The sequence below is a fragment of the Ammospiza caudacuta genome, chromosome 2, assembly GCF_027887145.1.
Source record: "Ammospiza caudacuta isolate bAmmCau1 chromosome 2, bAmmCau1.pri, whole genome shotgun sequence".
In the NCBI taxonomy this organism is placed as follows: Eukaryota; Metazoa; Chordata; class Aves; order Passeriformes; family Passerellidae; genus Ammospiza; species Ammospiza caudacuta.
This window is the reverse complement of record NC_080594.1, coordinates 90,591,516-90,662,157: the sequence shown is the minus strand read 5'-3', so window position 1 is coordinate 90,662,157 and position 70,642 is coordinate 90,591,516. Positions and strand designations below refer to the sequence as shown.

Sequence of the window (70,642 nt, the reverse complement as noted above, 5' to 3'; positions counted from 1 at the left end):
TTCACAGCCAGATCCAAGCTCCAGGCCTGTTTACCACACCAGCTCCATCCAATCCCTCCTTTCCCAGTCCCTAGTGCTGGCACAGGTCTCAGCCCAGGGCACAAAGGTCACTGCTCTGTGACACTGACATCCCCAGTGACACCCTGCTCACCTTGCAACCAGGAGTGCAAAAGAGGTGATGGATACAAAGCAGCAGCTTTAGAGGCAACTCTCCCAGTGAAAGTGAATTCTACCTCCTTCTAACCACATAAGGGCAGAAGACATGTTTGCACATCTATTGCCAGTGAAGGAATACTGCTCATACTTTACAGCTGCTCCCATCATATACTGAGCTCATCACAATCAGAAGAGGCAGGGAATAAATTTAATAAAGGGCAAAAAATTGTGGAAAAAAATCATTTACACATCTGAATTATAGGTATTTTCCAGAGACATACCTTGTAAATAGAATTCACCCCTTTGCCTCTACATCACACACTAAATATTAGTTCCCTAAGACAGTAAAGAGAGACTTCACCACCAGCAGTAGGCCCAAATTGGACTGGATTGCTTCCCAGAAGTGGTAGAAAATCAATACAACACATTCAGTTGAAACCATTCTCCTACTGCTGCTGATAATCCTATCATCAAATCTAATTTCTTTCAGATATTACAGAATAATGAACCCAACCTCACACTTTCTTAAATCTTTAGTGGAAGGCAGATGTGCTTAGGGGAGAAGGAAGACATAAAAGAAAAGTGCAGAAATGTCAGTACACAGTATTTAATTGTGACTTAATTCAGTAATCACAGTACACACTTTCTGTGATTACTGAATTAAGCTGACTCAGTCAGGGACAGCAGACAAACATATGCCATCATCTTGAAAATGTAACAAGGAGCCCTACAGCCCAATAGGCAAGTGCACAGATTATCATATCTCTGCTGGCAAGGGCAGTTGTTCATGTCCAAGACACTCTAAGAACATGCATGGGTACTGTTTACCCATTAATATATCCAGCAAAATTTGTTTCACCCAACACAGGGCACAAATACTTGCACACACAAGACAAATATCTACATGTTGGCCTATCACTGCTTTTACAAGACAGCATGTGGTTGAGCCATAGGGGGGAAAAAAAATGTAATATCATTTTCAGTACCTCCCTTCTCTTCCTATACCTCATTTCTCTCATTCCCAGCAATGCAGTTTTGCTTTTCCTTAGGAAGAGCAGAGATGCAGACACTCACCATCCCTTGTCAGGTTCATGCCACCAAACACCAAGGGCCCAATGAACTGAGCTTTGATGTCTCCCTCCAGGTACACAAATATTGTGGGCAGGTTCTTATCGGGGTAGTTGGGAATGCAGGTGGTAGAGATAGCTTTGATGAATTTCACATCTCTGAACTTCTTTGCAAGCCCACTCATATGTTGATTTATTAAGGCACAGAGTGGAATTCTGAGAAGAACAGCAACAGACACACAAAAGGAGAAAAGAGACAACTTAAAAAGTAAACAGCTCCAGAAGAAAGGTCAGAAATATCACATTGATGACTTTCTGCAAAGACAAAAGTAGCAAAAGCAACTTCTGTGTTTCAGCACTCAAAGGAGATCAGCACCACTGGAGATTTTGGTGTGTGGTGGGTTTTTTGTCTTAATATATTAATAATGCAACCTTCCCCTCTACCCTCTTTGTATTCAGGGAAACTGGTTAATGAATTTAAGATACTTAGAAGGTGCATGAGCAGGGGCAAAATAAAAGCAAAGCTGCTTCTGGAAGAAGGTATGCAAATGATCAACACCTATGAGGCAATTAGAGACCAAAAAACAACAGCAAGTATTCATAACATTAAAAAAAAAAATCTAGCAACGTTAACAGACCTTTTTGACAAGGTTTTCTATCATGCTGACAGGACTGCAAACCTTGCTCACTTCATTTGTATGCCACTAGAAACCAAGCTAAATACACATTGATCCTTCCTATTCACAGCCCCTTGCATTTGATCCAGAATAATTTCCAAAGCTTGGATATTTCAGTGGCAGCAGCTACCTCAATGGAAGCTGTATGGTACACATCTTGCTGTGTTGTAGAGATGTATAAAAAAGCCACCTCATGGTAACATCATTCTAGAATGAAGTTCAGCAGTCTTGTCTCAACAGTATTAAAATTACTAATTTGTTTTTATTAAAATTACTAATTTGTTTTTATTTCTTAGAACTCCAAAATCAGTCCTTAGTTCCACAATAACTATACATTTACCTTGCACTTTCAGCTATTGACAGTGCAAAGTTTAATGGTTTAAAAAAAGAAATCTTACCCTTGTTTGTAGAGGTGTAAGACTACCCATATACCTTTTCCAGCTTTTGTAACTTCTTGAACATAATCTTTTCCCGAAATCTCCAAGACTTCCCCGAATTTATTCTTCATTTGAGCTGCCTTCATTTCTGCTAACCTTTGCTGCCTGGATAGCCAGGAATGAAAAAGACATCTTGTGAATAGATGCATTTCTTTTGACAGAATGTAACTAAAAGGAGCTGGTTGAGGCCCAGACATCAGAGACAAATTACAAACTTCTTCTAACCCCAGAGCAATAAAAGCAAAATGACACAGTACATGCCCTTGTATTTGCATCATGGGCTAAAGCCATGTGCAAGAAGTAAATCTGTGTTTCATTAAATGCTTTTTTTTTTTCTCATTTCTGGCCTCACTAGACTTTTCTTCTCCAGATAATACACTACCAAACTAAATGGCAAAAGCCATGAGAGACATTACAAGATAGAGGGAAACCAACAATAATTATGCAAATCTGCAGCACCTTAATCTCATTGACACAAGAATTAGGAAATACTGGAGGTGATTTTCAAAGCTCTCAGGATCTCTGGCCATACACTCAGCAGGTGCACATTATCTCTGCAAAGCTAGGCTGTAGATAAAGGATACTGAATTCAAAAGCTGTTATCCTTTTAAAGACACTTAGAAGCTCCACAAGAGACCAGAAACACAACCCCCTTCTTCCATCATCCTAAAAACATCCTTTCTCTTCAACAATATCTAAAAGCATATAAAAGAAAGACCCTCCAATTATCATTAAAGCCAAATTCTGCAAGCTGTTCTGACCTGTACATTTCAATAGCTCTCTCATCTTCCTCATTAAATTCATCTTCATTCTCTTCTAACTCTTCCAGAGTCATGTCCTCATAAGTTTTTACTAGAATAGAAGAAACATTTAATCAGCAAAAACCTCATTCCAGGATTAACACTCATTATCTTTCATCAGTCCAACAGAATTTATTTACTCTAAAGACAGATTAATAGGAAGTATGCAGTGAATTTTTAAAAAATATTATCTTAGAACAATAGAATGGCTTGGTTGAAAGGGACCTTAAAAATCACCCAGCTCCAACCCTCCCTGCCAAGAGGGACACCTCCTACTAAACCAGGTTGCTCAAAGGCCCATGAAACCTGGCCTTGAACACTTCCAGCAATGGGACATCCACAACTTCTCTGGGCAACCTGTTCCAGTTTTTCACAACCCTCACAGCAAAGAATTTCTTCTTAATATCTAATCTAAGCCTACTGTCCTTCACCTTAAAACCATCCCCCCTTGTCCTATCTACCACTACATGGTCTCAAAGTTGGAACTGCCTTTAGGAGTTGGGACTTCAATGATCCTTGTGGGTCCCTTCCAACACAGCATATTCTATGGTTCTATTCTATGATTCTAAAAAGAATATGCTAAAGTTCTCCCCCAAGCCTTCTCCTCTCCAGGCTAAGCAGCCCCAGCTTTCTCAGCTTGTCATTATTATTCCTACTGGATTGTTAGGAAGTGTTATGTGCTTTAGACATACACATGGCAAGAATATGATGGAAAAGGCCTCTGAGCTGAAGGCTGCCTAGACTAGCACCCAACTACCTGCATGAGCTTTCAAGCTTAGCAGCTGCAGCACAGACATGCACCTGGCAGATTCCCTTTGCACTGCTCCTGTTTCAGTTTTCAAATATTTACTTCCATAAAAAGTAAATGTTCCTGTGCTGGAAGAATCCATGTGCTCAGGAATGTATTTGTTTGATGCCATTAACAGCTGATCACACTGCACAGATGAAGCTTTGGTATCCCTAGAGACCTGGAAAATGATACATTGCAGTCCTGTGGGGCACTAAGCTTTGAAAAAGAAGAATTAAATTTAAGGTAATCTGAAGTAATGAAGTCCTTGGAAATGGTTTTGTTTAGAGGCCTGTGTTTAAAAAGGAGAATGAGGACCCTTATCCCAAACTCTCAACATCTAACTTTCAAGATCAATATTCAAATCTATATATCAATATTTAACTCCTACTAAGAGTTCTCCAACAGCATCACATAATAAACAGACAATAAGTGTTACAAACATTTATTAAGCACAAACACCTGTGCCTGTTTAAAGACTAAAATAAATAATTTGAAGACTAAAGTCAAATAATGCAGAGTATTCCTGAATGGTGCCCCATGTCCTCATAATGTTTCCACATGGAAATTTTCTGTAAGGTCAGACCTGTTTACAGCTGTGGTGGTCAAAATGGTCCCACAGTATTTACCTATCATTCCATCCTACTAATTACACCTTGGCTGAAGTATGCTTATTCCTAACAACAGTAGAAATATAAATAAAGTCACTTAATTATAAGAAGCTGAAATCACTTTGGCTGTGTGGCATACAAACATTGCTGCTGGTCATTTCTTTGAGAAAGCTTCCCCCAGGAGCCATTCCAAGGCCTGTTCTGCTGCTGCCTGAGTTGGCTAGTCACTCACCCAGAGATTTCTGAAGGATGGCAAACTGCTCCTCTTCCTTTGCCCGTTCATGTTCCTCCACATTTTCCTTTGGAGGAAGGATCCCTTTCTTGCGCAGAATGTCATTCCACTCCGTGTCTTTATTTGGATCCTAGAGCAGAACAACAAATGGATGATTATTTCTTCAAGGTGAATTTTATCACTTCCAGAACTTAACACAGTTGCTAAACTGGTAACTGGATGGATCCTCCTGACACCGGGCTTCTTTCCAGCCCCAGACCTGCAGTACCCTGAGGACTGACTTTGTTTTATTCCATCCCACTCACAGCACATACAGGAGGTCTTGGCTGGGTACCAAAGTTTGAAGCATTGCAACCACTGCTGCATCTCTCACAAAGCGAGACCAAAGGAGAGGGTATTAACTGGGTGACAGAGCAGTGTGCTAACCTGAGGGCTTCCTTATAGACCCTCAGCAGGACAGGCCACCAAATCAAGGGCCACTGCATCAGGAAGCACTAGTGACATGCATGACACAGACACCAACCTTGCGGACTCAGTACATCTCCTTGTCAGATTCAAGTCAGAGTGACTATGTAAGTGGTTAGAGATAAGCAAGCCATTTCTGTCAGCCAAGCCCATTGCTAAGGATTCACATCTAAATCTACAGCTAGACTATTCCTGAGATTTTACTGTAAAATAGTTGCAACAATCCTGCAAAACAAGGCCAATACCCCCCTGCGTATTGGTGAAAAGCAGAGTAGCTGAGTATGAAATTTTCCTATTTAGCAATTTTAGTTTTTAAAATAGAAGAAATCTCAGTGATAAGCACCTATAGGTTACTTGTGCTTCCTTGTTGTCTTGGCCTAGGTCCAGTTTAGAAACTGAACACACCTAGTGCTTTGCTACAGCTTGTATCAGCACACCTTACACCAGGTCTGTTCACAGCCATACAACTATTTCTCTTCTCTGACTCAGCCCCAGTACTTATGGACTATCCGGGACAGGAAGGGAGGGGTAGGGGGCAGAAGGGGAGAAAAAAAAGAAAATAAAGAACAACGTAGCTCAACAAACATAACGCCAGACTTTTTTTCCCCCGTCCTGACCGTGGTCACCTTTCCCTCAACCCCGCATTTACTATCATTTACTATCGCACTGATGCAGTGCCTGAAACGCCGACCCCCTCACTACGGTAGTGAAATAAGTACCGTAGCTGCAAAGAAAGCAACAAACTGCCACAAACGCAGCCATGGAGCTGCCGAACAGCACCGCCCTGTGACAGCCACCTCAGCCCCGAGAGAGCGGCACGAACCCGGGCCGCCCCAGGCCCTCGGCCGGGGAGGGCGGCCCGTGGCTGCCGGCGGGCCCAGCCCAGGGTGCGGCCCCGGCCCTGGCCCTGGCGGGCTGGCCCCGCAGCACCGCCCGCACAGGCCGGAGCGGGGACCGGGGGCAGCTGCTCACCTGCATGGTGCCGGCGGGGCCGGGCCGGGCCCGGGCAGCGGCGCTGGGCAAGGCCGGTCCCGGCGTGCGCGGCGCGGCCGGAGGAGGCGGCGCTCCCGGCGGGCGGGCCCAGCACCGCCGCAGCCGCCGCTTCCCGCAGCGCCTAATAAGGATGGTCCCGGCCGAGGGAGGGCTCGGGCCGGTATGGGCCGTGAGGAGGGGTCACAGAGCGGGTGGAAGGCACTCTGAAGAGCGAAAATCCATCCCCCTGACATAGGCAGGCACACCTTCCAGTAAACCGGGTTGCTCATAATTTGACATAATTTAACATATTTCCACACAAGCCCCTTCCAACCTGACGTGGAATAGCCATTGAGCAGGGGGGCTGGATAGGTGACTCACTGTGGTCCCTTCCAGTCTTTTTCTGTGATTCCCCATAACTTCTGTTTCCATTTCACTGGGCCTTTTTTATCTGTTTGCATTTCATACCCTCCTTTGTTTCCCTACTGGTTTATCTTCTTATTTCCTTTCCCTGATCTGTTAAAAAATAAAATAAGCAATTAAGTCTATATTATCTGTTCTTACTAGGCATAATCAGGTGTACTTGCAGTATTCCTATGATTGGATGATAGCCAACTGAAATTACCAGAAATTTGTCTCTTCATAGTTACTTTTATTTCAGTTTTGAGTCTGTGTTAAAGTATAACTCAGAAAACACTGAGAAGTGTGTCAGATGTGGTGACCCAAATCCGTTTGGGATCACATCCCATTCCAAACAAACAGACACCTAGGCCTGCCTTTTCAAAGAACTGAGCAGATCTTTTCAGCTTGCTTTTCAAAGACACATAGCAGAGGGAAGAGACCTGCTCCTGCCTCCCTTCCCCTCCTTTTATGCTCCAGCCCAATGGATAGCATGCTTACCCAGATCTCAGTCCCCATAAAAGAGCCCTAAAGAATCTCAGCTCTAGCAAGGGGCTGAAATGAAAATTTAGAAGCCCCACTTCCACGTATTGTAATGTTTTGGGCATCCCATTAGCAGCCAGTTATTGTGGAGTGGGCTTGCCACGTTCCCTGTCCTAAATCCAGGTCACTGAAGGAAGGCACAGCCACCTTTTCTGTCTCTGAATTAGGAGAAATGACACCTGTGCTTCGAGAGGATGCCAGTCCTCATGGTGAGCTTTTGGACATGCAGAGGGTGCCCCACACTGGTTGTTCAATGCACTGAGGTGGCAGGAAACTCAGCCTCACTCAGCTTAGACTGAGTGCTCATCCTTGTAGGAAAAATGGGTGAGTGCCACAAATGCACATGCTGTGAGGCTCTGACCCACAACTGATGTCTGGCAGGCAGAACCAGAGGCTGAACTGTTCATGACAGTTTTGTTGTCTGAGTATTTTGCCAGAGCCTGTGCTTCTGGGAGTACCTCTGGTTTATACAATCATCTTCTGTGGCTGCAATACTGTTCACACCCACGGCTCTTGTGTGTTGCTGGTTGGAAGCTACTTTGAGTGCCAGAAAACGAACACAGAAAGAGCATGAGCAAGAAGCGAGCACTCATTTCTTTAAAGGCTGCTCAAAAATATTCCTTTGCCTGAGGTGAGATTTTTGCCCAGGTGAACAAAGAGGAACTAGTCAAGCACTCTCAGCACCAAAGCCACAGTAAACCATGAGCCCCATCTGGGACAGAGTTACCAGAAGAGGGGGCAGAAGCCTAAATCTTAGGAGCAGCCCCATCACATCACTTAGTGGGACTCAGACACATTGTGAACCAAGCATGACTCTACACAGAACACATCAAAAGCAAAACACAGTTTCTCCCTCCCACCCAACTAAAAATATATTTACAAAGCCCATTTTTCCTATGCATTTCTATCAAGCTTCAGCAGGAAGAAGAGGATTGCTTTTACACATAGCGTGCAGACAGAAATACTCCAGCCAGAGTGGGTGAGAGCTGGCAGTGCCGTAGTGAGGCTGAAATGGAGCTATGGCTCAGCCCCTGCAGACAGCCTGCCTTCTTCCCCCTGTCCCCAGCCAACTTGCTTCTGAGCAGCTGTAATGTATTTCTTCATTTTGCCCCAAATCAGAAATTAGGTGAGGGAAGATGAAGCACATGTGTAAATGACTCATTAATTACCCAGATGACCTGCTGGTGAGGAGAAAAAGTTGCTAATAAAAAGGTTCTGGGCCCAGGGTCAACTGTATGTCAACTGACGTGTTTGTGCTTGGGTGCAGGTTCCAGCAAGGCACAGACTAGGGGAAAAATAAGAATTTTTGAAGGTAATGTGATGTACTTTTGATATATAATGTATTGTAGAAGATTTGAGGTTATGTGCTTTGTGTTATTTTGTAAGTTAGCTGCCTCTATTATACAGTATGACTGTACTGTGAATAATTTGGAAAAAGTATTGTCTGGTAATAGGGATAAGGAGTTATAAGGGCTTAGTTTGCTCAGATTTTATTAGCAGCTGGGGTTTAAGTTTTAGTATCTTTTCCACCTTCTTTTCAAAGCTTATCCTGATTTTTTTTTAATAGTTACATCTTTCACTAAAAACCCTAAATATTAATGTAGTGATGGGTGTTTTTGTATGCTGTCAACAGCTGTGCTGGAAGTTAACTGTCCTGTTTACTGAGAGACTAGAAATGTTATTTAAATAAGTAGTTTTGCTACCCCAGTTGTAAGAGTGTTCTAGCTGGGCTGAATTTCCTTCATCATGAGATAGTAATTTCTATTTTTCAGTCTGCATTGTGCTGTCCAAATCAATTTATCCTTTTCCTGGTACAGAAGACCTCCAGTAGTATTCTCATAGAAGCCAGAGAATACAGCTTAGGGAATTATTTAAAGCTGTGTATGAAAATCTCCTGGAGTATTTTGGGTATAACAAGCTGTAGGCTGCAAGAATTTTTCCATTTTTGGATTTGAAATGGAGGGATGTTGTAACTTGATAGTAGAAGTTATAATGCAGATTGCTCTTGAAAGAAGAGACAGGCCTCAAGTTAGCTTTGAGGTAACAGTTTTAAAAAAATCTTGCTGAAGAAGACCCACCTTGCCTCAATCCTAAATACACTCCAAGTAGCAGGGGAAAGCCTCTCTCCTTTTGACCCCTTCATATCTAACTTCAATAACCCTTGATAGGTTTTGCAATGAGATCCTTCTCCTAAAAGGCAGGCTGGAAAAGCGCAGTAACTGTTAAAGTTTTAGCTCTGCTCTTGATGAACTGTGGTGTGTGGTGAGCTCTGTCCTCAAGCAGAGAATGAGCTTTCTCCTAGATGTGGAAGAGCAGAGCTGACCTTGCTGTTGCCTCCTCTTGCTGTCCATTAGCTGTAGCACCCAAGTGCTTTGAAGACTTCCAGCCCTCTGTGTCTCCTCGCTGCCGGAATGTCTGGACGTGGAAAGAAGCGAGCAGTAGCTGGCAGCCCTAGAAGTGCATTTAAGAAGAGCAGATCAGCCAGGGCAGGTCTGCAGTTCCCTGTGGGCCGTGTCTACAGGTTCCTGCGGAGCGGGAACTACGCCAACAGGATTGGCTCTGGCGCTGCCATCTACCTGGCTGCAGTGATGGAGTACCTGGCTGCAGAGGTCCTGGAGCTGGCAGGGAACGCTGCACGTGAAAACAAGAAGACAAGAATCCTGCCCAGGCACATTCTGCTGGCTGTGAGAAATGATGATGAGCTGAACAAGCTCTTTGCCTGTGTGACCATTCCTCAAGGCGGGGTTATGCCAAATATCCTTGCTCAGCTCCTTCCGAAGAAAACTAATGCAAATGTTGCTTCTCAAAAATATGGTGGCAGCCAGTGAAACTTGCTTTTCCTGGTCTGGTCTGTGCACTTATGGATGCTGGGACTCAATAGCACTAATTTGTATGTGTTTACTTCTTTGTCAAGTATTTTGCCTGCTAATTTTAAGGCATTTTTAAAGTATGCAATAAAGTTTCTAGAATGCATCACTGGTCTCCTGTTCTTCCATCCATGATAAAAAAGAAGATGAAATTTTAAAAAATAGCCTAGCATAGCACCTGGGTAACTTTCTAGAAAGTCCAGTACATGCTTACTTTTGAAAACATGTTGCAGGTAAGTGTTGTGAAGCAGGGAGAGGAGTCAAGACACATGCTGCTGTTCCTGTGAACTTTTCTTCCATCTAGCACAGATTCATTGTGCAATTAGTTCAGTGTCTCAGAGGATAAGTCTGCTTTAGAGGTCAGTAACCCTGTGTCTTTAAAGTCTTATTGCTGATAAAACTGTAGTGAGCATCTGCTCCATCATTACAGTAAGTCTCTATCAGGGCAAAGCATGCAGAAAGTGGTGGAGCCGTGTCTTCTTCTCTCTTAGCACAGATGACAAATTCAGTGTTTTTTTCCATTGTACAAAGTTCTCAAGAACTTGAGAAGGGGTCTACTCCCTCTTCTTCCCTCCAAGTCTGTCAGTTTTCCTCTATGGATTGATAATTTTTTTTAAATAGTCATTTTTGCATCTTTAAAAAATAAAATTATCCTTCTATATTCAGGGACATTTAATTTACTTTGGCTGTAATTAACAAGCAACAGTTCCTCTTAAAGCAAACTTACTGTGGTATCTGCTTTATAACATATTCTTCCTCACAGCATACTCACTGCCTTTTTCCTCTGTATCAGGATGCTCTCTGCTGGGGCAGCAGACAGAGAAAAGGGTCAAGCAGAAGTTGTTGAGAGAAATAGTTCTGAAGTGGTGAAAAACTGAGATGTGAGAATGGAGATGAAAATGCTGTAAAAATAGACTAAGAGTTGCATGAAGGAAAGAGCAGCATAAGTGTCAGCAGGAAGTGAATGTAAATTTTGTGTGAGGTAGCATTTCACAATAGAATAAAGCAAAGAGTAATTCCCTTTTTGGCAGGAGGAACTGGATGATACTCTTTTGTTTACACTATAAAGCTTGTCAAGCAAGAAGAATGTCAGGATACTTTCTGGCTGTTCTGGCTCTGTGTTTACACCTGCTGTCCTGTTACTTACACAACGGCACTACTGATAATTTTTAGACATATTCTTTCTTCCACAACACTTGTTAAAAGTTAATGCATCTCATTAAGCTTTGAACCAGCCCTGGCAGGGGCCACCAACAGATCAAATGTTCTGCTGCTGAAGAGGAAACAAACACAGTTATGGCTCTTCACAGCTGCCTTACAACCTATCAACGGTGCAATTATAGATCCTCAGAAACCTGGGGCTAGAACAATGAGAAGTTGGTTTGTTGTGGGGGTTTTTCTTACAGGTGTTGCCACTCTGAGAAGGAAAAATTGCAGAACTCAGTTTTGGCACCTGATTTTGCAAAACATATGCTGAGGAGTACTTTGACATTTTCTGGAGTAGTACTAATTACACTGATAGATAATAATGCATTAATGTAATCAGAAAACTTGTTTTCTTCAATTATAAAGTATCTTATTTGATTATAAGGTAAACTCTCAACAAATATTACTTGTTTGTTATGGTCATCTATGTCTTTATTTGTTCTAAACATAGGCATTGGGAACAAGTTCAGACACATACACAATAAACACTTGGCTTCCTTGGAAAGTTGGGATTGTATCCAGATTGATTGATAGGCACTCTGGATGATTTTGAACAGAAATGCACAGAGTATCATAGCAAAATCTTGAGGCTAAGTAGCCATGCCCTTTTTTTCACAAAGGGGGAAGACAGAAAGGTGTTATCTTAGTAGTGAAGATGCTTAGCTTCATATCCACAAGTAGGCCCCTGTTCAATAAAGTGCTTGGTAAATATGGAAATCATACCCCTAGGTCATTCTAATGAAATTGTGATAAAAACTTTCTTTCATGTAATACAGTATAGGAGAGCCTCTTCAAACCTCAAATACAATAGCAATAATTTTGCTTGTTCTCTTGATCACCAAAGTGCTCATTTACTTTGATGAAACAAGACATTAATTGTATTGTACTTTTGCACATGACTAGTTCTCATGTCTCATTCTATAGGTTAAACTTAGCTCAGTCACCTGTAGCTGAGGCTGGTCTGTGACATGCTTACAAATCAAAGCAAAAAAACCCATTCAAAACACAGCTCCTCTGGCATTTCTCTTGTTGCTGATGCTGCAAAACACATTTATCTTGATGTGGTGTTACTTCCTAACTCAGTTATGCCATGGCTCCAGGGTGTCAAGGAAAATAGATGTCTTCAATAACACCCATTAGACAATGTGTGTACATGGTGCTCCACAATTCAATGAAGTGGTGAGCAGGTGGAAGCATGGGGGTGAAATGATGCCTGGAAAAGCTCTTCTGCTTTTACCTGTCTAGAAGACTGAATGCTGTTGACGGATGTTTTGGTTGTGCAGGGTGCTTGTCGTTCACTCTGCACTGAGATTTGTGTGTTTATAAGCTTGATATCTTCTGTCACCTTCACTTTCTCTGTAAGGAGAGGAAACATCCCGAGATATGGCCTCAGAGAGTCTTGTCTTGGTGAGCACAAGGGATGCACAAGGTCTGAACCCATTCACTACCCAAGCTGGTCAAGCCCAGTGCACTGTGGAGAGGGGTAGGGCCCAGAGTGCCTCTGCTTCGAACATCCCAGATTTGATGCTGGCCTTGTCCTCTGCTGACTGGTCCCAATATTGCAATTCCTAAACCCCGTTGTCCTCTTGGAAGTCAAATGCTGCTCTTTTGAAGGAGTAGTGAATTTGTGTTATAATCTGCGATTGTCCATAGTCTGTGGAACTATGCAGACTATACAGAGCTGTGAAAATGAAGGAAATGATGTCATATAAGACTACTGATAATCAAAGGCTATTTTTTGTGGTTTTCATGTAGCAGAGTCTCTGGTGTTCCTCCTGGAGAGGCCCTGCTGCCCAGCAGGGTAGGTGGCTGTGGCACATCAGTTCACACCAGGGTCATGAGAGGAAATATGACCTTGCTGCTGTGCTGAATGAGGCTCGTGACATTTGCTTCTTTTTGGATGGATCACACATGATTGCCTCTGAGTGCTCTGAGGTCAGTTCATGCATGTTCTACATTTTAGCATTATCTGCTCGAAGTTCTAGTCCCTGTTTAGGTATTTTTCTGGTGGATGTTTAGACAGCTGTACTCCAGAAGTCTGTATTTATGTGTAGGCATCTTTCAGTGCCATGATCCAGCAGGTACTATCTGAATGGCTGTGTAGTAATCCCTGGGTGCAGAAGCTTTGTAGTAAATATATCCAGAATTCTTTCAAGTGTGCCTTTTGTTCTCATTCAGACTTTCTCTACTGATCTTTCAGCAGATTGAAGGCTAATAGGGAGATGGTGTTTGGTGTACAAGGTTCTTTGCACCAGAGAAATGTCAAAACTTTAGGTGGTGAATCATAACCTGCTATAAGATCAGTCACATTTTTTGTTTTGTACACTGGAAAAAGTCAATCCAAAAATGACTGAAGGAGACTTAGTAGCTTCTTCTAGTTGTTCAGTGAAGAAATCTATCAGAGCAATAAAGACAGTTTATGCAGTCCAGCTCAGTCAGAGATATGTTTCTACCCTGTTTAATAAGGTAGAGGAATGGCAATTGCGATATGGGAGTTATTTGGAGCAGGTAAGTAAGTTTTAAGAGTGTTAGCCCCATAAGCAACCAGTAGACATCCTGGAATCACTGAACGACTCTAAAATCCCAGCAAATAAGTAAACACAGGCATTGATGAATGCTGAAAGGAATGGTGAGTTTAAAATTAGGCATTTTATCATTCCTCACCTCACACTTTCCTTCTTGCAAATCAACCCCACTTCATTCAGAGTTTGAACTTTCCTTGACCTCTGCCTTTCCTCTTTGCTGGTTGTTCCCCTCTTTCTTCTCATGTATTACTCTGTACATGAACCCTTACCTACATTCAGCAATGCAACCCCTGCCATGTAACAATCTCTACAGTTTCTTATTAATTTCACATTGTATTTTGTGTTGTCTTCAACATTATATTTGACTGTCTACAGTTACCCATCCCCTTTGCTGCAAAGCTGCAACTGATTATTCTTCACTATGTGCAATCCCTTCCTTTCATCCTCAGTGAGCTGTACGCATCTTTTTCCATATGTATCTTTGCTAGGGTCATTCTGAATGCTGACTCTGTCCTACAGCACTGCCATCCCTCACAGCTTGCAGTCACCTCTAGATTTACTAAGTGAGCTCTTCCCTGTGGGAGCTGAGCAGGGAGTGAAGTTATCCAAGGCACAGGATCACGAAGGGAGCAGAGAGAGGGAACTAAACCACTGAGAAGGTTTTCCTCTTGTGCTTTGTGCTCTGTCTTTGGTGAGCAGCACGTCGTGAGGCCGGGCAGCACTTGCTCCCCCACAGCCGAGTGTATTTCCAGGTGCATTGCCTTGCTGTGTGCTCTGCTGAGCACCGCCTGGCTGAGCCCAGCTCCTGCAGGCCAGGCTTTTAAGGTCCTTGGCCAGCCTGAAGTGATTTTTGAGTCAAGTTAGGTGGCACAAAGATGTGCACTCCTGAATATTCCTGCCTTTCCAAGAGTCCACCGAGCTGGTCTTAACCACATGCTCTAAGCTGTGGCAACTGGTTTCAGGAGCTAAGTGCTACAAAAAAATTCCCCTTTGCAGCTGAAACATGTTGCTTCTGAGTGTAATTGAGTGTCCCTCCTTGCTGCCTTTTATGACAAGAGGATGGATGGATTCCCCAATTTACTCTTCTAAACACACTCAGTACTTTGAATATCTAGATTTGTCTCTTCTCTGCCTGACAGTGAGAACTGAGCTTTCACCTCTTTTTCTTGCAGAAATATGTCTGTGCTTCTAATTGTTGTCACCTGTGTCTGCACTCCTGAATTTCTGCTGTGAGTTTTGCAGTGGGATATTCAGAAAGAGTTTCAGGCCGGAGATGACCTTTGCATTTCTATATTATTAATTTCTCCTGTTTTGCAGGTGACATTTGAATTGCTCCAGGGAGCAAAGATTTCCACTGAGCAGTGAACAAGAGCTCTTCTGTGCTTCTTACAGAGGAGTCACAGTTACTACAGGTATATGACTGAGGAACCTAGGTTCTCACCTGCGAATTACCACCTATTTATGAACCTAATTTAAGTTTCAAGGCTCAAACAGATGTTATTTTTGAAACCTATTGTGGGTGAAGGAAGCCTTTGCTGACTGCAGGAGCACAGCATGGGTTGCCTATGGTACAGTACTGCTTCAGTTTCACCTCAGCCACCTTGTTGCCTTTCCCCAGCTGGATGGGGAGAGATTGAATGGGTAAAAGTGAGCAAAGCTGTGGGCTGAGATAAAGACGGTTTAATAGGTAAAGCAAAACAGAACAAGGAATTCATTCAGAGCTTTACATCAGCAGGCAGGTGTCCAGCTATCTCCAGAAAATCCAGGCTTCATCCATAACTGTGACTTGGGAAGACCAACACCATCACTCTGAAGGTGTCTGTCCCTTTCTCCTCCCCAGCTTTTATGACAGAGCATGACAGCATAGAGTGGGAGAAATCCTTTTGGCAGTTGTGTCAGCTATCCCAGCTCTGTCACCCCCCAACCCCTTGTGCACCCCCAGCTGCCTCACTGGTGGGGTGGGAAACAGGAATGAGATTGTGCAAACCCTGCTCAGCAATAGCTAAAATATACCTGTGTTATCAACATTGTTTTGGTCACAGATCTAAAACAGAGTGCCATAAAATCTTCTGTGAAGACAATTAACTCTATCCCAGTCAGTACAAATACTTATATAGAACTGAGCAAAATCTGATGCTTTTCAGCTTTGGCCTCAGATGAAACAAGCCAGAAGTGCCATTGCAGTGCTTTTGTAATCATTATCTCTTATTTATTTGCATTGCTGGAGTGCATCCCTACCACTTGTATTTGGCTTAGTTGCTCCTTCCAGAAGAGCATCCTAACTAGTTCCAGATATCTGAGAAGCCAGAGGAGCCAGCATCCCTTTGGTAGTTTTTCCAAGTGCTAATAATTTCCTACAGGATTTGACAATACACTGAACAACAGCTATCTCCTTGATACCCTCCTATGCACTGGAGGGTCTATTGGGTTCCCCTGAAGGCATCCCTCCTCCAGGCTGAACCAGCCCAGTTGCCCTTGCATCTCCTCAGGGGCAAGTGATACAGTTCTCAACACCTTGGATGCCCTCCCTCCACTTTTTCCATGGCCTTCCTATATTCTGAGCCTCCAAACTGAATATTCTGCCTTAGATGCAGTCAACAATTCCCAAAAAACCCATCTCTTCCCTTTAACTGCCAGCCAAACTTCTGTTAACACAGCCCAAACTAGGAACTTATCCAGATGAAACCCCACAAAATGACAAAACACAGGTATCTTGGGGTTTGTTTTCAAAGATAAAGGTGTCTCCAAATCTGGTTCACATGCAGCTGTGCCAGCATTACTGGAACAGTACTATACCATAATAGCCAAAGAGAAGGAGGGATAACAAAGGGCTTGAGGAAATCAATGCTGTGTTCAGGAGTTGCAGCCTCATTTGTATCCCCAGCCCCTCAATTTTAGTCTTTTCTTCCTAAGGAAGTAACTGCTTAATACTTAAAGTTTTGTGCCCATAAATGTCTCCATGTACCAAAACATTCCTTACAGTGCAAGCACAATCAGCTGCACTACATTTTCAAATGCATGATTTCAGAAAAAAAGGGCAGATGTTCAGAATACTTCTCAAAAGTGCCTCATTTGGGCTTTATGATAGCCAGTAAGGCAAGGCTGAAAAAAATACATCATCTGATCAAATAACATCTGTATGTAGCTGCAGTACTTGTTCCTCTTCTTTCAAAGTGCATTGGATTCATCAATTATCACACTTGAGCACTTAGTTACTCAAAATAAATCATTAAAATGTCCATGAGGATTTTAATACAGTGTTGTTCAGGATGCCTATTCTGAAATAATGGAGAAATGTATTATCTCATCAAAAGGACAAGCTTATCATTTATGACCCTATTAAAGAAGATGTTATAAAACTAACTGTTGCATTTGAAAATTGTCAATATTGAGATGATGGATTTTCTTTGATTACAGCTGGCAGCAGGCAGTGCTAGACTGTAGCCCAAGGAAGCTTAGTATGGGCTTTAATAAAAAAAGGACAACAAAAAGAATTACTGATTGCAAATTTATTACATGGAACAGCAAATTCCAGACAACTGAGTCACAAAATAGACAACCAGTGCAATGGGAAGTCTCTTTCCTTTATGTAAACCAAGTCATTGAGCTGGTAAATGAATCCATGAACTTCACATTCCACGATATTCTGAAAGAAATTAACACAGTATCAGATTTTTTGTTGATATGTTGATCTGAATATGACTTACTACTCAGTTCTGTACATCTGGTTCTTTTCAAAGTTAGGAATTAAATAGCTTCGGATTCTAAAACAAGAAGATTTTGATATTTGAAGGTCTAGAAAAGCACCCAGATCTGTTATTTGTACTCAAACATGAATCCTTTCTTCTCGCACAGTTCTCTTTGTACCATGTTTTAATCATGCTGACCTTATTATAGAGTATGGAAACATGACAAAGAAACCACCCCTCTCTCAAGGGTGTGCCCTCTAAGTCTCTGAGCATGAAAAAGCCCTACATTTCTGTCAAGATAGCTCTTACTAGCCATATGAAATATGTGTATTTAGATTTGTACTAGGTTTGTAATGCTTCTCAGTACCTTCTTTTCTCATAAGGGTCATCATTGATGAAATGGCAGAAGAAATTCTTCACAATTTGGTTGCCTACTTACCGCTGCCTTCAATAGTTCTTCCATTTCGAGGCTGTAAAACATAATAATTAGATGATTGTAAAGAAGCAATGGATTACAGACTTAGAAGCACACCAAAATACCTCCCCATCATGTAGACAGGGTACTATATAAAACTACAGTGAGATTTTTCTTTAAAACAACATGTCAAATACCAGGGGGATCCATGCAGGATGAGTTATGCTTTTGAATAAGAGAAATTTTCATTCAGCCTCTGCCCAAAAAGCTAAACATTCTGGCTTTAATTATTCTCATTCAGGATTTGGGGGTTAAATTCATAGGTGTAGTAAAGGCACATGCCTAAGAAAGAGCATGTAAATACCAGCACTGAAAGAACCTAGATGAACATACTAGAAACAACAAATAACTTGAAATTAAGCATAAATGACAGCTGAATTGGTACTTTGGTTACCTGATGTGACCTAGTTTACAATATTTTTAATTTTTTTAAAATGTGTTGAAGATATTCCTAAAAATTAGTTTGGTATTAATCAGAGTGTATCCAAACCAGCACACTGGGCATCAGACCATGTCATCGCTCAGGAAGCCAATGGGTGAAAAATGAGAGAGAAATTATGATAATTATGCTTTGGCTTTTCCCCATTATGCAGTGTGACTTTCCTTCCTGGGCAGATCTTTCAGACCAGGTGGGCACTCAGCTCAGTTTGATCTAATTTATTTAGCATCAGTGCACCTTGACAGTCTCACAGATACAAGCCACATGGATGATTTGGCTCAAGATAAAACATTTGCAGAGGCATATCTTCAAACAAAAAGAAGTGTTTAATCTACCAGTACCCCAGATCTCATTATCTTGTCATCTTTTAGTCAAACCAGAGCTTTTTGAGTAAATGGCTCCCTAAGCTTTTAAGCATAGGGATATTTGGCCTCTATTCAAAACAACTGCAGCTAGAACTTGTGAAACAGCTGCTCATCTATGAACATATAACAATGTCTGAGATTTACAATCTTTAAAACAAAGAGATTCAGATACCCTGAAAAGGAAGAAAGGCCGTCCCAGAGTTCCATGACTATCCTATAAAATCAAAGACAAACAATAACAAAACACTTTAAACTCAATTCCATAGATCTTTTGCCAAATTTTACTATTCTATCAGAATATTGGTAATTTGGAGCTTTTTCCAGCAGCATGCAAACAAGGTGTTGATAGTCCCCAATGCCCATTCATCTGGAATGCTGATTAAAAATTATTGCCTGAAGGACATGGTGTCTAATGTAAATAAACTAGATTAACATAATTAAACATTCACAGGGTTTAGAAGAAATATAAAAGAAAGCTTTAAACATAGGGTATGAGCAGGGTCAGCACAGATCACTTCCCAACCACTGGAAAAACCCAGGCTGACTTTACAAGAAAAAAGGAAAGGGACATACTTGTCCACTGCTTGTCTTCATATTTACATACCTTCTTTGCAAGGTTTGCAGAAGCAATCTGTGATTCCTGCAAGTGGACACTGTAGGTTAATCAAGGTGCTGGCACGTTTTGGTTTGTTACAGTGGCCCTCTGTTACTGATGAGCTTGGAACACTCCGTGTGAGAATAGAGAGCCTTACACTTATCACAGAGAGATGTAAGAACAGCAGCAAATGGATCTTTTAAAAGACTGATGTGAAGCCTTGCCTGGAAGTTACTCAGTTTATTTCCATCATTCAACAGGCTTCCCCTGCTGTACAGCAAAGTGCAGCCGTGCTCTGGGGGGGTGAGGCAGAGCTCAGCCTGGAGCTCCACTCCTCAGGCTTGAGTTGTACTGATAGCTCTTATCTTGTTAAAATGGGGCTGCTCTTCACCTTTCAGACTGCCCTTGGTTTTAACCCAGGAAAGATTGCTGGGTTTAAGCCCTCCCCTGCACTCTTTATTCTTCAGAAAATTGCTCATTTTTCTACTCAGTCTTACTTCAAGGAATAGAAGCTTTCCCCTCGACTTTATGTGAGCAGACTAAGTTCACCATATGATGCAGCCCTGAACCTGCAGCCTGGTTTGGCACCCTCCTGCCCATGAGACAGCAGCCAGGCTGCATGCTGCCAGCCAGCCAGGAATGGGATGGCTGTGTGCCATCAGTCACCCATCAGTGAGGGGGTTTTTGTTACCTGGGGTGGGCTTAAGAAACAAACACATGTCATGGGCAAGAATGTGAAGATGGGTGAGAATGCAGGAAAGCACGTGGGTGGGAAACTGCAGAGAGAGTTTTAAAAGACAAAATACACAAGCAAGAAACAGGGAATCATGGTTCAGGGTATGAGAAGAGGATTTCTTTGGTTCAAGCTGCAAGACAACAATTTATAGAGCAACTGACATCAACTTACAGAGCTATGAAATACTAGGGAAATAAAAAATGCTTGCTCAATCAAGGTGCTTTAAAGGATGCAAAGGAGGCTACTACAGAGTGACAATATGAGTGCTACCTTTGTTCTGATTTGATTATTACACACCAAGCAAAGATAGAGACTGGCTCATGACTCAGCCTGCAGTTTCAGCTATCCCAATTTATAACAGGTGAGAGATTACTATGTGGAAGAAATATGGTAAAAACTGAGCTTTTAAATATCTTTGGGCTGGAAATCTCAAATACACAGGAAAGTGATGAGACATTGATGTTAAATATTCTTAGTTCTCACAAAACATTTTAAGTTCCCCAGGCAGGGTTCAAGGCCCATTCATACCCAAATTGCCATGGACTTTGCCTTTCACAGTGCTGAGGCCTCATTCCTTCTCTTAAGACACCATCAACCTTCTCTATAGGATCTGTAACTCTGACTGAATAACTTTTTTTTTTATTCACAGAAATATAGAATAATGTAGAAAGTTAAATTCATCTGACATTAGTAGGATTTCATGGCTGTTTCATTGGGTTCACTACATACATACATGTTTGTAGTGTCTTCTGAAGATTCCTTGTGGGCTAAGAAAGTAGGACTTCATGTAATATGAGATTTGATCAGCTGGATAATACTTCATATAATTCTTTATCCATATTTCACATGTTTATTTTATCTGCTGTTTTACTCAGACCACACCTAGAAATCATATTGCAGGTGTGTAACTCATATTTTTTGAAAGGATATTGCATGAGATTCAGCTTCCAATCTTGAGAACACACAGTTTTTTGCAAAGTTAGTAATTAAAATAGTAACTAGGAATAAGACTCTGTTCAAAGTTACCAGATGATTCTGGACATTCCCTCATTGGCTAAGCTGGGGAAGCAAAAGAGTCAATAGTGAACTCAGAAACATTTATTAGACTTATGACTGAAATACTACCATTTTTTTATACAATCAACTTCAGTATTGTAGAGTTTTGTGACTGCTTCACGAAAGCATGCTTGGAATTATAATAAGCTAAAGACACTGGCAAGAACAGATATTAAAATGCATTTCAAAATACTTTCTATTGTTGTTTTGAAGGATCTACTCCTGTTTTGCAACAGCAGAGGAGTCAGCCTCCACAAGTAAATTGCCCTTTTTAGCATATACCCGAGGGCTGAGTGAATTTTATGGAAAAGATTCTTAATGAAATGGTGCTAATAAAAAACTGATATAAATCAGAACTGATACTGAGGTGGGTCCTTATATGACTGCACCAACAAAAAAGAGCTATACTCAATAACTCCTCAACTTCATCTCCTTACTCTGAATCAGAAACACAAAAACCCCCAAATACAAATAGATCATTAAAATCAGTAAAGCATCTCGTACCCCTCCGTGTTCAGCATAATCTAAGGTTTGCTATTGATCCAATGTTATGTGTATTTTTAGTGTATTTAACCCTGTGTTATTCAAAACTGAGGGTCAGGTTAAAATACTGACTGTAAGTGAATGTTTTGGTTCTTCAGCTCTGAATTGGTGAAAAAACAGCAGTTTCATATAAATAATTTAAAGTAACTAAGAATTACATGTAAACTACTAACAAAAAGAAAATCTTTTCTATACCCTCCTACATCTCTTAAACCATTGCAGTATTAGATTATACATTATTGTTTGGGGAGAAATGTCAGAAAGTTGGCTATGGAGTGGTTGCTTTCTAAGTTTAAGAAGGGGGTGCTTTGAAACAAAGCAAGCAATTACATCTTACCTCATTTTTATGCATGCTGTTGAATATGGAATAACAGAGATCCAAAACAGTGCTCGAGATCTGAAAAAAAACCCAGCAATACTTTAATACATTTACTGGGAGAACATGGTGTACATGGTTTGATTAAAAACAGGCTTGATTCTGATCCCAGATCAATTTAGATTGAGCACAGTTCACCAAAACCACTCAGAGCAGGGGAAAACTTACTGATGCTATTATGAGATGAAAAATTGCTCTTTTATTTGAGAATACACACAATACAACTGTTGTCAATACAGTCTGGTGCTATAAAGCGATCAAAATCAGCCTCTTATATTTAAAATGCATTTTCTATGCTAATAGTTCTAGGGGTAGCTTTGGTTTTTGGCATGTTTAATCTATGCTGATTTTTAACTACAACCTTTTGATCAATCAGTACTATAGTCTTTAATCATATACTGAAATACACTGTCCTATACTCATTGTCACTGGACAGGGATTTGCTTATGCATGCAATCACATTAGATGAGAACTACAGGTTCAAAGGAAGTGAGGTGTAAGACACCTGAGAAACAGGCTCTGGAAACTATTTTCTACAAGTTTTGGCTCACGAAACTGTAACATTTCAGAAAGAAAAAAAATCAGAACAAAATATTCAACATTTCCAAGTACTTCCTGATCCTGCAAATATTTTTCTCCCTGCTTTGAAAATGACCCTTGGGCTCATTAAATGCAATGCAGCTGATCTTCCACTTTGAAGTGTTTGTAAGCCTTGGGCAGCAGAAATTATCTGTGAAAACTTCCCCTAGCTCTGCTCTCCTCTGACAGAAAAAACCCATCCACCCACAAAGCACCAAGCCAGGACCAAACAGGACCTTTAAATCCTGCAGGAACTGTCTGGCACTTCTTGCTTCAGTGTTAGCTACTATTGGCATAATATTGGCATGGCAAGAATGGGGGGGGGGGGGGGGGGGGGAAGTGCTTTTCTTTAGGTCTGCATCAGCTTCACAAGGAGGAGAGCACACACACCAACAAACTCGCCCTGCTCTCCAGAGCTACTGGCTCTCTGGTGGAGGTTCTGCCACCTGCAGACATCGATGCTCCAGGTTATACAGGACAATTAGTATGTCTGGAAGAGAGTCTCAGCAGATCAAACACATCACAGGAGTCAAGTTACCTGGGGTTGATCGGACATTTCCATCCACTGACTGAAACACAGCGCCAGTTGCTTTAAAAAGTAAAGAACAGGCATTAACAGTGTGTCCATCATACCTTTTGACGTTTTTGATCAGAAAGTCGGGGCTGGTTTGTTATTAGCCTGGCCGTCTTTGGCTGACCCAGGTGTCCTATTCTGCACCGTGCTGCACTCCACACCCCTGCCCACACCTGTTCCACCAGGGTGCCAGCCTCCCTCCTCTCTTTACCAACCCCCAGGGTGTTCAACAAGGTATTCAACAAGGTACTGCCAGTCCGTTGCCGATTCCCTACCTCATTTCCCTGCCACAGAGCCTCGTTTCCCACCTTCCCCGTCTCTTCCCTACCTCAGCCGGTCGCATCGCTGTCGGACGCCAGTGCCGGACGTACCTGGTTCGGGGGCAGCTCCACAGCGTCCCGGTGGCGAGAGAAAGGCTGCGGGAAGCCTGCGGGAGGGACACGGCCGCGTTGGGATGCGCGGAGCGCAGCCAGGACGTGGCTCCTCGAGAGGAGCCGATCCTGTCCCGGTTCTCCCGCGTTCCCGGGACGTACCTGAGCCCCGCGGCAGGGCGCAGAGGCAGCAGGCGGCCAGGAGCCAGGGCAGGGCGGGCGGCGGGGGCATGGCCGGGCGGGGATGGAGAGATGGGCGAGCGGACCGGCGCCTTTATGGGGCCTCGCCGAGCCCCTTATGGAGCCGCCGAGCCAATGGGCGCCGGGGCGGTCCCAGGCACCGCTCCCACTGTCGCTGCCGGTGTCGCTCCCGGTGCCGGACCGGCACTGCCGCCCCCGCCGCCCCGCAGCTCGGCCCGCCGTGAGGAGAAACCACCCCAGCATTAGGGACCCCGCTCTCCCTAAAACCCTGCGTCAAAACTGCTTCTCTGGAAGAGGTGACCGAGAAGAAAGAGTGAAGGATAAGAAGAAGATGCTGTGCCTGGTCAAGTGACAGAGCAGCAGAAAATACAGTTTTGTAGTAGGGCTTGCTGAGTGTTTGGAAATTATTACTCTTCATGGCAGCTTGGGAAATAAAGTTTGCCTTCTAATTAGAAGGGTTGTGAACTTTCATATTGAACAAGTTCCATTTTACTACATTTACCTTCACATGAAATAAAGAAAGCCATCCACCTTTTAATTCATTTCATAGTGGGTATGGCTGTAAAAAAGATACAGATCTGTTATCAACAGAAAGTTATTCTCCTTTCTTCCTGATTTAATCATTGGGTTTGATTATGGAAAACTCTTCCTGGTTTTCCCTGTGCAAGTTCTAAGAGCAATATTTTCTATTCAGATCACAGACTTAGAAAGGCAGAGTCCTCCCAAACTCTTTTATTCAATAGACTTTGGGCCAGCTGAAGCAAATATATATTCAGTCGTCTGACTTCTTACACAGCAGGGTTGGAACTACATGATCCCTTCCAACCCTAACTATTCTATGATTCTATGGATTAGACCTGCTTGGGAGGCAATGGCTCCAGTGTGGGATATGAGACACAAAAAGCTGCAGAAGGCATTATTGTCACAGCACCCCACCTCATCTCATAATGTCCCTCAATGGCTGTGCTGCACACTAAAAGGATGATGGCAGGACTGGTCCTGGTGGGAGCATCTCAGAACAGTCAGGGAGGAGACACAGCTGCTTTCTCACAAAGGAAAGGGGAGCCAGACTGACAGATTTTGTCAGCTACACAGCTGTGTGTCCTGAACACCTAAAGAGGCACAGGAGCAGCTGAGTGACCCCATTAGTTCACCCTTTTTTCCTTCCCCTGGGAAGGATGGCTGTCTTTGCCTCATCACAGCCTTTTGGGGGCAATAATCTGAGTGGGGAGATGTCAGGAGAGGTCAGACTTTGCTGGAGCACACACACTTGTCAGATTCTCACTGTCTTAAGTGGAATGGGAGATTCGAGACAGGATAGAATTGAAAGAGATTAGTCCCTCTGACTGTATAATTTTTATCCTCTGTGGGAGCTAAAGCAGATTGCAGCAAGTTTTGTGATGATGGTTTCTCACAGCAAATCTGCCCAAGATTTCATTAACAAGAAGATGCAGTGTTCCAGGAAGCCTATAGCTCCTTTTTGCAGAGACCCTGTGTTCTACCCAAGCCCATGAAATCCTGGAGTGAAAGCATTCTCTGAATTTGTTAAATTTGCTCATAAAAGGAGGATGGTGTTTTATTTTTGGTGGAAGTGGGAAGCAGGTTTGTGTTTGGTGTAATTTATTTAAGCCAATGTAATCACAGAAATGTGAGAGCAGAGCCCCACTAAGTGTGAGCTGGGCTCATCAAAGGTAGACAGTAAAATGAGAGAAGGTAAAGATACTCTGAAAGATTGCACATTTTCATCTTAACTATGTTCTCCCTGTCTTTCAACACTTTAACCAAACTGAAAATTATTGTGAACCAGCAGTTTCTCTTGCCCTGCTTATCACAGATCTTGCATCCAAATCACTCCCATGCTGCAGAAACACAGGATCTTAGAGCACCATTATAGATTCACTATTTGCTATTATTTTTTTAATATTTACATATGAGATACCAATCCTTTTAAATCCTAATAATTTGCTATCTTTTTACAAGAGAATAATATTAAATTATGACCATATTGCTAGTGATAGTTCATTGTAATGGGATGTACTTCTGTGGCTTTCCCTATTTGGTGATAAAAGCACAGTCTTCTGCTTCCTGCCAGTTATATGGTAGCCTCTTTCCACTTTTTTAAACACATTTGTGTTTAGGAGTGGGATTTTTTTGGTAATAGCATGTGATCATGGTGGGTGGGTAAAATCTACTTCTAGATCTTCTTACATAAAATACTGGATGCTACCTGGACCTTTCCTTCCTCCTTCTCGTGCACAATAAACCATCTGCTGCTTTACTTCACCATTTACCAGGGAGTAGCCTAAGTGTACTCTGTGCCTTCTTTCAGCAAATTTTGCCTACAGTGAAGCCCATGGAGCTATTCATTTGCATCAAGTGAGGCTTAATACTTGAAGATGAGAAAAAATTAACTCATTCAAACTCCACTAAAAAAAAAAAAAATCACAACTTATCTCCTAACTGAAAATTGTATTTTATCACAGCTATGCAGTATGAGAGAAGAATGGGGAAAGTGTTGAAAACTAAAATTTCAAATATATGAGGGTGTTATATTGTGAACACATTCAGCTTCCTTAAATCAGAACTCTCTTTGCTGCTGGATGTTTTCATTTCAAAAGTGTAAGCCAATTGATATATCAACACCAAGCCATATTAATGAGCCATACTTTCACTGCATAAATAAAATTCCTCTTTTAATGTCTTGGGCTCTCTGCACAAAGAGAGAAAAATAGGGTGGCTTTCGGTGTCCTCAGTGATTCACAAGGGAGTTGAAATGAAGCTTTAGGAGGGGGTTGATGAGAAACAAGAACATTTTTTATTGTGAGTAAGGAGTCTTGGCCTATATTTAGCAACAGCAATATGATTACATAATTCTAGAATAAAACATGCTATGATTGATAAATGAATAAGAAGAAAATTTGGCATCAATGAGCAAAAAAGGGTGAAGGGCTGGTTTCCTTTTCGTAAATGATTTCTGCAATGAAATCAGTAGCTATTGCAGACAGCAAGGACAGAGTGCACAATGTCACGACTGAGCAGCTCTTGAGTGCATCCCAGCTCATCCAAGCTGCTTCTGCTGGCTCATGCCTCTCCCCCTCCACAGCTCAGCAGTACTTTGTACAAAGCCTTATCCTGCTCTCAGGGCTTTCAATACCTCACCCACGACCTGTTTGGAAAGATGAGGAAAGCTGCAGAAAAGGGAGGGTGTTTATTAGGCAAAGCTGCCACAGAGCCAGCAGACAGCTGCCATTACTCATCTTCTATTACACATGACAGTGCCTACTTATGTTGAATACAAGGCTGTGTTTGATGTGGTTTTGGTTAATACTCGTTTACCTTTTCAGCACAGAGAAGTGGTCCAAACTGTGGGAGCTTGTCTCATTCTTGTTTTTACATGGGCAAGGCTCTACTTGGCACTCAGACCTGTGTGCCCAAACTTTGCTTTACCAGCACATATCACACTTTTGTAAAACTGACATCTGCTAAGGGTGCTGATTTGGTTGTCAGAATGTCAACTAAGTACAATATGATCAAGTAGGTACAATCTTATGCTTTTGTTGTTGGTTGGTTGCTATACTTTACAGCTATAAAGCCACATTCAAAAAGTTGAGTAGGCCAGCAAGTAAATATTTCAAGGGGATCAGTTAAAAGCATGTCCCACTGTGCAGGAGTTCAAAGAGTTCAGAACATCAAAATGGAAGACAGATGCTAATGGTGAAGTTAGGAAACTAGACCAGGAATGTGAATATTTGCATTCTTTTGTATAGTTTATTGGCTAATTTTTGGAGAAATGTGATTTTATGTCTTCTACACTCTGACAGAGAATTGTAAATTCCTCTGAAATGGAGCAATTTGCACTTACCATGTTGTGCTGTATGGAAACAGTGGTGTAGCAATGGGCTGTATTTGGCAATAGTGGGATAAAGGATCGGTGTAATTTCTAGATTTTGAGACATTTGAAAAGATCTTTAACCTGGAGCTCTGACTTGACTTAATTTTATTTGGTGTTGACCCAGCTGGACAGGGAAGCAGTATGTTCTTCTGCTTAGGCAACTGGAGAGATAACTCAATCAATATCTGCAGTTTAGCTTTCACCAAGGATTTGTCCAGAATGAATCATTCCTGGCATCTTAGGCCTGCCATAAATTTCCAGGTGGTCTCTGAGTCAAATGCTGGAATGGCTGACACATACTTCATACCACCAGCTGAACAAATTTGATTTTAATAGCTGAATTATAATGCAGACACTCATTCATCCATGCCTCCTAACTCTGAATTATTTAATCTGTAGGTTTAATTTTCTTTGGGTATAGATGTGTGTAAATCATAATTTTGTGTTTATAGAGGGATCACCACAGTCTACAGATACCTTACACTGATTAATAAAGGATTTAGATTAACATGCATACCACACATCTCAGATTTCTGGCAAATACCCAAATCCTACACCTTCATTGCTGTATAAGAAGAAAGTAATGGAAATAAATGTTTTTCTCACCAAGAACTGACTACAGGGAGAGTCAATCCCAGATAATTTTTACTACCTCACCATGTCTCCTCGAAGATCATTACTCTAAACCCACCAGCCAGAGAGAAGAAATCACCACACTATGTTAATCCATTTCAGTATCATATGAGCCACCAACCCTGTGCTGGTGATATGATCTATCATCTGCCTGACTTTAACACGATAAACAAAAACCAGCTCACCTGGGAAGCTGAGTGCTTCAATAACTGGAGCTCAGGCCTTGGACACTCCAACTTATGTGTCACTTATCATTGAGTGAGGAGCAAAGAGTTTAACCCAAAACTCTGCTTCCCTTAGCCATACTTACCAGCACTTAATCCTGTCAGACATCTGAGTTGAGTGCTATTCAAAATGAGTAAGTACTCAAACACTGTCACATACAGTTATTGCTGAAGGTATCTGTATTTTTCTTCTTAAGTAATTTGACTTACTTAATATGACAGCATTCTGTTTCAAGTAAACTATATCTTTACAGAGTATTGCTGGTATTCAAAATGAAGTGATTGCTTCTTTGACAAATTAAATGTCATTTCTATGAGCTGTTGCATGCCTTCTGGCTCCTGACTTCAGCTGTAAGACTTAAGCTAACTTTTATGCTGTCCTTTGGCCAAAGCAGTTATGTCTTGACAATCAATAGCCTTTTTTTTTTTTTTAATCTCATTAAAATTATATCACTCCACAAAAGCTTTACTGTAGCAAAATACAAAACTTTTCAGCTGTTAGAGCATTTTTTTGGCCTGAAAATATTGGAATTGTAAGTTTCATGGAAATGGCCACTCCTGGGTCTAGCAATCAGACCAGACTCTAAACCAACAATAAACTAAGAGCCATTAATACTAATTCTACTACTTGGATTAGGGTCCAAGCCAGTCTGTCAGTAGTGATGCCTTCTCCATAGCCTCTAGTGAGAATTGCTCAGAAGCTGTTTCTCTCCACACCTGAGTCCTAGAGCTCTTCGTGCACAGAACACATGCATCTTTTCTCTACGGCAAAAGATCTGCCTTGTCTGCCTGTAAGCAGCTGTCCGGAAGAACCACAGGCAAACAAAAGGCAGGTTTTCCTTTGAAGGAACCATTTTACAGTTGAATGTCTTTTAAAAGCCTTTAATCTCCTTCTCAAATTTATTTGAGTGAGAGTTTTTTTTTTAATTGTTATCCTTTCCCAAAGGTCTGTTTGCAGAAGCACTGTGGCATTTGTTATAGATGCAGAATTAATTTGTATCCATTAACACCCTATTTACATATTATCTTCTTGAGTTTAGTTGCTCCATGTGGGCTTAACCTTGAATTAAGAAATTCCCCTCCTGCTTGGGGGAGGACCCCATGAATGAGCCATTCTGCTTGCTTGACCTCTGTTCTGGGATCTGTGTGTTGCTCAGCCCTTTCCAGCCCAGCAGGGGCCAAAGTTGCAGTCCAAGATCTAGACACACCATTAAACATAAATGTATAGCAAAAGACCTGCCATAATATGATGCACCAGCTAGACAAGACAGGACAAATGAGGGAAAATTATAGTGTGGTGGCAGGAATACAGACATTTGGAATTCTTATCCTCTATCTGTATTTACTTTATCTTCTTAATTAGTACTTCTTGACAGCAAAATATTGTGTGGGGGAATGCTTTTGTGGACCACCCTCAACAAAATAGTAAGACAGGAAGTTGAGTGTCAACAAAGCACATGAGTGGGACACCAGAAACTGGCTGAGAAGATGTTTGCCCAAACTGGTGCTGCTTATAGAGGAAGACCATCACCAGGATTTAACAGTAACCAGGAAATTGAAATCTTTAGAAACAAACTGAACTTGAAGAGAACTACAAAAGATGGACCCAAATTCGCAACAGAGGGTAGGTCCCTGGTGATGGTAACAGAGAAGGGTTTGACAGTGACAGGGGCCCTGCTCAGCACCAGCACTGCAGTGCCCATGTGCGTTGGGGGACACAGGAGGGTGACCCAGTGGATGTAGTGCAGATTCTGCACCTGTGCTGCAACAGAGCTTTCTTGGTGGCATGAGGGTTCAGGGAGTGTTGGGAGCAGTGGGGGATTACACATAGCCAGAGCACACACTTCCCTCAAAGGAGAACTGGGGAGGAGGGGAGCCCCTTACCCTAGAGAAAGAGGTAGGCACTTGTCCCTCCCTGTGCAGAATTTGAGCACTTGGGGATTAGTTATACAAGGGTGTTCAAAAATTTCTGGTTCAGTAACAGTTTGTGAGTGTCTAATGTTGAGGTTTATCTGCTGGTATAGCTCTTGAATATATTTTTCAAAAATTGCTGATCAATTATGTGCTGTTAATAATTCAATAAACTACTTCAGTCTTGAGTTGGTTTAAACTCTGAGCAGTTTTTCCCTGTGATAATTATGCACCTGAACGTCCCTCAATGCTAGCAACATTGTGGATGAAATGCAGTACAGCCAGTTTGCTTTTCCCCTTTATAGCAATGCATCCTGAGAATGCATCTTGTCTGTCTTCAATGGCAATTGCTGCATCATCTTCTCACTCTGAAGGCTCCAAGATAAAAAAGGAATTACTCCAAAGCCAAAACAGAAAGGGAAAAAACTAAGAGAGAATTTGAGGGAAATAATGACAAAGAGCAGAGTGGAGAGCTTATAGAAAACTACTTTCTTACTAGGCAGAGGACCACTCTATCCCTCATGTTTTGTCAAATGCAGTCCCTGCCTCTCTTAGCCCTACTACACAAAAATGTGGAGGCTGGAGCCTCTCTAGCATATAAGTGAAGAAGACAGACATTTTTCTGCAGTATAATTTGCTGTAAGGCACGTCACTCAAAAGTGAGCAGAGAACTTAGGGTTTTTACCTGACTTAATTGTTAAAGAAGGAGGAAAAGCCAAAACAGGCAGCTGCATCAATGGTTATATCAGGTACCTTTCTCCTCAGTACATGTCACTGGGGAGAGGTTTAGCAGAGATGACACATTGGGACCACATCTCATAATTTGTTAATATAATAAGATGCAGTGCAATAACTGGCAAATCCTGTTTGGTTTATCACTGTAAACCTCAGAGATTTATGATGGCCAGAGGTATGTGACTATCATGAAATCACATAAAACTGGAGATTATGTTATATTTATTTCACTGGATGAATAGTCTTGAGACAGGAGAATTAATTGCATCCAATTCCAATTTTCTTTTTCTTTCTGTTGAAAGTGTTATCATATTCCTAGTTGGTAATAGACTGTCTAAAGAAGATGGTGTTTAATGGAATAGTAAGGAATGATGTAAAGTTAAAATCAATTCATCCATGATGATTTACAGTAAGATAAATGAGTACAACATTAAAGAAGCCAATAAAGACCATGATAAAGTTTCAGGAGGCATAATAAAGTACAAAAAACAATTTCTAGAGAGTATATTAAATATATTTCCAAAATCCAGGCTGTCATTTGAAAAATACTTTAAATGTCCTCGGTTCTACACGAGAGACATATTTGTGTATCCAGTTTCTGCTGGTTTTACATTAAAAAAAACCCACATTCACTTTATAGTGTAGTCTGGCAGGTTCTAGCAATTTGCTGAGTTATTGCCATAAAGCAGAGATGCTGCTGCAGTTCCTGGTCTTCCTTGCAACTCTGAAAGACAGTCTTAGAGTAACTTCTGTATCAAACTACCATTATCAAACACATTTTGAAAGCAGCTTTGTTTTTGCCATGGAATCAGTAATGTACTTCACTTATCCAGCTGTAAAATCTTGTTGAAGAAAAGATATTTTTCCTATGTGAAGGAGTTGGATAAGATGAAATCTGTGTGCAATGGCTTAAGGATAATCTCATAATGACTACAGTGTGACAATAAAAAAAAAAAAATTAAAGAAAAAAAGAAAAAAGAAAGAAGAAAAAGAGAAAAGAAAAAAGAAAAAAGAAAAAAAGAAAAAAGAAAAAAAAGAAAAAAAAAAAAGAAAAAAGAAAAAAGAAAAAAGAAAAAAGAAAAAAGAAAAAAGAAAAAAGAAAAAGGAAAAAAGAAAAAAGAAAAAAGAAAAAAGAAAAAAGAAAAAAGAAAAAAGAAAAAAGAAAAAAGAAAAATCAATCAGAGCTCCCTGCCTTCTGTTTGGAGAAAACAGCCAAAATGAATCCTAACTCCAGCAATATCAAGAGAACAGCAGAAGCTGATATGACCCAATAACTTCTGTAACAGGAGCACATTTAGACAACAGCAGTGCAAGGCACAATGTGGCACCTTGAGTTATCCAAGAGAATGAGGCTCAGTGTGTTGCTGTTGTTTATCATTCCTGAAGGACAAAATAATCTGCCCTCCTTGCAGTGGCTGGATCAATGGCTCACTGCTCAGTGACACGGTTTCCTTAATGAAGTGAGTGCTCAGTGAAGATGTGTAAATTAAGAAATAAGGATGTCACAGCAAAGTACATGCTAACTGCTGTGGTAGAGTTTTTTTTCAAACCAGGAAAGCCCACTTAAATGATGTAAAATATAAAAAGACAATGTCTAGAGGGAATTGGTAAGTGGGTGGATGGATGGCAGCCTCCTTCTTTTCTGGGGATACAACTTAAAACAAAGATAGTGTTGCTGTGGAAATATGCCTGCCTAAGTGGTGTGATGCTTCCAAATGCAGGGCTGGGGTGTTCCTTATACTAAGAAAAGAAATAGTTGTAATGCTCAAAGATTATTGTGAGCAGAGCCTGAAGGTGAACAGAGGATCTGCCTTTCAGCAAGAGCTGACAGCCTAAGAAAGGGAAGGGTTTGGCTCTGAATGGCCAAAAAAGATTGTATTTAATAAGAATTTATGATGTTATGTGGTAAGAGAGGAATGCTTAATACAGCTGATATGGGCTACTCACAATATTTTTAAAGGAACTGAGAAAAGAATCCGTAGGATCTGTGCTACAAGATGGTGTCTTGTACCACTGAACCAATGTACTTTTCATGATAATATTTAGTTCACACTTGAAAACCACATCTTGGCTCGGCTTACTCTTTTTTAATTTAATTTCATAATTTTGAACTCAGAGTAGATTTTGCAATTTAGAGCAACATGACTTGAAAAAACACATCATGATACTTTCTTAAACACTACAGTGATGGATAAAAGCATTAAAAATTATGGTTTTCTTTGGTTGAAGTATAAAGCTGTCAACTTCAATATTGCCTTTATCAAATACCAATTGCAATAGTAACAGGTGACTTATTAATTTAACTGTGTGATTTGTAACTGAGTATCTTAAAATACTTGTCAGAGACTGTGAAGGTAAATTTAATCTGTTAACCTTCTTTTATTTAAGTTGAATACCTAGCAAGAAGATGTAAAATCATTCTCCCTCTTTTTAGATAAAGAAATTCCAGAGATAAAACAATGCTTTTCATGGTTGATCTATCAGGGCTGGTCCTGACAGAAGGTTTGATGATGACTGGTGGACACACAATTCCAAAACATCAACTGCTCTTTGGGTGAGCTGAATAAATGGAGAGGCTAGTTGGTAACCATCAGTTATACTTTGGGAGATGTCAAAGCTTTATATTAAATGTTGAAATCATCTTACACTCTCAATCCTTTTCTTTGTAGTGAAGCTGAAAGTAATGTCACTAAAACTTTCCATATTTACCCTACCCCTCATATTTTCAGGGTTCTTTTTGGTGATGGTTGCCATAAGTGGTTAAACTACACTTATTTTGGAAATGGGCATTTTCAAATAACAATCTCCCATGTGTTCTCACCTAGGTAAGAATAAGTTTTTATTGTTGCAGTGCAAGACTGACTGTGCCCTAATATCTTTAGAAACATTACATTGAAGGAAATAAAATTTGCTACAGCCAGAGAATCAAGGTAAGGCTAGATCTTGTGAGCCTGATGTTTTTGTATTTCAAGGGCGAGAACCTTTAACATAAGTTTCAGTGACTGAAGAATTCATCTCACCTCAGGCTTGCAAATACAAAGGTCATATTCTACAAAACAATCCAACTTCTCCCTCTTTCTCCCATCCCCATTTCTGTCTACATGGTGACTGGGGAAATTCCTTGTCTCTTTTTATCTTTTTACTATTGTAGCACGTGAATATGCAGGGTAAGTTCAAGGACATATGGTAACATAGTAAACAGCTCATATTCAGAAAGGCAGCAAAAAAAAAAAATCCCCTAAAAACACAAAGAATTTTCATCCTGTGTTTCTGTCTTCTTTTTGGGGATGAGTGTTTTTAGGATTTTTCTTTTTTTTTTTTTTTTGCTTTTTGTTTGTTTGTTTGTTTGTTTTAAAGAGTCAAGGAAGCTATGGAATAGGCTCCAGACTCTGTAAAATGATGGGCTCTTAGTTTCCACTGGAAACAGTCACACATAGCTCCAAAATTATTCTTGGATAAGGACCATGCCCCCAGAGGAACACACTCTGAGGTTTGGCACAGGGCCCACACCGTGCAGGAGGACATGGGCCCTCCCTGGGGGTCACTCCCTGTGCCAGAGCACAGCCTGCCTCTGCAGTGCCCTGGGCAGGAGCATGTGCCAAGAGCTGTGAATTCCCACCTCTCCTAGACTTGCTCTCCTGAGTTTGGGTTGTAGCACAGTGGCTGTCATTTTAGGATAACCCTTTTACACTTACATCTCCTTGAATTTCTGGCACAAACACTTTTTTCTTGCCTTCACAAGAGTAGTGCAGTTGCTAGTTAATTATTAAGCTATAAGGATATGGGAAACAAATGTTCAAATTCCTCCTGATAGATACCACATCTGCCACCTCCCAAGAGCCAGCCCTAAACAGCAAGTTATAAATTATTTGAAGCACTCAATGTCCCTGTGAAAGCTGTTCCACTTAGTGTAAAACATTCTAATCCTACATACATTCACTAGGAAATGGGACCCAGGTTCTGCACCTGCCTCCACCTCTCTTTTATTTTTTAGTCTCACACCCTCATGATCTAAGACACCCCTCAGGTTTCCTCCTTCCTGTTTCTTCTTACCCCAAAACTGGTCAGTTTTCTAACCTGGGGATAATCAAGCAGAAGATAACAGCTCTCCCAACCGTTGCTACAGCAGCATTATTGGTATCAGATACTGCAGGAATTGTGTCTTCTGCTTAGCATGCTGTCCTTAGGTGTTTTTTCAATATTTCAGAGTGTAATCTCAAACACTGATTGAGAGAAGTATTAGTTCAGAATAGCACAGCTGCCTCCACTCAATAATCTTTTTTTAAGAAACAATGACCAGGAAAAAAAAAAAACTCTAAAAATCTGCCTTACTTCTTTATGTGAGCCTAGAGCAGCTCTGGTGCTCTCTGTCTGTGCAATGCCACTCTTGCAGCTCCTCTCAAGTCAAGACTAGCAGTAGCAGGTGCATGGGTACCTGCCGCTTACCTACACTGGAGCCTAAGTCACAATAATGCAACCATGAGCATTGTACCTGCAGGGTCACAGCAGCTTTGTCACCTGCAAATAGCCTGGAAATAATTTGTCCCTTGGAGAATGCAGCAGGCAAACATAATGCTCAGTTGCTTGCCAGTTTGACTCTGCCAGCTGAATCCAGCTGTCTGATTTGGGCTGTGGGGAAAGGGGAGGGTTAAAAGAGGGCAGCAGTCACTTTGCAATACAGTAACTTGTTTTGAACACTAAGTGATTCAGTCAATTGTCTTAATTTCACTACTTTGGAAAACACCCACAACTGGGACTTCAAATTCAATTGTTATTTCTGATTTTTGTTTAAAGAATTGACTTATCTTGCTACATTGACATGATAATTTGCTGATTGGCTGCACTCATTTTATGACCCATATAATTAATTTTGAATAATTAGGTTCAATTTTAATTGACATTGATTTGATAATTAAATGTAGTTCTTTGCTACTCTAGTCCAGTCCTAGCAGAACATTTGGTTCTTTGCTATTAATAAACTTCACAAATCTGTTTTCATTTTTCAGACAACCAACTCAGACTAAATATCTGAAGAGTTTAAGAAAAATTAGATGGTTCAGCTAATGACCTACTTACCTCAATCTAAACTTTTTGTCTCCTTCTTAAAGGGCAACCAAATGGTGTAATGATATGCAAAATTTAAGAATTCCAAGGCACTCAACATGAGGTAAAACTTGCTTTTAACCCAAAATAAAAAGTTAACTTAATCTTCGAATGAACACATCTCATTTGCTGCTTACAGATCTGATTTTACCCCTACTACAGCCATTATGATTTTACTGATATTAGCCTTAAGTCCCCCCCAGTCCATCAACACACTTCAATCTTTCCTATGCAAGGAAAGACATGCTACTTTAGATATATTATATTTATGCTGTATTAGTAAGTCCTGCATCTGTATGAGGCTGTACCTCCCTGAATTCATTGATTCATTGGCCTGCCTTTTTGTTTTGTTTTGTTGGTTTCTTTTGTTGTTTCCACAGTGTCTCTCAATAATATAGAAAGTATTCTATATGTTCTATCTTGTGTCAACCCAAACCACATTTAAATAAGCTCCCTTAAGTTCCAGAAAGAGACAGAATCTGGTGATAAACATCACACCCTAATAAATGTATTACATACCAAAGGTGCCATGTCTGACCTGTAAATCAAGGTACTCGTACACAAGAGATCTTCTCTGGTGATCAGCCATGCCTCAGAAATGCAGTCATGAAGCATCTATCTGTTTTCACTAGTAATGCTCTAGGAAAAGCATGCCTTCCTGCTGATTTAAATAAGATTTATTTAAATCCTCGTGAGTGTTTGATGCTGAGCAGGTGACTTGTCTTAAGATCAGCTCTTATGGAAACAAAAAGGACTACCAAGACTAATCCCAGTAACTGGCATTGGATTAAATCCTGAAATAACAACAAATAAATAGCAAAAGTTTAACAATATGGGCAAGCCTAGGCTTCTGCTGAATAGGATGAACTTGGAAGGTCAAGGAAAATGAAAGTTCTGTCAGTGTGATTAGGTTGGATGTGTTCAAATGTAAACTGCAGTATGGATGATTACTTATCTTGTCCAAGACAGGGGCTCATTTAAAAATTTTGGTATGCTTAAATGCCATTTAGAATTAAATTATACTAAGGGCAGTCAAGACAGCCTGCCACTGACAGATAACAACTTCTTAAAATGCTTGATTGAACTACACCTGGTCTTCCCTGACTGGCCAAGCTGCAAATGTGGATCTTCTGTAAGACCCTTCCTGGAGAAGTGTGAAACCTGGAATAAAGATACACAAGAGTTATTAGGGCATACACCCCCTTTTTTAGTGGAATAAACATTGAAGATTGAAAATGTTATTAAGATGATTTTTTTAGGTTTAGGCCCATGTCGTTACAGAAAAAATGGGTACATCACTTCCATTGGCTTTGGCATCATCTATCTGTGAAAGACACTCTAGAATATTCCAGAGAGAGCAGGGTGACTTTTCACCAGCTTAATTATCCTTCACATTGCTCTGCTCTGGTGATGTAAAAATTCCCTAGTATTAAAAAGAACCCAGACTCACACAATGATTTTGCTGCCTATTTAAAGCACTAAAACCCACTGCAGCTTAGCATTATTAGTAGCAAGAATCCTGTTGGCCTGAACTAGCAACTGTATAATCCAACAGTACAGTTGCCTATGCAACACATTCTTCAACTTCATCAGACACTTTCAGGCCCGATTACTGACAACAAAGCTTACTAACTGGGCTTAATTTGGAAAATTGGTCTCTTTTGTGCTGGATTAATTATTATACATGTCAGTAACAACGTACTTGAAAGGTTAAAATTCCTAGGTTGAGCCTGATAATCTGGCAGGAATCGGTTCCACAGCTGGAGACTGCTTATTAATAAATCCATGTGTAGCTGCAACTGTAGTCATCACTGAAACCTGGGGAAAGGAGCAGCTTTCTAGCCTGTGCAAAACTCAGACTGGTGACAGCCACAGATTGCCAATGTGCTTTGCTTAAAAAGTAACTGTCACAATTGTCATTTCTACTTCACAGGCAGAGAGGAAGGGATGCACAAGCATATGGTGTCCCAAGGTGCTGATAAAAACACACAGAGTCAGGCAGAGAATTGGGTTTCTGATTGCTGGTTTTTGTCCACTGGTTCCGAGTGAGATCTCTGTTTCTGCTGCTTCACTGAGAGCAGCAGCCATCAGTGTAGCACTGAACACATGGCTGCCAACACATTTGCATTAGTCTGTTCTACTCCATAGGCTGGCCATGGTATCTGGACCAATGACAGAATCCTTGGATTTCCTTGGTCAGGCTTCAGCAAAGTGCACCACAGCAGTCAAGTCTGAAAATGCGTGCATCAGGTCATGGTCTAAATCATGGTCTAAACAGGGACAAGTGCACTGTAAGAATGCAATATGTCCTCAAGAGGACCTGTTTGAAATAGATATTAAAAAGAGACACATCACCAGCACCTGGCTTTGATGGGGTTTGTGGGTATCAGGGTCGTGTAGGTGAGCGTTTTGCTTGTCCAGTGGGCAGAGCACTGTGTGCACAGCTTTGTGCACAGCTGTGTGCACTACACAGTGCCTCTGGGGGAAAGGAGCCTGGGCTAGGCTGCAGCAGCGTTCAGGTAACACCTACCATCACACCACAGCTGCTCTTCACAGGGCTTTAGGGCAGCTTTCTTCTCCTGGGGCTTTAGGGCAGCTTTCTTCTCCTGGAGCCTGCCCCCAGCCTGTGTCTGCCACGTCAGAGTGAGGGCTTGGGGAATGCCCGGCTCTGCCAGCTGCTTTTAGATTAATTGTTTAATTCTTGCCTAAGGACAGCTTTCCTGCCCGACGGTGGGCTTCAGAAAATGAAACAGTAAGAGGTGTTTGGAGAAACATGAGGGAGGAGTAATCACATGGAAAGGGGTCCTATTGATCTCTTCAACTCCCTAACAGAAGGTTGTAGCCGGGCGAGGGCAGATTTCACGTCCCAAGTAGCAAGTGATGGGACAAAAGGAAACGGCCTCAAGTTGCACCAAAGGAGATCTAGATCAGGTTTTTGGGAAAATTTTTTCATGGAAAGGTTGTCAAACATTTGCACAGGCTGCCAAGGGCAACTGTGGAATCACCTTCCTGAAGCGTTCAAAAACCACACGGATGTGACCCCCGGGGACACGGCTTAGTGGTGCCCTTGGCAGCGCTGCGGGAGCGGTTGGACTCAAAGATCCTAGAGCTCTTTTCCCATATAAATGATTCTGTAATTTCCAGATGCATATATTTTTCTCAAACACGAGCGTTAGTGACCTAGGAAGATATTTTAACAGTTAAAACACCCAAACGTAACAACCCAAAGACACGTACACAAGCACATACTCGCGAGTCCGGCTGGAAAGCCCCGCTTGAGGGGAAGGAGGGAAGAGGCGGGGCGGGGAGGGCAGAGCTGCCCAGCCCGCCCTCTGTTCCTCCCTCCCTCCCTCCCTCCCTCCCTCCCTCCCGCCTTCGGGCGGGCGGGTGCGGCGCTGCGTCTTCCCGCAGCCGAACCGGGCCGTCCCCGCGGCGGCCTTCACCTTCCTCCCCTTCCCGGCGGCGGGGCTGGGGCCTGCCCGCGGCCCCGGAGGAGATGGAGGCGGCGGCGGCAGGGCCGGGCGGCGGCGGCAGGGGCTGAGCGGAGCCGGGGAGGCGCCGCCGCCGCCCGCAGCCGGCCGGGGGGGATGCGCCGGCAGCCGGGGCCGCCCGAGCGGGCCGACCGTGCCGCCGAGTGAGGCGGGAGCCCGGGGCTGCGGGCAGCGGCGCTGGAGGGCCGGTAAGCGGGGAGGGGCCGCGCAGGGCCGCGGGGGGAGGCCTGGCGGCCGCCAGCCCAAGGCAGAGGCACCTCCGGCACCCCGGGTCAGGCGGGGGTGCCAGCGGGCGCTGCGGGCATGTGTTGTCCGTCTCTGCCGGGTGAGGGGAAGCCCGCCCAGCTTCCCTCCAGAATGAGAAAAGTTTATGTCGGTTCATCCCAGGTCCCTGCGCCCGGAGCCGGGCTTGGACTGGGGCTGGGCACTGCCTCGGCTCGTCCCCTGCCGGTCAGAGCACGGCCCTCTGCCCTGTTCTTGGCGGGGACCGCTCTGTTCTCGCGGAATGAATGGAGCGCCCCTGAAGCCTGCACGCTGCCGTTCCCAGCAGTAACGGGCGTGGGCTGCCCGCTGGAGCGGAACTGCTGTCTGTCAGGCCGGGCACGGAGGGCAGGCAGGGTCCGGCCCAGCCCGGGGCCCCGGGACGGGCGCACGCCGGGCCTGCCGCGGGCCCGGGCGGGTCACGCAGCGCTGCCGGCGCTGCTGCTGCCCTGCTCCGGGTGCACATCCCGCTGGCAGGTGAACTGCGTGCGCACGGACCCCCGGGCCCCAGCGGGAGCTGGAGGAGCCGACACGCAGGCCTGCTAGTGCCCTCGGGAGGAGGCGAGTTCTAGGAAAGAACCAGCCTGTTACGATGTATGTTAGAACATTAAGTAGCACCACGCAACCTGCCAAAGGAGCGTCTGTGATATATGTTAGTCTGATTTTTTTTTTTTAAGTAGAACAAATTGGCCAGGTTTTCTTACCTGTAAAATAACACAAAGGAAGCATTGATGAAAATGAATGAAGTAGGTTGTCCCAGTTAGCTGTTGTTTGGCCTTGCTTACCAGTTCCATTACCAGTGATGTGAGTCATCATGTGCTGATGGGCAAGCACTTGGGATCGTGAGCCTCCTGGCGTGTCACTGCCATCGGGGATGCGGGCAGGGACTGTCCTGCCAAGGAGCCCCTGTGCAGGCAGCATAAACTGCAGAGCCAGAGGCTGTGCGCTGAGTTTTAATGCTGCTTACATCGTTCACCCTTTGTCCCATCGTTCACTTGAAGACAGCAGTCTTCTGCAAAGAATGAGTGTTTATTCGAGGGAGCAGGTTACTTGTGGGCCTCGGGTGAAGCCTGCAACGCTGTGTCTTGATCTTTGGTTCATGTTGGTGTTGTGTGTTGGGCTCTGTGTGTGTTGGCGATCCCCTTTTTTCTCATGCAAAACCCTTCATCTGGCTAATCTGTGACAGTTTGCTTTTGTGGCAGCCCTGAGAGGGAAGGACAGTGGAATGGGAGGGGACAGGAGTTTTGAGATCTCCTGCTTCTAAAAAGTGTAAATTGCAGTGAGGGAGAAACTAACCAGAGATCTGTGTATTTCATTGTGAGAAAATGGACTAAACCTTCAACATATTTCTTGCTTTTGTCTGCTTGTAAAGTAAAACTGTGTTTTAGACAGCCAGAAATAGAAGACTGTTTTGGAAGCTGAAGGAGCCTTTTAAAGAGAAAAACGAGAAGCTACATGTATTTACCAGAAAATAAGTGCAGGAGAGGCAACAGAAATGCAGCAAGGTTAGAGATAAAACAGGAAATGCAATTGCCCTATGTGAAAACAATAAAAATATTAAGGTAGAGACAGAGAAACAGCATAAACACATTATTTTTTTAAAAGTACTGATCATTGCATTTGAGCATAATGGTTGAGGTACTCCTGTCTGTAATTGTGAATCGTTCTTCTGGAGATCAGTGATGAGCTGCTGATGCAGATGTACTTTAGGATGCTGGAAGTAACAATGTAGTAATATCATAATTTCATTATGACAGATCCTCTGACAAGACTCTTACATTCATAAGTATGGTTGCAGATTTCATGTGCACATTAAAAAAAGAAGAGTGTACAAAACTGCTTAATGTTTTCCTCTCAGCTTCCACGTCTTGAAGGGCAAAAGTGGTGCTTCTTATGGATGGGGCTGCAGATGTGACCCCTTCCTGCTCTAAGCCTGTCCTTAAGTGAGAATTGTACTGCTTGTAGGTGACTGGCTGAAATGCTCTCCTGCCCCTCCAGCACAGGACCTGGCAGCAGGGTCCTCTCTCCACTAACTGCATTCAGGTCAGAGCACACAGCAACTGCATTTCCCATGTGATTTAACACAATTTCTTAGAAATCCAATACATGAATTACATAAGAGAATATAGATCAATAGTCTTTACTGAATGGTGTGCATCCATCACTGTTATGGAAGTGGGCAGACTAGCAGGGAGGCTATGTATGTTGGAGGCCTTTCTACCCTGCTTTATGTAGGACAAATATACTGAGCTGGGCAGAGAGGTTTGGCCCAGACTTTTCATTATACCTCTGAAAAGCCCATAGCTGATTGTTAGAGATTTTCCTCCTGCAGAGTGTTCTCTGCAAGCTTCTGTCAGTCTGCTGCATTCAGCGTTTTGGATGTTGAACAGTTCTTATGGTTTTAGCAGAGCTACCTAAAAAGTAACAAATTTCATTGCTACAATTCTGTGTCTTGATATCAGATCTGAATTTTTGTCTTCTGTGAGAGCTGGAAATGAATGCAATGTCTGAGAGTAAAGGTAACAAATCTCAGTGCTTAAATGGAAGACAGTGCATTTCATGGCAGACTGAAAAATGAGGGCCTTTGAGACCTGGTGGTTTTCAGCATGAATCTTAGGGCAGGCTTGCACTAGTGCAGTGGTAGGATGGGAATAACTTTTGAACTACTTAGCTGAAAAGAGGCCAGTCTGATGGAATTCCTACGATATTTGTATTTCCTGGTCAACAGCTTTCCAGATCATGAAGAATAAACATGTTTGGGATGTTGCATGATCAATTGTCAGCCAGGGAATTGCAGCAAAAAACAGGAGATGACAAACATTGTCTTGATGGAGGTCACAGCACCTGTCGTTGTCCAAAATACAGTTGATATCTAGGTATGGTGTTTTTAAAAGTACTTAAAAATGGATTCATGAAAGAAGAGGGGGGAAAGAAAGAAACTTTCAGAAACCAAACTGAAAAATGAGGAGATAAAAATAGGCCTCAACACTGCCATCCTAGCTATTTTTTTTTCCCTTTAACTGGAGATATTCAGTTCTTTTCATCCTCTTACCCATTTTTGCATACATCACTTGGGTCCCAAGTCTGTTTTGAACTGCTTGACTGCCTGCACAGGTTTTCAGCATATCCTGAAGATCGTTCACTGCTGTCAGCTTTAAAGAGAATTCTTCCTGGAAACATTTGCATTGCTGGAAGGCAAAAGCTGGTTGGAAAAGCATTGGCACCTGTAGCAGTAGTAGTGATGTTGCAGGTGGACATGCTGAAACAACATCAAAACCAGGCTTACTTCTGGTATTGAAATTTTATGGGAATGAAGAAACTGGAATACTGGTATATGACCGAGAAACTTAATAAACACTTCCTTAGAAATGTTAACTAACATTTTTTTGCATCATAACTGGGAATGAGGGCATTTCTTGTATTCCTTGGCAATTCACTTAAATGCCAGTATAGAAATTGTGATCACAAACCATGCAGACGTGACTCTCATTGAAGTTGCCTGTGGCTACTTTTGGACTGAGTTTGGACCTGTTGCTAGTTATAGGATTGTTGTGAGGATGTCATTGTATGAGATTTTTGTATTAGATCCTCTTTGGTTAAATGCTTGGATGTTGTGTTCCATTCTCCAAAGGAAGCATTCACTGTTTTCAGCAACTGAGTTCAGCCCCTCAGGTGTCTTATCTCTCCAGCAACAGTAGAGACAATAGTGCTATACTTTTGTAGGTGTTGGATGTGGGTTATTTTTTTATTTGCAGTGGAGCTTTCACAGATACCTGGTGTCCACCCCCATGTGTATTGCCCATCAGAAGTTGGAAATTCAGCTAAACATACAGCCTAAAATTTTCCATTTCTCTTAGTGGCTGGGCACTTAAATCTCTTTTATCATTGGTTTCCTTATATTTAATTTTACAGTCATAGAAAAAAATTTATTAGGATAGCAGTTTCAAAAATCAGGATAGAACTGTGTGTATTCAGTCAGTTCCTGTGGGTGGTTTCTTTGCACATTAAAACTGCTGTCTCAGTTGTTTGGGTAACCCTTCCTGCACTCCTGAGGAGGTTCTGTCCTTGAGGCTTACCTGCAGGGATACAGCTACATGTAGTAGCAGTGCTGCAAGGAAACTGAAAAATATTTGGTCAGCTTCAGCTTAGTGTTCCTGCTTGGTAGCTTCCAGCCTGTAATTTCTGTGGGCTGGGCAGGGGAAGAGTCCATGTTATATGTCATAAGCTGGCTTGGGATAACCAAGTATAGTGTTAATGGTACATCTACCACTGAGAGCACAGCTTTCTTCAGTCTCCCCTCCTCTCCTACAATGGGTTGTCTTGCTAAGCTGAATCAAAAAATAAACTCTTCTTTTAAAAAATGGGTGTTTTGATCTATCTCCCCAAGTAGCCAGACACAGTGCAATTCCCAGCACAAGCAGAAGGGGGAAATGTGAGCAAGGGTGAAGGAGTGAAGCCTCCCTTTGGTAGCAGCCAGTGGTTACATTGTCTCAGCCTTAATGTTGCTTAAAAATACAGCTGAACGGACAAAAAGTTAAACGTGGAATCTACTGCTATGTTTTATGACACATATACATATTAAAGTTTTTATTTTTGGTTATGGAAAGTACTTTTTCTAAACTAACAAAAATAACTAATGTGTCAATGTTTTCTCTTTCAAACAGGAAGTGCCAACTTTATATGGCTCACATGCATGCTGACAACATGCACCACCAGTGGCTGCTGCTAGCTGCATGCTTTTGGGTGATATTCATGTTCATGGTTGCTAGCAAGTTTATCACATTGACTTTTAAAGACCCAGATGGTAAGTTTAGCTTTAATGTTTGATGTGAAACAGAAAATTGAATAGTGCTTCACAAAAATATTCTTTTCTATGAAAGTAGCTCTTGGCATGTTATTGCTTCTTCAGTAGGACTGAGAACAGAACAACTAAATGTCTGGAAGTGACAGTGCTGATATTCAGTTCCATTTGTTGCTAGAAGTCTGCAAATCTACATCACAGGAGATTTTTTTGGTGGTTGAGAACAGAAGGGATCGTGTTTGGCAGTACTGTCTTGGCAGGTCTGCTTTTTCAATTACATTTAGTTTCAGTATCATGATCTACTAGGGGTAGAACTTAAGTGCAAAAACAACAGAGCACTATTACCTGTTTAAAGTCAGAAGAAGCTCAGAGGGCACTGAAGAGAATTTCACATGATACTAGTTTCTGTCTTTTTGTCACTGCTTGTCTTGTGGCTGAGGCATTATGTAAAACTTGTGGAAAGTTTTATTTCATTTGAGTGCACTTTGCCTAGCCACCTCTGGCCTGCTTCTTGCATTCAGTTTTATCCCCTGCTATTTGACTTGTAAACAGCTTATAGGCTTTCGCTCAGCTTAAGTAGCAAGATGTTATTAAGATGATGAGGAATTTAAGCCATTTGATGACACCACACAGTGTGTTACTTTTGTGTCTGGTGGGGAGCTGCTCTTACAAAGCCACCCTACAGAGAGCTTTTGGTGAAGGTGATGATATGACTTGGAGTCTTAAGGGATCTGTTTCTGCATCTTCCTAAGACATGCAAAAAATATGTAATTTTGAAGCATTGACACTTGTGCTGTGTTTTTCAATAACTGGATAATGGATAAATACATTATAATAATGGATAATGGATAAATACATTAGGTGTACCTTTATAAATAATATGCATCTATGTGAAGATTTATTCAGCAAGCCTTACAGAGGAGAAATGTAGACTAACTTAACTTTCCTTGGACCCAGCTGTTCTGTCCTGGTGCATCTGCAAATCAGCTAGTCTTATGTTAGTATTTACATCTTCCAGTATTTCAGTCAATGCCAACTCTTGTTTCCCAGCTCAGGTATTGTTTAGGTGTTTCTTTTCATCAGAATTTGTCAGGGAAATTAAAACGTAGTTAAAAATAATAATTGCTAGAGCATAGCCTCTGCATTTATTTGCTTTTACTATCTTGGCTTGCCAAGTTTTTTCTTTTTTTTTTCTATGCTGAATCTTCCACTCCTTTTGAATAGTTCTCTGAGCAGATGATACATAAACTCTTAAGCTTGTCCTGCAAAGGCATGACTACAGTTAAGTGTATATGTGTGTTGGAGTGTTTGCAATAAAACTGATTAAGGGAAATGATTTGACTGTACCAACGGAATTTTGAAGGAAGTCCAAACAGGATGGCAAGTCCTGGAGAAGCTCTTCTAGACTTAATAAAATATAACTTGTCAGAAATTTTTCTTATTTGGATGTGTCTTTCTAGCAGATGGAATAACACCAGCAAATGCTCAATGAATCGATGTTCTTTTGTTTAAGCCTTTTACTGATGTCTTGGGTGCATGAGCAATAGGAACTTCTTAAGGAGCAAATTTCTGTCCATCATTCCAGTAGCATATACAGGCATGCTTTTCCACAATGAGAGTGGAAAAATAGTTTAGCTGCTCTTTCACTGAATCAGATTACTTGTATTTTACAGAACACCATGAAGCAAGTCTGTGCACAGCAACAGTTACAGTTTCTGAATGCTTGAATGCTTCCATTGCTTTCAGTTTTAACTTGCTTTTCCATGCGTGCACTTTGTTAAAATCCAGTGTAGGCAGAGTAGAGTACTCCCTGAAGAAAAGGGCATAGGCAGTGCTCACATTTTCTCAACCATGAAACAGTAAGCCCCTGTGGATGCAGATGAGGAAACATTATTCATAGAAGAATCTATATGAAGGGAAAAGTAATCCAGTATGGATGGAAATAAATTTTAAGGGAGAAAACATGTTCTTTTTGCTTTGTAGTTAGGGAAAGTTGCTTCAAATTATTTTTGATTTTTCTGCACTGTATAGGCTAAAGCTAAAACCCTGTGCTATTTTTTGGTTTTTTTGTACCATACTAAATGCAAAAGATGAAAAGGGTTCTTCCTTTTCTTGCTTTAATTTGGTCTCAAACTATTAGCTGTCCTAAAATCACTAAAAAAGGAAAAAGAGTATCAGCTGAGTTTGCTGTTGGGAGAATCTCTAAAGAAGGCCATTGGTCCAGTAAAAAAGGAAGAGGGGATCTTTATTTTTGATTTTAGGTGCTTACTTTTGTGGTACTTTAGAGCACCACAAAAATAAAAGGGTGTCCATAATGACACTTTCCTTCTTGTAAGTTTAATAGTCTACAAAAGAAGAAACATTTTTACTAGTATAAGGGGAGAGAGGAACCTGATAGATTTAAGTTTTTTGTTTGGATGTGCTTTGTCCAGTTCATTGAAAAATAAAAATCTCCAATGCACAAGTCCATATAGTTATACCAAATTATCTATCAGTTGAGGTATTTGGAGTCAAGACTTTGATATCTCTACACACTTTTTAGAAAAAAGCAAAGACAACAACCAAAAAACCCAAGTAAAATATAATGGGTATGTTTCTTTGATAAAACTCAAATGAAGTTGTGCCCAAAATTCCCAGAGTACATCCTTTAAAATATTCATCGTCTGTGTCTGTCTTGTCTAGTACCTTTCCATGTGGAAACAGATCCTAGTGTTTTGTAAGGTTAATACAGAAAGTAAAGTTGATGTGTTTTAGTTGTAAAGCCGAAATAGTTGCTTTCCCCTCACCTTCTGTAATGCTGTTATCTCTCTCCCTTCTTCAGGCTATGGTGCCAAGCAAGAGCCATTGATTCTGACAGCTGTGACAAAAGTGGAGGAGGTACATGTGCCAGAGGAAAAACATTGGCCTGAAGAATTCCAGGTGCATACTCTTGAGATAAAGGTTATGTGTATTAAGGAGTAGAAGAAAAGAAGAGATTAAGGAAGGGCTTCCTGTTTTTAAGATGAATTGCTAGACAGGAATTATTTATTCAGGCTGTTCTATTTAGATAGAGGCGACAGAATTCATTTTAACTTCACAAAGCTGGTTTGTTACGGTAATCTGCTGTCTTGTTTCATCTGAATGATTCAACTAAATGTGTTTCCATTTCTCGGAGAAAATTGTTACAGCACTCCTTTATCAAGTCAGGACAGTCGTTTTTGTTAGCCTTTTTAATGTAATGGCCCAGTTTGGATTACTTGTGTTCTGTCTTGCCATAGCGATCAGGTTTGTGCTTGTTGAGGGCAAGCCTGTGTCTGCTCTATTCTCTTAGATTTCTGCCCAATCTCTCTGCTTCTTTTTATCACTGTCAATTTCTTCTTCATATTTTGTGCTCTTTTGTGTTTCACATTTCAGCATTTTTCCAGAGTAGAACATGAACACAATAGTAGTCAATACCAGTTGATCTTTTAGATGCATAGTTCTGTACTTTCAGCAAATTGACAATGAAACTCTGAAAATCCTTTATCCAAATGTAAATTTTTAGACCAGTTGCAGAGTGCGATAAATAGAATTTTTTTTCTTTTTTTTTTGCATTAGTACATAAGTCATCTTGTGTTTAAAGTATTTTTATGATGCATCCTGGAAGGTAGGTTAGTTGTATAAGCGTGACTCTTTTTGGTTTCATTTTTCAAAAGCACAAAATTTAAGTTATCTTCAAAATACTTGGGAAAAACAGTTTGTTCAGTGGAAGGTAGTTATATATAGAGAGTTTTATTAGCTTTCTTTGCTAGTGTGGAAGAGGATAATAAGGTTTCTGGATATAAACCAATTCTCTCTTGACTTCCTGACAGCATGAAATGTAGAGTAACAACCTTAATTTTGGTTACATGCAGAAAGAATTGTTTGGACAGATAAAATAATCTGACAGACTGTTCAGATTACATTTTGAGCAGGGGGTATTGGAGAAGAGTAACAAACAGAAAAAGCAGATTTTTTTTCCCCCCCTTAAGAAAGGTTGGGACAAAAAGTAAAATAATTCCTTTTTCATCTCTGGCTTGGACACTGTACCTAAAATCATAGAATCACAGAATGGTTTGAGTTGGAAGGTACTGTTGAAGATCGTCTAGTTCCAAGCCCTCTGCCATGGACAGGGACACCTTTGATTAGCCCAGGTTGCTCAGAGCTCCGTCCAGCCTGGCCTTGAACAGTTCTGGGGTGCACCATCCACAGCTTCTCTGGGTAACATGTTCCAATGCCTGACCACACTCATAGGAAAAAATTCCTTCCTAATGTCTAAACCTGTTTTTTTTCAGTTGAAAACCATTACCCCTGTCTTGTCACTGCAGGCCCTGGTAAAAAAATCTGACTTTTTTTACAAACCCCTTATGAGTATTGAAAGGCTGCAGTGAGGTTTTCCTGGAGCCTTTTCTTCTCCAGGCTGAACAGCCACAGCTGTCTCAGCCTGTCTTCATAGGAGAGGTGCTCCATCTTGGACCATCTTCATGGCCTCCTCTGGACCTTCCCTTAACAGGTCCCTGCTTTCCTGTGCTGGGGCCCCAGGGCTGTGTGCAGCACTCTAGGTGGCAGCAGAGCAGAGTACAGGGGGAGAATCACCTCCTTTGACCTGCTGGCCACTGTGCTTTTTTAATGCAGTCCAGGATGCAGTTGGCTTTCTGGGCTGCAAGTACACACTGCCAGCACATGTCCAATTTTTCACTCATAGTATCCCCAAGTCTGTAGCAGGGTTGGTCTCAATCAGTTCATCCCCTAGTCTGTATTGATATTAGGGACTGCCATTCAGTTGGTGGAAAGGTGAAAAATTGTCAGTAGAAATTTAAACTTTCCTATCACCCCTTAACTAGAGAAGATTCTTTTTCCTCACACTCCACTAGTTGTGAGGGAAAAGGTGGTTGTGGTTCCTTTCTTAGTCTCAGAAAAATGAGCCATGTGAAACAGCTCATCCATTTTTGGGGAGAGGCATCCTGATACTTCTTTTGTTTGTCACGCTGATGCTCAATGATCACATTTTTATTTACCTGATTTTATTTCAACTTGGATAAATGGAAACACTGGATGCCTACAGGTGCTAGAGAACAACACAACACAGAATTTTTATCCTAATTTTTTTCCCAGTGTCCTGGTTTAGGACAAATTAGGGGAAATCTCCAAAAGGGAGCCCCCCAAAACAAAACAAACCTCCAACCACCCCTCCCCCAACACCGGGTTCGGGAAGGAATTTCTCGGAGGAGCAAAGTGGAAAACAAAACCTATTTATTTACAAGTAACAAAAGAACACTCCCCAACACAAGAAAAGAAAAGAAAACAAAAAGACTCTGTGTTGAGAGGGCGCGGCGCTTCTCTGCAAGCTTTGGGTGTCCTGGACGTCTCAGGTCAGGTCCGGAGCCGGTCCAGTATCTTCAGGGGAGGGTAAGAAAGAGGGAGCAAGAGAAAAGAAAAAAAAAAACAGCGCAAAAAGCAGAAAGCAAGCAAGCAAAGCGGCTAGCCAAGCCAAGCAGCAAAAGGCAAAAGCAAAAAGGCCTGGTCAAACACTCCCCCCTCTCTTCCCCGCCCCGCCGCAGCAAGACGGCCGGGGGGGGGGAAGAGAGAAAAGGCACAGCTGCCAGACACAACACACGATATTGGGATAAAGGCTGTCAACCCACGACACCCAGCCAGATGGGTCACAAAATATTCTGAGTTGGAAAGGACCAACAAGGATGATAGAGTCCAACTCTCTTAGCCTGCACAGGACATCCCCAGGAATCACACCATGGGTCAGCCCCATCTTCTCAGAGCTTAAAGCATAATTTATGTTGGAATTCCTGTCCTAACCTCTCAGAAGCTTTCATCACAGGTTGTTGAAATTCTGTGGGAGTTCCAGTATTTGATCAGGGCATGCTTAATCCACACAGATAAGGCTCTGTTGTGTGGAAAAGCTCTTACTACTGTATATACTACCATGTAATGTCTTAAGAGCTGAACCAAAGTACAGCATTAGCACAGGAAGCAAACTGTTGGCTACTCCTTTAGTTAATACATAGCAATGTTTTAATCTGGGAGTCATTAGGGTGCATAGTTTGGGGATTTTTCTACTTCATAATTTGATCTGAAAACTAAAGTCTTTAACTTTTGTTTTTTCTTTCTCCTCTGCATTTCATAAAGCCAACTGGAAAAGCATTTTCAGGAAATCTGATCCGCCAACCTCTGGTTCATATGGAAAGACTTGAGCTTCTCAGGAATGTCTGCAGAGACACTGCATTGAGAGATCTCTCTCATACTGCAGTTTCCAAATTCGTCTTGGACCGAATATTTGTGTGTGACAAGCACAAGATCCTGTTTTGTCAGACGCCAAAAGTGGGCAACACTCAGTGGAAAAAAGTCTTGATTGTTTTAAATGGTATCTGCTTTTCTGTGGGTGTGAGGCTTTCTTTGAGGAGGAGGAGGAAATGGAATTGTTCTAACTGGGGCAACTGAAATGGATTCTTTCTGCATTTCTGTACACTGATACTTAATTTCAGCTTTTCATTTATCACAGTTGTTTCTTGTCCTTTCAAAACATCCCCTTAAAATGAGATCTGTTCTTTTGTAAAAATATGTATTGTTATTACTTGACTCTAAAGTTGAGTCATGACAGAGTATCCATATGCATGTGGTAGGTAGGTTTCTTATCTTTGAAGGGGTGCACTAAATTATAGAATTTGAAAGTGTGTGACAAGGTATTATAATTGCTAAGTAATAATACTATATCTGGCTAAAGGCCAGTGACTTTTAACTAGAGATTTTAGCCATGAAGAAAGCTGGTTAAAATTTGGCAGCTCCTCTTGGTCTGTCTTGCTGAAGTCTTGTGTGTGTTCTGTCAGTGAACCATCTTAAGAGTTACAAAGATTCTGAGGTGCTTAACATAATAGTTGGGACACCAAAGATATGTTGTAAAAGATGGTGAAAGAAGGACTAAAGCGACAAGTGCGTTTGAAGAAATAGCAAGTGAGCTGTGTCCGTCAGCAAAGCTTTTCTAGCAAGCACTACTAACATTAAAAACTTTAATTTTCATTTCATCCTTGATCTGTGGATGTGAGCTAAAAATCTAGCAGAGGTACACACATACCTATGTGTATGCATATTTCTTAATACCTATGAAAGCAACACTCAAAGTACTAAATATGGAATTGTATGAGGGCATTGGAAGTACCTGCTCTTAGCAGCATTGAGAGATAACATGCAAAGAATGCCTCAGAATTGGCAGCCATGTATTGGCTATGCAGAGTGGAGGATAACTCACATCTTAACAGCAGGGAACTTTTCACCTTGAGTTTCCTAGTTCTATCATGTTGAATAATGATAGAAAATTGCTTCCACATAAACATGGTCTCTTTTGCCTTAAGCCACCAGTGCAATGGTGTCTGCTGATGAAGGCTACTGCTGTGGTTGACCTAACTTTCTCCTCTTTGGGTATTCTCAAAAGGCAGGGCTGATACTTGAGGAGGAATAATTTATGCCCAAATACCTAAGTGGTATTTGGAGGTTTAGGAGGGGGAAATGCAGCTGTGGCACTGTGGGGGAGCTAACTCTGCTACTGCTTGTACTGACTGTGTTCTCTGAATGAGTGCAAGGTATTGGTTTCTGTGAGGCTGTCTCATCTGACATCTGTTGTCCACATGTGATTCACCTATGGTACCAAAAAATACAATTGAAAACCTGAAACTGGTACAATACAACTCTAGTCCCCACCCCTCACCCTGCTCCCTCCAGGAAAAAAAAATAGAAATTGGAAAACTGAGCAGCTGAGTGGTGTGTATTATTCACTTGAGTTCTGGACATGAGAAGGCTGTAGGGGCTTTCACTTAACAGGCTTGTTTTGTAGCACCCTGTGCTTGTTGCAGGTTGATATTCTGAAACGATGCTGTTGTGTGTAGGCTTACGCCTAAAGCCCAAGGGTCCACATGAGATGTTTCTCAAGGTCATAAAACCTTCCAGGATCAGGATACTAAAATGAATGCAGCAGAGTTAAGTGACGTTATTTTTTCTTGTCAGCTCGTGTGCTTTCAGAAATGAGTATCTGGAGACTTATGTTGTTAATTTTAGTGCCTTTTAATCTGTGGAGTATTCTCTGATTGGAATTTTTGTTTCCACACAGCATACTTGTTAAAAAAAACTTTATGGATCCTGAAAGCAAAGTACTTTTGCATTGAAGCAGTTCCAAAAGCAGCTCATAGCATTTATTTTTGTTGGTGGTTGAAGCTCAGCCAAAAAAACTGGTTCCTTCTGAGTTAATCCTGAAAGTCTTCCTCCATTTGTATGTGCCTGCAGAGGGAAAGAGAATGGGGACACTGACATGTGAGGAGTTACAGGCTTAGACATAATTGCTGATTAAATTTGCATAATATGCTTTTCTGAGAATTTTGTGGCCATTTGGTCTTGGACCTTGATGTCACATACCCTGAAGAATTTTAACAGTTTTCAGCTTTGCAGTCAAAATCTCTCATAATTTAACAGTTTTAAACATAGTAACTTTAAATGGTAAAAATAAAGAAAAGAGAAAGACATAAAACTGTCAGCCATACATGCTTGCTCATACTCACTGGTTTTTTCCCCTTGAATGAATCACTTGCTCTCTCATTTTGATTTTTCCAGGAGCATTTTCTTCCATAGAAGAGATCCCAGAAAACATTGTACATGATCATGAGAAGAATGGCCTTCCACGCTTGTCCTCTTTCAGTGACTCTGAAATTAAAAAACGGTAAGTGGCCCTGCCAGTGAGTGTGGGAGGTGTTGGAGGTTAGTGGTGTTATGAGCAATCAAGGGTACAGCTGAAGGCTGTGTCTGAAACTCAGGGCAGCAGGGTTTCTGTGCCACCACTAGTATTGTGGCACTATTCTGTTATCCTCACAGATGTTGCTGTATCTGCCTTCCTACTGGCTTTGAAGGAGAGCGCCAGTGTAATTTGTGATACAGTTAGGTGAGCCAACCAACTCCCTGGCACATAAGGTTTCTGTAATTCAATGCCTGCCTAGTTGTTACATAGCTAATCTTCAGAACAGGTTTAGTTGGACAGCCCATCCTGATGTCTCATATGGTAAACCTTACTGCCTACAGGTAAGATTGTTGTTGCAGCAGACTGACTTACTGTGACTGAGCTGGTTAGATTTAAATTGTTAGTGCTTCTTAGCCCCAGAATATTTTCCATTCAGCTGAACCACTTTGTTTTCCTGTTTAAGTGCTTCTGGTTATTTTCAGAGCCAAAAAATACTTTGGCTAGATTTTTAACTGTGCCTGCTCTCATGTCTATGAGAGCCTATGCCATGTATAATCCCTGTAAGGGGTGGCAACATGGAGAGGACAGGACATAGGATGACAGTGGACACTTGTAAGCCTGTTCTTGCATGGGTTTGTGTGCATTGCACCATTCTGACGAGTCAGTCCTTTATACATGTGTCACATGTTAGTAGAGCTCAGCCCAAGGGGTTTTGTTGCATGCAGTGGCACAAGGACATTTATCACAGCTGTGCCTGGAGAATTGGGGTCACTTGATTGTGTTGATATTGTGCAAAGGAAAATATGGTCACTGCATTCTTGAGAACATAGATCTGTTTCCCTCCCTGTGAGCAGCCCTGCAGAAAGGAACTGTTCACCTGGGGGTAAGCCCTAGTTAGGATATATAAAGTTGAGTCCATTGTTGTTTGGGTTGCTGTGTTGTGCTCAGCATGGAAGCTGTGCTGGAGGTGTGTAACATGGTTTTGGTTTGGATCTGAAATTACCAGAGTTTTAGGTATGGAAAGCAGGATGGTGTGGATCTGTATACCCAGTTTGCTGACCTCTATTTAGCCCTGCCTGGCTAGGAGTAAGTCTGGAGGATCTGAAGTATGATGCAAGTGGTATATAGGCCGAAGAGTGTATCCATGTCCCGTCCATCCATCCTTATTTCAGTGAGGACTGGGCTCTCAATCTCTTTATTTAGGTATTGGTTGAAATAAACTTTGTTTTCAATTTATTCCTCCTACAAATAATCTGACTACAGAAAATCACATATTACTCTATCACAGTAGTACGTTAAATTCTGTTGAAAACTGTGGTCTCATGTTTCAGTGGTGCTCTCAGCCATTATTGAAAGCATGACAAAACATCAAAATAAAATACTATTCTTAACTTCTTGGTACTTAAGCAGCAATTTATCTAACTGCCTGCCAGTGAAAAATGCAGCCTTCTATATGCATTTAGCTGCACCAATGCCCTTTTCTCCATGTCCTTATGTATTTTGGTTTTTTTGAGCTTGATCACATGACATTACAAATATCTTTAACTTGGAGCTCTCAGTGTCTTTTGTCTCCTGTTTATTATGGATTGAGATAAGCTAAACTCCTCCAGTTTGAATACAATGTGAAAACTAGGATTAACCATTTCTTCTTTGTCCTGTATGTAAAAACTGCTAGTAAGAAGACAGAAATTGTATTTAGTCCCATTGATTATAATATCGATACAAGTGCTCTAAGATTCATGTTGCTGTGTCTGTGGTCAGAGTTCATGTACATTTTGTAAGTGCTATGCTAAACATTTTCCTTAATTATTTAATTTTTTTCTTCCTCTGTTTAGACTGAATTTATACTTCAAGTTTTTTATTGTTAGAGATCCATTTGAAAGACTTATTTCTGCGTTTAAGGACAAGTTTGTGCACAATCCTCGGTTTGAACCTTGGTACCGGCATGAAATAGCTCCCGGCATCATCCGTAAGTACAGGAAGAACCGCACAGAGACCAAAGGGCTGCAGTTTGAGGATTTTGTGCGCTACCTGGGGGACCCCAATCACCGATGGCTGGATCTTCAGTTTGGTGACCACATCATTCACTGGGTGACATATGTGGAACTTTGTGCTCCCTGTGAAATCACATACAGTGTGATCGGACACCACGAGACCCTGGAGGACGATGCTCCGTATATCTTGAAAGCAGCTGGCATAGACCACTTGGTATCGTACCCCACAATCCCCCCAGGCATAACAGTGTACAACAGAACAAAAGTAGAGAGGTATTTTTCAGGAATTAGCAAGAGAGACATAAGACGCCTCTATGCACGATTTGAAGGTGATTTTAAACTCTTCGGTTATCGTGAGCCTGATTTCTTGCTTAACTGACACCTGGGATAAGATCTGAAAAAGTGTCTCATGGATTAATCTAATCCTATGTGAATACCAGCTGCAACACTGGCAGAGCTGAGAATGACCATTTGTTTTCTAGCTTTTTGATGTTGCTCCATTTTTCAGTGAAATATTTGTCATATGAACAACTAGGGGCTTACAGTTGTTGTTTCCTGACCACGTTTTCAGTACATTATTGCAATCTGTTAGGAATTATGTCTCTGTTATCTAAAATACAGAATTTGTCTTCTCCCTTCTACCCTCCAGGAAAAAGGAGGAAGAACAAATGGGCTATGATCTTCCTCTCCTCCCAGACAGAATGCCATTTTTGAAATGTTAAGTATTTGTAAAGGTGACAATTTCACTGAGGTTAACCCTGACATGAGGGTAAACATAATGATTCCTGCTCATGAGAAAGTCATGTAGTCTCCCATGAGCTTTGTAAATGAGAGGCCAGTACAAGACTAGAAATTAATTAAATGCTTGACAAATATAACCATCTAGGTTCTGTCATGTGGCTGCTACAATAATACAATTAGATCTGCTGATCTAATCCCATTCTTGTTTGTCAAAAAATGAACCTAATTAGACAGAAGCTTTTAGGGATGTACAAAAATGAACTGGTTCCACATCCCAATTGTCTCTGTATTTTTGTCAAGTGTTTACTGTATTTACTACTGGTGTATTGAGCCTCATAATTCTACTTTTGATTTTCAAGAGATTATTTAACTCCTGGCTATGTAAGTTATGTGAGAACACCAGCTGCAAGTGGAGCATAGAAGAAATATGAACCTCTTAAGGAAACTGTTAAGGAAAATTAATTTAACTATCAGTTGTATTTGTGGGAGCACATACAATAATCACAAGATGCTCTCACACAATTTAACTTGTCTTTTCTTCTAACAGTCAAGATTAATAAAGAAGTTACAAAAGCAAGATGTCATATTAAAGAGCTGCTTACTTGGATTAAAGTTCCACCTTTTTCTTATATCCAGCCTTGCTCAGTTCAGTATCTCAGAGAACAGAAAGTTTATCCCTTCTGAAAATTCATCTCCCTTCTGCTAAAGGAGAGAAGGAGACAAGATGAATCCCTGATTTTTCCAGTGATTCACTGCCACGGTGTCCCAAGTCAGAAACTACTTACATTTATGTTACTGATGTGGTAAATTTAGCTATTTGCCAAAAGTTTAAATCTTGCCTAAATTTGTGTACCCATTTTATGCATTAAAAAAAAGAACTGAATTGAGTGAATGCAGCCATCATATTTGCTCGTGCTTGTATTTTGTCTTATAAAGAGCAGTCTTTTGTCTGAGTTCACCAGCAATAAAAATCAGTGTGCTGCCAGAAGAGAGATAGACCAAATATCTGAAATACAGGAATTGCTCTGTCACAGTGAGCATGTGAACTGTATTTTTTAAATCATTGTCCCAAAATATTTATTTTCAGATCAGCATAATGTTGCTGGCTAGGAATGTTAATGATGGCCAGTGCTATGGAATCTCTTTTTAAATCCAGCCACTGTATGTTTTTGATAGCTTTCTGTATTAACACAAGGAAGCATCTTGCACTTGTGTAAAAGAAAAGCTGTGCCAAGCTGACATGTGCTGTTACCCACAAACAGGAAGCCCTGTTGTAGGTGAAAATTATTTCAGAAAGATCTCAACAGATGACCTGAAATAAAGAAGAATAATCGTTCACTGGGCATTGTTAGCAAGAGAATAATCCAGGGTGGCAAAGTTGGAAGGTAGAATATTTTTTCAGGCTGGTTTGTTGGTTTTTTTAACAATTACGGTGCCCTAACTTGTTAGTTCTTAACCAATGATAAAAAGATGTTAACAGCTCCAAGTTTTTCTGTAGTTTTCTTCATATGGAAACTTAGCAAAATGCACTGATACATGCATTTTGGAGCTAATAACCTGATGGATTACCTTGCTGCCAATTTGAAATGTAACAGTGAATAATGTATAGTAAATTCAGGCCTTAAAGTTTAATAAAGTAGAATTGTTTTCCTCTGAAAGTATAAGCTGCTGATCCCACAGAGAGCCAATGTATGTTTTTCTTGGTAAATTACTTAATGTATTGCTTGCTTAAAAATTGCCAGATGAAAAGTGCTACATAAATATTAAGTAATAATATTTTTTTTCTGATAGCTTTCTCTGCATTGAGTTCTGAGCTCTGAACAGGACTATGGACTGACCTAGGCAGAGGTGTATAATCCTCTCCCATCTCTGCGTTCCCATCTTTTCAGGCTGGAACTGGAATGCAGGTTATCATTTCTTCAATTCAAATGTGAAGTTTCTCCATTCAGTTATATGTTCCTGAACTATATTTTCTTTCTAGAAGCATGGGTTTGTTTTTTTCCTTACATGGCTGAAGTAACAACAGTGCAATTTTGGCACATCTTTTGAGGAAACTTGTATACCATGATGGTCCTTGACAGATGTAGTAGGACTCTCCTAAAATTGGTGCAGTGCAGGCAGGACAGAGTGTGTTCTGTTAGGGAGGAGGCTTTTGCCACGCCACTTATAATAAATTAAATGCTTGTGGTTTGTTTCAGCTTGACTGTACTCTGCACAAGGCTTTTACAAATGTAGTCTCAGTGGCACGCACAAATATCATTTGGCTGTTCAGATGTTATTTGCATACCACTTTCAAACTGCAGATGATAGTTATGTCATATTTTTGGAACTGCTGGCCCAGATTATTCTTTCTCCTTTCTTATTACTGCTACAGCTTCAGAAAACAAATTCACACCCTTACTTTGTGCATCTGTGTCTCTTTGTTGTCTCTCCTCAGCAGCTTTGAATCCTTTGGCCCATTTTAACGACATTTTGCAAAGGAAACTCAAGGCGTAGTGAGTTGAAGTAATTTTGCTGAAAATAGGAGGAAAAACACTCTTTGTACATCAGAGAATCCATACTGTATGTTGACTTTAGCAAAAGTGCAGACAGGAAACAGTTTTACTGTATCTGCTCATATGGAGCTCCTGATTTCTAATGGACTCCCTTCCCTAGTGCTCCCTACAGTCTGGCCTCTTATCTCTGCTAAGACAAAAATTAAATTCAGTTGTGTTGCATGGGTCTATTATCTTCATGTTCCTAATAAAATTGAGCTAACTGGGTTTTTTGAGATCTTGGGAGTAAGAAGGTTTGTCTTGTGAAAATGGATTCAGTATTCACTTGCTTGCGAAACAACTTTTATAGGGTAATGCCTATCCCCTTTTAACTTCAGCACGCAGTGCATTGTCACTGCTGTGCTGTCTGATTGCGTGCCATGAAGATGTTTTTCTGTAGTTAAAAATACATGTGCTTTTTTTTCTTATTTTGGGAACTGTTCTGTCAAAGAAGATGTCTTGAAAATATGTATTCTTCCCAAAAAAGCATGTTGTTTTCTGATTCATGCGCAAAAGCTGCCCTGTTTGTACTGGGGGTAAGGCTCCCTGCTGCTCTGTTGTGCCTCCATCCTCAGATTAGGGAGGCCATCAGACAGCTCTGGCTTTTGTGCAACATCACTTTTTCCTTGAGGTGTTAATAACTTTGTTGGCTGGGAAAGCAGCCTTTGATCTTATCTGTGCTCCAGAAAGTTTGCTGAGAAAAAGAGTGATTATATAGGGATTGCTTAGGCTTATTCTCTCAGATGAAAAAGGATGTCTTGTCAGTGTATCTGATATCTCTTAATTGACAGAGAGAGTGGGAATGATCTTTCAGCTTAATGGCCTTGTAGTGATGTATGCTAAGCCCCCATCCTAGTTTTTGTTATAGGAACATGAAGGGACCTGGAAGGAGGTGTGAAGTCAACATGTGCTTATTGGAAATGTGAGGGTGCAGAGGAAACTTGACATGGGAGTTGGTTGCTGGAGATTTATTGTGTCCAATTACTTGTTACATGTCATCTGCAGATCTGGTGTGGATTCTTTGTGGCCGGTGCTTGAGAAGATTTATGCAAGGTAGAAAGAGGCTTGTGGGTGGTGGAAAATTCCCTTTCAGCCTGAGTTAGCTGTGCGTGTTCCTGGGCTGCTGCCGTGGGGAGGTCTTAGAAGGAAATGATCCTATTAGCAGCAAAGCCTGCAGTGCTTGGGCTGGTGAACGGAGTGCCTCCCTCCTGGAGGAGGAGTGACTTTGCTCCCACTGATGTGTGCAGCCAGCTTTGGTGCTGCCTTGTATAAATCTCTATTTTTGTGCGTTTAATGCAGTTGTGTGCAGCTGAGCTGTCAGCTTGGTTTCCTGCGTGTGGCAGCAGCCTGAGGTGACTCATCTCTTTGCCACCACAGCAGCTTGAGAGGCCTGCAGCCAGTTTTGCTATGCAGCAGGAGATGTTTCCCTTATGAAGAGGGCAGCATTAAGCCTGCAGCCATGCAGCTGGTGGCAACTGGCTGGTGTAAGCATGAAAATGGTGCTGTTTGGGGCTTCCTGACAAAAAATCATCATTTTTCCCTTTTAATCCAGGCAGGAGTGAAAGGGAACAAAGATGTGTGTTTGCTTTGAGTCAGGAAAAGAAGCCATGCTGTTAGAAATTCCCCACTGGTAAACCCAAGGAGGGCAAAGTCTGGGAGAACAATGCTGCAAAAAGTAATGTGCAGTTTTTCAAAGGCCTCCAGAGATGCTGAGCATGTCAAAGAAGAGTTGCTGAAGCTTCCTGGGAGGTGTCAGAGGAGCAGATGCTGATGGTACAGCATGCACATGGCAGCCTGAAAGTGTGACGCCTTTACTGTGGGTATCTGTTTAAAACCACAGAAAGGAGGAAAGAAAAAGAAAAGGTAGGAAGGAGATAATGAAAAAATAATCTTGGAGGCAGCACCCCTGGAAATCAAGTACTCAGTTTTACTGCCAGAAACATGCCAACTGCTGTTGCCATCTTATTGCAGGAGTTCCATACTGCTGTCTCCTTATTGCAAAAGTTTCATACCCTCTTGATGTTTTCTCATGGGCTTCTCCTCAGAGCACCAACTTTCTTCTCCACAAAGGAAGCCAACTGACTCCAGTTCCTACTCAACTAACTCACCCACTCTTTTATAGCACTCTTCTTCTCATTGGTTACAGCTATGGCCTGTTAAAGTCAGGCCTCGTCCTAATCTTTGGTAATTGGCCCAGCTGCAATTCCTTAGGGGTAAGATTACTTTGTAACTATCTTTATTTTCTTATATTCTATCCCCCTACAAACTGCCCGGGATGTGCACAAATAATTTTTGAGTAGTTTGCAGGACCAAAGCAAATCTGCAAGTGTGAAGGTAAACCACGATCCTAGGGCATCTGTAGGTGCTCTGGGAAGTGATTTAATAATGAGAAGTTAGCCAAGGCTCCCAGTTGTGTCTAAGTAAGTGGATCTCATCTAGGGAAAATGCCTGGCTATAGTGAAAGCGTACAAGTAGAAAAAGCTCTTGGGGGATAATTAGCTCTCTCAACAACCAAATGTTAGGCACCTGCTGTGATATAAGGAATAGAAATATTTTCTCTTTAACATCTTTTTTTTCCTGTTCTCTGCAGCCTGTCTGTTTTCTTCAGTTTCCTTTCCTGTGTCCTGAGAGGTCTTTGGATGACACACCACAGTAGGACACATCATTCTTCTCTTGTCAGAAGGGTGGAAGAGGCTGTAGGAAATACAAAATGTTCTCCATAATTCTGAGAAACAAAAGAAAAATACAGGCAGTTTTTATCAATCATGAATGAACTTCAGTGGTGACTGAAACATTAAGATTGGATGAGTTGCTTCTTAGATGTTTCATGTGTTGGGCAGAAATCCACTTAGGGAAAAATTATCACTCTTGGCATCTTTGTTCTTATGTTTTGAATAACTCCCAGTAAGGTTTTACAGCAAGTAAAATTTGAGATTTGCAATATCATAAAGCTTCAATTTGGATCTACTTATTTTGCTCTCATTCTCCTGTAAGGATTTTGTTAAGAGTACAGACTCTGCCCTTCCTGAGTTTCTTTGATTTCTGACTGTTCTTTGCAATGCTGTAGCACTTGTACCTGTGAAAAGGCAATGATCAAGAAGAGCAAATACTCTGGAGAGAACAGGACTCCAAAGCAGACCTTTATTTGTATGCTGCTTCCATCAACAGCATCTGCTTTCATTATCTTTTCAGTCTAGTTCTTTGCTGTAAAACCCATTGGGGTACATATTTGTGGTTGAAGCTACAGATTTCAAAATGTGTAAACTGAAAGGGATTAGGAACAGTGTTGCAGCAGGAAAGGAAGAAACAGCATGAGGAAAGGGCTTCTACACCCCCCTTCACAGTTCCAAACCTTTGGGTCCATCTTGTATACTGTTGTTTGACAGCTTTTAGGACATAGGTTCTTGGCCTTACAGGAAGGTGGTGTGTAGTGTAGCTGCCTTTCTCAGTGTCTCAGTTGCATGCTTGCACACACTTGCTCTTCCCTGATGGAATCAGGGAACATTCTCATAGGTGAGGCCTTTGTTCCATCAAGTGTTACAGTACTGCATAGCAAAGATGGAGCAAAGGTGTTATTTCCCCTTTCTGAGCAGTAGCAGTGTGTTCTTTGATTCTCTTGACTACCAGAGAGTATAAACATGTTTTCACTTTTCTGGAAGATGACCAGTGATAACAGCAGTGTTTTTAATCTTAGAATGCTGTTTAAATGCATCTCTGTGTGACAGCAAGGTACTGCAGTAAATTGTTTTTTGTGGGTTTAGAGTTGACTTAATAGATCATTTGAAATGCCATTCTGATGGAAAACAACTTAGGTGCATTGCTTCTGTCTCCATGCAAGGATCTGTCATATGATTGCTTACCAGTCAGAGGAAAATAACTTCATTAGATAGCAATGCTTTTTTATTGTAATCCTCTTACTTGTGGATTTGGATCTTAAAATACAGCATGGTAGATTTGTTTTGTGTACTCCCCTCCTGTTCTAAAGTAGTAATGGCAAAAATTTCCTACCTCTGTTCTTTTGGGAACTCTTTTCTGCAGCTTCTAGTTGAAACTGTTTTAGGTTTAAGCACTTTGCATTGGAAGGTGTGTAACTGGACTGTGGGTACCCGAGAAGGACAGTGTGAAGGTTTTCATGAAGAACTACCAGGCAGCAGTGCAACATGGCTGTGAGAAAGCTACCACCTGATTCTGCATGCATCCAGGGAAGTACTTCTGGTAAGTATTATTGGCCACACTACTGAGTGGCCAATAAATATGAGTATTATGACTAAGGCTGTGGAGAGGTCTTGCCTTGACCCCATTTCCAGTTCTTGTCAGCTGTGACTCTGGGGAGTTGGCAGAGTTGCAGAGCTGCTGGTGTTTGAACATCCAGAACTTGTTCAGCCTAGGAAAGGAGAAGGGGGTGTAATAGGTGTCTAAACCCCTACTGGGACAAGTGAAGTAGCAAGAGACTCTCACATCCAGAGAAGGAGGGGAGCCAGAAGGCAATGCAGTCACAAAGACAAACCAGTCTGAGTTGGCCAGGAGCCAGCTGAGGCTGGAAAATAGGAGAAGATTTCCTACCCTGAGGCTCTGTGTTGTTGTTTTGGTATATACAAAAGGAGCAAAATAATAGCAGGCTGCTATGCCACTGTCTGCTCAAGCAGCAGAGGCCTTGACTTTGAGACTTGTTTAGGTTGGAAAAGACCTCTAAGGTCATGGAGTCCAACCATTAACCTAACACTGCCAGGTTACCACTAAACCATGTTTATGAGTGCCACAGCTACACAGCTTTTAAATACTTCCAGGGATGGTGACTCTAAAGTTTGCTTGGGCAGCCTATTCCAGTGCTTGACAACCATTTCAGTGAAGATTTTTTCCCTAAAATTCATTCTAAACCTCCTCTGTCATGACATGAGGCCATTTTCTCTTGTTCTTGTCACTTGTTACATGGGAGAAGGGACCAACGCCCAGCTGGCTACAAATTCCTTTCAGGCAGGTGTAGAGCCAAGGTGGTCTCCCCTGACAACCCCAGCTCCCAGCTACCCTCCAGGTCCCATCTCTTCTCTCAGCCCAGTGAGCTGTGGCTGTGAAAACTGCGGGGCAGGGCTGGTGCCTGAGTGCTGGGTGGTCTGACTGGGAGAAGAAGGATCCACAGAGGCAAGTGGGGCCAATCTTACACAGCCGCATAGATTCAGCTCAGTTTTGTATGCCATGGCATGGGTTATATATATCTGGGAAGATGTTGCCATGTCCTCCCCCCTTTTCTTCTTTAGCACTTCTTAATCACATTTGGAGATGGTAAAACAAATGTCCAATTTTGAAAGAAGCCAAGAGCACAGTGTCAATTCCCTGACATTTTCTTTAGTGGAAAATTTATAGTTCCTGTGGAAAGCTTATGATGCTCCCCCATCCATGTTTGAGTTGATGTCTGATACAAACAGAAGCAACTTGGTAGAAAACAAGACGGTAGGTAAAGAGTCTCATAGAGTAAATTCTTCATTTAAAGTTTTTGGCATCCCTGGCCTCTCTCCCTTCCTAATCCAAGGGAGAGGTTGGACAGCATGCTGCAACCAGACTCCAAATGCAGATATCTCATCTCTAATTGGCCAGACTGACTTGACTGTCAGTGTGGCAGAGTGCACATAGGTGTCATTGCTCAGAAGGACCTCTGCAAGGCACCACTGCTGCAGGCTCTGCTGATCCCACTCCAACAGCTATGTCCTCTAGAAAATGAACCATGAATCTTCAATCCATCTCCTCTTTCCTGTCCCTGAAGAGGAGATTAAAGAGCACTTTTCTGCAGTGGGGATCTGCCATTGTTATACATGAAGCTGTTGCTGGAGGGGCAGCACACCAAATAAGCTTTATTGATGACTGAGCCCTACAAACAAAGCTTTTGGTATGAGGCAAAGTCCTGAAGGTATTAGTAACACGTTTAGAAAAGTTCCTGTAGGAGACAGAGCAGAACTAAAATATTTATGGCTTTATTATCAGCAAACACCTGTAAAAAAAATTGTAACCTCTGAGTTCAATCATGCAGAGTGAACTTAGCATGTAGGCTGCCAGTGCTTACAGCTAAAACAGGGTACACAGAATACTGTCAAGAGCTTATTTTGATGCATTATTTTAATTTTTCCCTGCCACACAAATCATCAGGGGTGTACTTGCAATCTGGAGCAACCTAATGCTCCAGACTGCAAGCAGTACTTTGATTTGGCATCTGAAACTCTAACATTTATTTGAGGGCTTTCTTTGTAATGTATTATTCTGAAACACAGTAAGCCTGCTAGGAATTTCACTTGAGCTAAAGGCACAGAAGGATCTAGTGTAGTCTCTGCTCCACCTGAGAGGGCAGAGTGTTAAGGAACTTGGACTTCTATACAGTTACCTGAGTTTTGCTTTGTTTAACATCTGTTACTTGAGGTGAGTTCTGCAAGGGGAGATCACCCTATCTTTTACTTGGAGGAGTTTACAAGCAGTTTATGCCATTTGTCTGAGGTAGTTAGTTTTACAGGCTGTAGAACTGATACTGCCAGGTGCAGTTAGGTTTCTGAAATGCTTTCTTTATAAACTTCTGGCTTTGATTACTTCTAATTTTGCTGATGGCATCTAAGAGTGATTTATGAGAATACCCTTAAGTAAAGTTACTTAGGTTGTGTTGTGCCTGGATGGAAAAAAAATCTTGTGCTACACTGGTCTCTTGCAAGGGATGAAGGATTTAAAATTCAGAGAGAAGGTGAAGTCATTCTGGTGTTTGAAATGTCCCCTTGCTGTCTGTGGGATAGAACCCCTGGGAAAATGACAAACTTTTGAGGAATACAGGCCATGCAACCCAGTAAAGTCCTAGAGCTTATAGAAGGTATGTCCTGTCCTAGCCTGCCCAGGGTGAAGAGGGCTCTTCCATCAATCACTGCTCCTCACTTCAGCAGCCTACTGCAGCCTCAGCTGCTACAGCCACTGAGCCACTGGAGGGGCCAGGATAATTCAGGGGAATTCAGCATATAGGCTTGAATAAGGAAAATGAACACTTAAGGAAGCTTTTGGGAGGGAAGGATAATAGTAGTGAATTCCAACAAGGTGGGAGGGTGGGGTAAAAGCAAAGGACTGACTGTGTAAAAGATCTTGCAATATAAGAACGTGGAAAGGATGCTGAGGGTGATGGGACTTTCTTTGCTTTTTCCCTTTTTTTTTTTTTTTTTTTGGGCCAGTGTCTAGAAATTTACATTCAGTAATTGCTGAGTTTGCAACTGTTGCAAAAGGCTGGGAAATACCAATATTAGGCACTTCCCCCATGCTCTTCTCACCTACGCTTCTTAGTGTAGAAGTTATTCACATGCTATTTTTTCCACAGAATTCATGTCTAATTCATTGTACTGGAGAAATGAGGCTCCTGTTTGAGCAGGTCTTGAAGATGAGAGAAATGTCTATGGTTCTGCTTTCTTACCTCTTGCAGAAAACAGGAGGTGGGTACTGAGAGAGGGGAGAAACGAAGAAGAAATAAAAAGAATAATCTTGTAATCTGCAAGCAGTTGCCTCGAAAGTTTTGCATAATGTCAATTACGTGACCAAACCATGAGTCTCACAAATCCTGTCACTGGTTCCAGGTTCCTCATTCTTTAACTGCAGACCTTCAGCTATGACTTGTGCAAGTCCTGTTTGCTCACAGCTGCAAATGAGGTCTGGAAAGGCTGGAGCCTCAACTGGATGCTTGGGTTTAGGTACCTCAGCTGACAGTGCGAAATGGGTTTGTATTTTTTCTTTAGGCTGCTGTACAGTAGCTCTCCACTTATAATACCAGATTGCTCCATCTCACAGGCTTATTTTTTGAGAAAGTAATTACTGGCTAGAAAAAGAAAACATGGAGAGTTTCTCAGTCTTTCTCTGGGTAGTGTCATATAAACATGATCTGAAGGACAAAACTAAGCAGAGAAAAAAGCTGCTCAGCCATGAAGGAGGAGAGCCAGGCACAACACATAGATATGAGGGGACAAATTAGGGAGCCAGGATTAGCAAGCACATTTCCCTAGAGACCAGGGTTTCTGGTATTAATGTTGGCTATGAAATCACAGACTGTCCAGAACAAGTTATGTGTGGGGGTCAGGAACATTTCTATGAAATAAAGCTCTTGCTGGCCATTCCTTTGATGCTGTTGTTCAAATGTCTTGTCCATGCAGCATGAAAATTTGGCTCCTCACAGGAGTGTGAACACCTAATGAGTCCTGCCAAATAGAAACCCCTCAAGTGTGAGTGTAGCGTCCCCATTTAGTGATCCTGTCTTCTGCTAGACTTTTTTGTCCATCTGATTAACATTACTTTCTTCAACCCCTTGGCATGCTAGCAAGACACCTTGTAGAATTCCGTGCATTCCAAATCCCCTCTTTGGTACACAAAGTTAGCTTGGTTGTACTCTTGACCTCCTTACCTTGTTTTCCAGCAGCACCTTCGTACCCAGGCCATGTGATCTCCTGCTCACACGCTGTTTTCCAAGTCACACAGACTGGGTGTGACATGCTGGGCAGAACACAAACAGCAATTTCACTTGTCAGGGAGTTCCTCTGGCTTGGCAGCTCGTGCTGTTGACTCACCAGGAGGCTTTTAACCTGGAGCACTATGGCTGTGGGACCCAGTTTTACTGGAGGGCAGTCTCTCTGGCACACCTGAATGGCTCTGTGCGTGTACTGTGCCTTTCCAAGATCCACACTAAGTGTTTGATGGCTGCTACGCATTGCCTTGATTGAAGCCTGACACCCACGTAGCAACTGGGATGTTCAGTGTATGCTGGGAAGGGAAACCACTGTTAGTAATCCTTCTACAGCTGCAGAAGCCATAAGGTATTTGTGTGAAGGTAATGAAATGTGCATGGAGAAAATCCTTATAAATGAGTAATGATTAGTTGACATCATTATTGCTTATTTGGCCTATCATGAGGGGTTTTGGTCATTTTATGGTTTGGGAGGAGGCCAGGGTCAGACTTTAGAAACAAAGAGAGTATTTTCTCTTAATTAAGAAAAATTATGCTTGAGTTCTAAATTAAATCAGAATACTCTTAAGCTGCCCTGCTGTGAATGCTTCTACGCAGATCTTCTGGCACCAAGTCAAGCATTGTCACCACTCCTGTGCCTACTATTTGTTATTTAGGCATGTGTGTGGGGATTTCTGGTGAAGACAGGGCAATATTAATGCAAGCCCTGGGTGAAACTTCATCCAAACATGGGCAAACAACTCCAAGAGAGACTTCTGAACCAGAATGAGTGCAGAGAAGCTTGGAAAAAGATGTATTAAGGATCTGTGGCCTAGACTGATTCATAGGTTGTACAGAGACTTTGTAGTCATCTTTTCTGACTTTCTGTATTACACAGCCATTAAACTGTACTATGGTGCGTGTTTAGGAGATGGGAGCAGGAAGGAATCTGACCTGAATTTACAAAAGTTCATTGACAGAGTAGTCATCACAGCTCTTGGTAAAAGATCTTAGTCTTTATTACCTTCACAGGTAATTACCTTCCATTATCATCACCACAGTTAAATGCTTATTATTCATTTCTACTCTAAACTTTCTTCAGGCTTCATATGTTCAGACTTGGGATGCTTTAGTTCACTACAGCCAGGAGATTGGATGTGATGTCTGTTCTGGCACAGATGCGAGTGGAGGATCCAGCACCTTACCAGAAGAATCAATAGAGGTGGGAAGAACTGGGACTTGACTCGTTGCAGTGGGGTTTATAGGCTAGTGTTCTCACCACTCCAGTAAGCCTCATGGAACAAGGCTCTGTTCCTGGCACACACTGCAGAAGCAAGGGTCAGCTTTCCAACTTCTTTGACTTTGTATGTCAGCTCCATGATATGTGGGATCAAGAGAAATTTGCTTTAAGAATCAAACCAAGCTGATGGAGCCAGGGATAACAAGAGAGGCGTTAGGAACTTGTTTATTTCCTCATGGTGTAAATCTAAACCCCTGGCATGGTATCCAGAAGACATTTAATTTTGTAGGTGAATAGCAGTAGTCTGTATCCTTTTGCAAATCACCTTCATCTATTCACACTTAACAGCACAGTTGTTTGTTCTCTTTGACCTGACAAACCAGAGATGAGAGGATTAGGTTTCCAGACACTGTGAGTCTTAGTGACCAATTTGAATTTCAGGCTCAAGTAAGCCAATTGACTGCCTGGTGAGACATGGCACACCTTGGAACTAATGAGCCTTGACTGTAATTGTAATTCATCAGTGACACCTGCCTGTACTACATCACCTGGCTAGTTGGCATTGACTCTGTGGCATGTGAAATCTGCTGGCTTTGTTGAAGGATTGGGCAGGCTGCCCCACTTAAGAAACTAAAGACACTGAAAGACACCATCTAAATAAGGTCTACAGAGGATTTAAGCCAAGCAGTCTGGAAAGAAGACACTGCTGGAAGAGATCACTGCTGTGTAGTCTGCTGATTACTAGTTTAATAAAACCAGAGAATAGGTGTGTGTGTATGCAGGGAGAATTAAGGTAGACTGTGTAGACTATGTAATGTGCACAGCTTGCTTGAGAGTAAGCTGGAAAAAGATCCATTCATGTAATAATCAGTGAATTAATGGCTGGCTTTAGAGGTCAGCTGTGGCTATCCCACTACAGTGCTTTATAAGGATGACCATTTAAAATAAACCTGCCTATAGGTCTTAAAAGTAAGTGCCATGTATTTCTGTGACTGGAAACTACATGGTTTTGTTTATGTCATATGGATAGAAAAATGTGCTTTATGTATAAGCTTCACAAGCACTTGAAAGCCATATCTGGTTCTGCATGATTCTGCTAGCTGTTCCAAGTACATTTCACTGGAAACTTTAACAATTTTCAGAGACCTCATTCTAAATATCTTGATGGAAGACATTCTTAATATGTTCTTACTCATTTTAATCATGGCTGCTTTTATTTAAAAATATTTTGAATGAAAATGGCTACAAACTCCCTACACCTATTTTTGTACTCTTTCATTGAACAAAATATTTTCTTGCATGCTAGCTAACACACTGCAATTGCAATTAATCACAGAAGTATTTTTCCTTTCTTGTCTTTCTTTCTTTCCAAATAATTAGTTTTAACTGGAGAGATGGTGATTATTACACAAGCACTCACTTTTCAGTGTTCTTTAGCTCCTGGACAGTGATTCACAAAATATCCATTTGTTTGTGATGGAACCAATACCTACATTTTGCTTCTGCAGTTCTTTTGATAGACAGGGATGTGTTCAGCTATTTCATTAAAAGGGTTGATCCTTTAAGTTTCCCTATTGGCTTCCTTAGATCTGTATCAGTCTCAAAACTAATCAGTTCTTAGCTAGATAACACCCAATGAATCTGGACGGTGAATAAAGCAGCAAAAAGGGTATATCATTTTTGCAACTAAGACAACCTACATGCACATATCCTTATTTTTGGCTGCCAGCTCCCTTAAGTGATTTTGTTTTCTTCAGTTATTAATGATGAATTCCATTGACATAGGTTAAAAAAAATCTAAGCAAGCATTTTATCTTTTCCTCCTCTACCGGAGGAAAAGAGAAACTTTTCCATCCTCCTGGTCCTGTGTCTGAATCCAGTCTTTTTTGCTCAAAATGGTCTCCACTTGGAATCTTACTTATTTCTTCAAGGCTAAAAAACATTTGAGAAGACATCCCAGCTTTTTGAAAGAGCCTGTTCTCTTTCATCCCCCCCCACCACAGTACTGCTGCTGTAGAAGCTTAAAACTTCTTGCCTTCCTCAGCCTCTCCTTCCCCGGAGACTGGAGCCTCTAATCTTCTGCCTTCTTTTACCCTTTCTTTGTGCTTCCCCTCAGTTTCTTACCAGCCTCTGTGGAAAACATAATTTCTTGCAGCTGTCACACA

General features: G+C 41.7%; 4 protein-coding genes across 4 annotated transcripts in view; 2 read left to right on the top strand and 2 right to left on the bottom strand.

The window, feature by feature from the left end:
• The window catches only part of PDCL3 (phosducin like 3), a 6,836-nt gene extending 529 nt beyond the window's left edge, over positions 1-6,307 (bottom strand). The window contains exons 1-5 of the mRNA XM_058799996.1: positions 6,205-6,307; positions 4,768-4,897; positions 3,099-3,189; positions 2,299-2,442; positions 1,231-1,439 (exon numbers count right to left, since the gene is read on the bottom strand). Of these exons, the coding sequence (XP_058655979.1) occupies positions 1,231-1,439; positions 2,299-2,442; positions 3,099-3,189; positions 4,768-4,897; positions 6,205-6,210 (580 nt within the window). The 5' untranslated portion in view covers positions 6,211-6,307. The remainder of the gene's footprint in view (positions 1-1,230; positions 1,440-2,298; positions 2,443-3,098; positions 3,190-4,767; positions 4,898-6,204) is intronic.
• Positions 6,308-8,373: 2,066 nt separating this feature from the next.
• Positions 8,374-10,119, top strand: LOC131571964 (histone H2A-beta, sperm-like). Its single transcript, XM_058824767.1, has 2 exons — positions 8,374-8,458; positions 9,501-10,119. Exon 2 carries the CDS (start codon positions 9,558-9,560, stop codon positions 9,972-9,974), a length of 417 nt encoding a protein of 138 aa, XP_058680750.1. The 5' UTR covers positions 8,374-8,458; positions 9,501-9,557; the 3' UTR covers positions 9,975-10,119.
• Positions 10,120-17,239: 7,120 nt separating this feature from the next.
• On the bottom strand, positions 17,240-23,792 carry NMS (neuromedin S). The gene is made up of 8 exons (XM_058800428.1): positions 23,705-23,792; positions 23,543-23,598; positions 23,136-23,186; positions 21,980-22,039; positions 19,317-19,352; positions 18,885-18,926; positions 17,873-17,903; positions 17,240-17,390 (listed from the first exon to the last, which is right to left on the bottom strand). The coding sequence occupies exons 1-8, from the start codon at positions 23,772-23,774 to the stop codon at positions 17,374-17,376; spliced, it is 363 nt and encodes a 120-aa protein (XP_058656411.1). The 5' UTR covers positions 23,775-23,792; the 3' UTR covers positions 17,240-17,373.
• A 15,941-nt stretch (positions 23,793-39,733) lies between these two features.
• CHST10 (carbohydrate sulfotransferase 10) lies at positions 39,734-59,401 on the top strand. Its single transcript, XM_058823755.1, has 6 exons — positions 39,734-39,920; positions 44,658-44,797; positions 47,616-47,713; positions 50,936-51,170; positions 53,405-53,510; positions 55,361-59,401. Exons 2-6 carry the CDS (start codon positions 44,674-44,676, stop codon positions 55,896-55,898), a joined length of 1,101 nt encoding a protein of 366 aa, XP_058679738.1. The 5' UTR covers positions 39,734-39,920; positions 44,658-44,673; the 3' UTR covers positions 55,899-59,401.
• Positions 59,402-70,642: the final 11,241 nt, after the last annotated feature.

What these genes read in the sequence shown, in the direction of transcription:
- CHST10 (XM_058823755.1), top strand. Translation starts at nt 44,674, where the DNA reads ATGGCTCACATGCATGCTGACAACATGCACCACCAGTGGCTGCTGCTA. An exon ending in GACTTTTAAAGACCCAGATG is followed by an intron (nt 44,798 to 47,615) that starts GTAAGTTTAGCT and finishes TCCCTTCTTCAG; the next exon opens with GCTATGGTGCCAAGCAAGAG. An exon ending in ATTGGCCTGAAGAATTCCAG is followed by an intron (nt 47,714 to 50,935) that starts GTGCATACTCTT and finishes CATTTCATAAAG; the next exon opens with CCAACTGGAAAAGCATTTTC.
- NMS (XM_058800428.1), bottom strand. Translation starts at nt 23,774, where the DNA reads ATGCCCCCGCCGCCCGCCCTGCCCTGGCTCCTGGCCGCCTGCTGCCTC. An exon ending in CGCCCTGCCGCGGGGCTCAG is followed by an intron (nt 23,599 to 23,704) that starts GTACGTCCCGGG and finishes TCCCTCCCGCAG; the next exon opens with GCTTCCCGCAGCCTTTCTCT. An exon ending in GGCCTTTCTTCCTTTTCAGG is followed by an intron (nt 17,904 to 18,884) that starts GTATCTGAATCT and finishes TATGTTTTACAG; the next exon opens with CCTCGAAATGGAAGAACTAT.
- LOC131571964 (XM_058824767.1), top strand. Translation starts at nt 9,558, where the DNA reads ATGTCTGGACGTGGAAAGAAGCGAGCAGTAGCTGGCAGCCCTAGAAGT.